Source organism: Palaemon carinicauda, chromosome 6 (assembly GCF_036898095.1).
Source record: "Palaemon carinicauda isolate YSFRI2023 chromosome 6, ASM3689809v2, whole genome shotgun sequence".
Taxonomy (NCBI): Eukaryota; Metazoa; Arthropoda; class Malacostraca; order Decapoda; family Palaemonidae; genus Palaemon; species Palaemon carinicauda.
Window position 1 is genome coordinate 154,422,730 of NC_090730.1, and position 72,089 is coordinate 154,494,818.

At 38.8% G+C, this 72,089-nt stretch overlaps 2 long non-coding RNA genes across 2 annotated transcripts in view; one reads left to right on the forward strand and one right to left on the reverse strand.

Annotated features, from left to right (window-relative positions):
* The first annotated feature begins 32,092 nt into the window (after positions 1 to 32,092).
* Positions 32,093 to 57,527, forward strand: LOC137642748 (uncharacterized). Its single transcript, XR_011044852.1, has 5 exons — positions 32,093 to 32,312; positions 34,970 to 35,256; positions 37,265 to 37,473; positions 54,697 to 54,834; positions 57,236 to 57,527. It is a non-coding gene; the product is annotated as an uncharacterized lncRNA (long non-coding RNA).
* Positions 57,528 to 63,787: 6,260 nt separating this feature from the next.
* The window catches only part of LOC137642749 (uncharacterized), a 136,756-nt gene continuing 128,454 nt past the window's right edge, over positions 63,788 to 72,089 (reverse strand). The window contains exon 3 of the long non-coding RNA XR_011044853.1: positions 63,788 to 63,957. This is a non-coding gene — a long non-coding RNA (uncharacterized lncRNA). The remainder of the gene's footprint in view (positions 63,958 to 72,089) is intronic.

Below are 72,089 nucleotides of genomic sequence, written 5' to 3' on the forward strand. Positions count from 1 at the left end.
AACACTTATTTAAGAATTGAGTTCTCTCACTCTTTATTTGTAATGAAGGTTCCTTGAATTTTCCTGAATCAATGTTAAGTTTTAATCATCTCATGATCCTTCAGTTTTCCTTTTTCCTTTCAATTCATGTTACTAATACTCTTCCAATTTACTTATCTTCTATTAAATTCACCTATATATGAGACATAGGAAAACTATAAGTGTTCTCAATTTAAACTAAAATCTCATAAACTAAGACTGGTAGTACGGGTTAGATATGAGAAATCTGTCTTTGTGGGTAAACGTAGAAGACGGGCGAAAGACAATTTGTTGGAAAGGACAAGCACTCGATTGCTAACAACCCTGTTCCAAAATACTGTAAGCAAAAAGTGTTGTCATTCTTATAAAAGTGTTTTGAAATTTGTTCCCGTCTATTACACGATTCATGTCTTGATACGTATATGCTACGGTCATGTTTATTTTGCATAAACAGATTTAAGATAAAGACATGGAGTTCGGATAAAACCTCTTTATCGTTATTATTCTCCTTTGATTACACTATTTTGATGTGTATAAAACGTGGAAGTGTGCAAATGTGCACATGGCTACGTTTGGAAGCAAATTATTCAGACCTCTCTCTCTCTCTCTCTCTCTCTCTCTCTCTCTCTCTCTCTCTCTCTCTCTCTCTCTCTCTCTCTCTCTCTCTCTCTCTCTCTCTCTCTTAGCAAAGAATTGTTCCAAAGCTTTAACACTATTTTTAGATAACAATTGTCATTATATTTCCTTAAACCGATTTATATTATTTTAATCTTAACTAATCGAGAACTATTACCATGAAAACATTGTTAAAAAAATGTACAGTAATTCAATGCTCAACATCCTGACATCTAACACAAACTTCGCCTTAGATTCCATGTATTGTACGTATACATTATGACACGATGCTTGGAAATGCAACGATATGGCAAGATTTGCCCGACCTTGTAACATTCCGTCTTCTGTATCAGGTTGATTTTACAATGGCATGACGAAGTCTTAATCACAAAACTTAAGGGAACTCATGATAGACCTTCCGAAAGCAATACAGATTGGGTGGACTACAATAGATGTGCTTGAAGGCTAGAGAACACTGACTTATTGTTATTGTAGTTGTTTATGTGGTAGTTTTCGGTTTCTCTCTTAAACCATGTTGTTATTTCCTGCGCTAGTTTTTGCTCTTAAGTAACCGATGAAGTTTTGCTGCCTTACAATATTAATAATGACAATAATAATAAACAAAAAATAGCAACGATGAAAATTCCTTTTTGACTGAGTAGTTTGAGAATAAATTTGCAACTACGTAAATGAAAACAAATGTCTTAAAGTCTACTTCTTGTGGCCATGATAATATTTCAGTTTTGTCTGATATATAATAATCTATTGTTAAGATCCACCACTTTCACTAATGATCTTCACCCAAAGGCAATGTTGCAATATCAGTTAGTCTTTTATTATGTTTTGTAAATATTAATCTAAGTCACTAATGTTAGTATATACAAATGGTGAATTATAAACCACACCGGGAAAACCAATATTAAAGTATATATGTTTATATCATAAATATATATTTGTAAAAATGAACTTATGCCTCAAACTACAATAGAAATTAACACGAGCACTCTATTCTCCTTTTTCGATCATTGGGAATAAAAATTTTACGTTTATGACACAATATAGCAGTAATATTGTTTGATTTCAGGACATGATTCCGCATTCCCCGTCTAGTAGTAGTAGTAGTAGTAGTAGTAGTAGTAGTAATACTGATAATGATAATAATTATGATAATAATAATAGTGATAATGATGATAATAATAATTATAATTTTAATAATAATAATAATAATAATAATAATAATAATAATAATAATAATAATAATAATAAAGCAGATTTGTATGGAAAAGTAGAGAAAGAAAGAACTACATCATTACTCTGTCGGTTTTAAGATCAGATTGCAAAGCCGTAATTGAAAAGTGTTGTGTTCATGGTTTAATGCTTGACTGGGAAACAGCTTTTACAACTTTTAAAGGTTCTTCAATATTTCGATAATCGAAATACAATTATCTTTAACGCTTCAGGTCACTAATTAATATTGCCTAGAATGTTTGAAAATTGAAACTTATCCATACATATTGCGCGAGATGTTTATTTAGTTCATAAGCCAAAAAAAAAAAAAAAAAAAAAAAAAATAGTTGGAAAAGCAGGATGGAATAAGCCCCAAGACTCCAACAAGGAAAATAGCCCAGTGAGGAAAGAAAATAAGGAAATAAACTACAAGAAAGTATATTGCTTAAAATAAAATTTTTCTCTTGAATTTGATAACTGGTGAATGTCGTACCCTTTAACCTGTACACCTTTAAGCGTTATGCTGCAGCAGGTGTACGTCCTTCCTACTTATTTTTCATGGTCAATAATATTATTGTACCCGTCTCGTTTAGTAGCTGGGCCAATTTCATAGATGTGTTGTGGTTATCAGGTATCCTGTATCCATAGTCACGTTTCTACACTGTCAAAAATTACCGTAATTTTAATCGGAAATTCTCCGCAAAAATATACTATTCTCAGTCGTATTTTAGTAAAATATAGGCGCCGTGATTTTGCCATAATTTTTTATTGTCTTTTACGGGTTAGTGACAGTAATATCACCCCTTAACTTTAATACATCCGTTTTTAAAGCGGTAAATGTCTGGCAACATTTGTGCCAAGATTTATACCGTTTTTTACTGGAAAATTTTAAGTGTACCTTTGTTCAGAGATGTGTCTGTTATTATTATTATTATTATTATTATTATTATTATTATTATTATTATTATTATTATTATTATTATTATTATTATTATTATTTGCCCTCAGATATCCTGTATCCATAGTCACGTTTGTACCTTTGTTCAGAGGTGAGTCTATTATTATTATTATTATTATTATTATTATTATTATTATTATTATTATTATTATTATTATTGTTATTATTAGCCAAGCTAGAACCCTAATTGAAAAAGCAGGTTGCTGTAAGGCCAAGGGCCCCAGCAGGAAAAAAATATTCTAGTGAGGAAAGGATTCTAAATAAAGAAATAAATAAACTGCAAGAGGAGTAATGAACAATTAAGATAAAAACCTGAAAACGTAATCAGAAACACTTAAAAAATGACACCTTTTCCATTATGTGGGAAGCCACCTTATTAGATACCTAATATCCTTATCAGTACCTAACAATTGTTTTTATGCTTTGATGTCCTTTTTTAATGTTATAGATTATGTTAGGGAGGAGCTGCTTATCAACAGCAAATAAAGTCTTGAGATTTTAATGTTTTGCTCTTGTCAGTGTACAAGTTCTAAACCACGGAGACAAAGCAAAGGAACAACATATGTTCTTGCTATGTGGCCACTTGCATTGAAAGGAAATTATCCCAATAACTAATAAGATATATTACAGGTATGTCGCACCAGTAATTAATTTGCATACGTTAACTTTCCCAGATGAAAATATTAATGTGGTCATTATGATGACATTTGGGACTGGAAATTTTTGTTGGATTTATAAAGATAAAATGACAGACACATCTGATTGAGCAAATTGGTGAAATGAGTACGTGTATTTTCATCAACGTGATTTCCTTTTTTTTTTTTTTTTTTTTTTTTTTTGTATAAATCTCTTAATGCACAGCTTATTTTAGTTAATAATTTTGAGTTAATGAAATAAAGTTTCTTCTGATGCGGAAACCAACTTTTATTATTTAATGATAAAAACGTATAAGAAAACTATATTTTTACTCCGAGTAATCGTACACATTTGAGACGTTAGTTTTTTTCTGACTTGAATAGTGGCTTTTTAAGTTTCCATTTGCCTGATATTTAATAATATCTTTGTTTACTCACTGTTTACTTTTCTTGTAAAACAGAACAAAAACTATTTTTATATATTTGTAATGCTGTCATGTAAAAAATAATGTTGTTAGTTTATAGGCCATCTTTTATCATTTGATACTTGCTTTGTCATAGGGGAGAGGGGTGGCCATACCCTGATAAAAGGGAAATACCGCAAGAGGTACACTCGGAAACCACAATCTCCCACAATTTGTCGAATCTCCCGTGTTGTAGTTAGGAAGGGTTGAATATCTATAGTGTGCATATCTATGTAAATATTTAGACGTCATTTTTGAGTGCTCGGGTACACTAGTGATCATAATAAATATCAGAAGAAGAGAGAAGACACGTATTTGAGACCATTTTGAATACTTAGCACTATTTACGAAATAGTTTTCGGCTCATTAACCCGAACTAATTTTATAAGAGTGGAAACAGAAACCCCGAATGAATGACAAATTTCATCAATTAAGATTTAGTGGATGTGATTTTTTTAATCAGAGAAGGAAATATTGTCATTTAGATATATTTTTAGAGATGCCATTGTTAATTCAGTATTTTAATTCGACAGCAAAGCGATATATTATCAAATGAAGTTCTTTCTTTAACTTACCCCTAAGCGTCTGCAACATTAGCTGTATGTTGTAAATGTCCAAATATCTTTAAACTAGTGTACCTGCCCTGTCAAAAATGACGGATGAATATTCAGATAGATATGCACACACTCGTACAGATTCAACCCTTCCCAAGTTTTGGAAGAAAGGGTTTCCGAGTGTACCTCTTGGAGTACCCCTTTTCTTCTTTTTTGTCCACATCTTTTCCCTTTTCCTTTTTCACCAGGGTATAACCACGCCCTCTCTCCCTGAGCGTGACAGGAAAGATATATATATATATATATATATATATATATATATATATATATATATATATATATATATATATATATATATATATATATATATATATATATTATATATATATATGTTTATTTATATATATATATATATATATATATATATATATATATATATATATATATATTGGCAGACACTTGTTCTTAATTATATAGGAGAGATTGCTTCAAAGCTACGAAGCAGCCCTTCCTTTTAGGGGTATTTTAATTTCGAATAAATCTAAATCATGGGTATTTATCGGAACAATCTTTTTTTCTCACAAAAAAGTCCCCATAATAATAAACAAATTAGATTTCAATTCTGTAAATGGTTGCATTATTTACAGGATATTTTACGTTAGACATTAATTGTAACATATTTATTATGTTTATTCAAGAAACGACTGAACTCACAATTCGAAATATTTAGAATATATTCTCTTTCTTTAACAAACTTAAACGATCACGCACTCAAAAAATACAGATATCCCCCTTGAGCTCTCTCTCTCTCTCTCTCTCTCTCTCTCTCTCTCTCTCTCTCTCTCTCTCTCTCTCTCTCTCTCTCTCTCTCTCTCTCTCTCTCTCAAGTTAAATTGGTAGCAGGCTTTAAAAGGATTGCCTTTGCATTTGACAACATTCCATTTCATTATTTTCTGTTTATCAATAACGAACGTGGATTGACTTTCCCCACTTAATCCATAACGAAAACTAGACAAACAGTTCAATGAAGCAAACACGGATCATAAATAATGGGTAAACAGCTCAGTGTTTACGACATCAATCTGAGGACTGTTTTATTATTATATGTCACACGCATGACTCATATCGTTTGCGTTCCATCCAACCAGTCTGGTCAACACTTTTATTTTTTTATCAATGTTTTTACAATTCCAATATGGCCGCTTGTTTATTATGATGTTAAAACAAGAATGACTTCGCGTTCATGGACATTTCAGTACCGAGTCTATTTTTGCCTACTCAAAAGCGCGTGCATAAGACCAGCAAACGGTCGACCTCATACGGTGTACTGTTGGCTTCATTAAAAGTTGTTTACGACGCCCTCTGCCTTCAACCTCCTTTTAGACTTATACTCTACCTCTATTCATTCTTACTTTGATCCATCTTTTTGCCCAACTTCTCTTGGCTCATTCTTTCTGTGCCACTTAGCAGCCGAATATTTTCCTCTGCCTCAAAGCCAGCAGCCCATGTAGTCCAAACTCCATATATCAAATCAGATCCATCTATGATGCACTGTTCAATGCGCACTGTATGTAGTACCTAATTTCTAGCACCAGGAATTTTGAAGCTCTCACTGTATTGAAGATATGTGATGGTAAATTCTTTCCTTATTCAGTTGTTAAGGTTTATGTTTAAGGTTTTGCAGAGGCAAGGAACAGTGATAATACTCTAAAGACTGACCATTTTTACTATACATGTGAGCAGAACCCAATCCCCTCTCCATCAAAGGTAGGACCAGGGAGGGCCAGACAATGTTTGCTGAAGACTCAGTAGATATATCTGTAGGCTTTCCCAAAACCCCGATCCTTAGCTCTTACAGATAGTAAGGTTGCAGACACTATAAGAAATTATCGAGCTTGAGCAGGACTCGAACCCAAGTCCAGCGAATGCTAGGCAAGGTCTATTCCAGTATGCCATCACACAACAGTTCATAAACGAAACAGTACAATGAAAAAATAAAAGCTCTTTTGCCCTCTGAAGAACTCCGAATATGTAATTTAGAATGATTCACACAATGTAGTCTACACATTTCAGGAATTTAAGTGTCAGACTTAAAGAAAGTATTATTATTATTATTATTATTATTATTATTATTATTATTATTACTATCCAAGCTACAACCCTAGTTGGAAAAGCAAGATGCTATAAGCCCAGGGGCTCCAACAGGGAAAAATAGCCTAGTGAGGAAAGGAGATAAGGAAATAAAATATGAAGAGAACAAATTCACAATAAATCATTCTAAAAAAAGTAACAACGTCAAAACAGACATGTCATATATAAACTATTAACAACATCAAAAACAAATGTGTCATAAATAAGCTATAAAAAGAATCATGTCTGCCTGGTCAACAAAAAAGCATTTGCTCCAACCTTGAACTTTTGAAGTTCTACTGATTCAACTACCCGATTAGGAAGATCATTCCACAACTTGGTAACAGCTGGAATAAAACTTCTAGAGTACTGCGTAGTATTGAGCCTCATGATGGAGAAGGCCTGGCTATTAGAATTAACTGCCTGCCTAGTATTACGAACAGGGTAGAAGATCTGAATTTTACGTAAAGGATGGTCAGAGTTATGAAAAATCTTATGCAACATGCATAAGTGGAATCTGGCAATTTTATAGCATTGTGCAATGCAAACAGTATACTCCTTTAATGGGTTGATTAGATCATATGTATGCTTGCAGACATAGAAAACTAAACCGCTTCAAATGAAGAAAATTTTTTAATGGAGCAAACAATATATTGTTAACTACTGTATTCCTTTTTTCCATGGTTAATGTCGTGTACAGTAAATATTTTCGTGCGTATTTTCAATAACATTATCATTGGTAAGATTCCATAACTTTTATTCTTGATAAGTTCATTATTAAATATTTCAAATACTACCTTGATTGCAAGGCAATGCTGTACTTCTGAAAACATTTTGATGTCAGGATCTCCTAGCAATATGGCAATGCCATGATAATTGCTCTAGGTTAAGTTTGGTTCTATGTTCTCTTGTGTTTCCATTTAGAATATGAACTTTGGAAGTTGCATTTGCATGAAATCCATTAATGACATAACGAGCAAGTATAAAGTCAAAATTTACGAACGAGTTTCACCACACAAGCACAAATATCACATGTATCAAAGGTAAATTACATTATTGGCAAATAATAGTAGAATACTGTACATCGTCCTGTCAGTTTAGGCATTAGATATAGTTTCTCTTAAAACCACTTTAAGAAATTCATATGTGGTGCAATTTACTTGATACCAATGTAAATAAATTCATCTGGGTCTGTAAATAGTTTGAGCATTTTGCCTGCTTTATCATCGTTATTATTATTAGTTAGCATACATATGAACTAATATAATTAGCCCTTAATTTAACCTGCTCGGCAACTTGAGCAAACTCTAGAAATATTCTGTATTGAATAATAAAATATTTGTTCTAGACCAAATTAATTTAAAATTAATTCCTAATACAGTAAAATTTGTGTCTTGAAGTGTTTAAACAACTTAGACATAGATGGCGCCACCTATTTCCCAAGGATGCATAAAGAGTAAAGTCCGCAAATTGTATAACTACTAGCTTCGACGTCCTTGGCTTTTTTTTTCTCATCAGTAGAGGAAACCAAGAACGCTCACCTCTGCCTTTTGGTTTTCTTCTCTTGGTCAAGTAAGTTGAGAGTTTTGTGGTTTCAAAATTAGCAATTACAAGAGTGATTGTGGTGTTAGTATCGGTCTCCGATTTTTTAATTATTTTTCTAATCATAGGCTTTTTTTTTGTGGACTAGCTTGTGAATGTACAGAAGACACAGTAATTCTATAATTTTTACTAATTTTTTTGCCGAGATGTGATTCTGCAGAAGGCTTGTCATATTTATGAACCAGAGTTACTCTGGTCAGCTTAATAAAAGTTTGTTTTTTATTTTTTGGTAAACTAAGTTTGATCGTGTATGCAATGAACAAATGGGGAAATTGCTGCTTATGCCCTTTTAAACCTCGTTTAATGGCTTTGCCATATCACTGTTGTTGGGTTAAACATTTGTCTTAAGTTGATTTGTGACTAGTTGGTCATATTGCATTACAGGAAATGGCTTAGGCGTGAACTTTGAATTTTCTTTCAGCCAAAATAGAACTTGGTTTATCTCACAACTGCTTATCATTGTGAAACTGTGTTGTACATAAATCTCGTTTACGATATGCCTAGTATAGTTTCAATTTTGTTTGTATCTTTGATATCCGTCCAGCTTCCTAGTCGATTATTTATTTGAATTTAAGTGGCGCTTAAGATTCCCTCGAGCTGTTAAGATATAGGTATAATCTTGCCAGCTGACCAATTAAAACCTTCTGTACACACTTGGTTGCTTATCCTCATAAAGAGCAGCGCAATTAATTGAAATAGCTTAGGCAACTTTTAATACTATAGCTATAGTTTATTTTTATCTATGAGCAAATGTTGCTGTGAAGCTTAGGTTTTTTAGTTCACCAGCCTGGTGTATATATATCAGTTTTATTTTGCAAGAGCACCACGTTCCCCACATGATTTTAAACAGCATATATCAATCATTACTAGTTAGGTTTCTCGATTAAATCTCAGGCGGTTGGTCAAAAAGTTTCTCCTACCTATGAAATTTACTAAGACCGATTTTGATCCGCACCATGACGCGGGTAGCTCCTGCTTAGTTTCCAAACTTTCCCTATAGATAGCCTGTGTCGTCCCATGCTAAGAATCTTTAATTTTTACAATTTGATGCTGTCCCGAGGAGAGACCTAGGAAGCAAGCCCCGGCCAGGGGTTGTGACCTGTGAACTAGTTTAGGTTAGGTGAGTTTGTGCTTTGTATGATAGCGAATGTTTGGGGGTGTCCAAGCCCGTTAGGTCATTAGGAAGGTAAAGACACGGCTTGTAGGTCAGGTTGGGGGGAAGTTTGGGTTAGTTGTCCCTTTTTTCCAGCACGGTTCCGACATTCATACGCTGAGTGTCCTCGTACGTAGTTTGTTGTGATAGGCATTTACATAACTAGTGAATTCATTATTTCATTTAAACTTCCCGTGAATAATTCGTTGACGATTTTTACTATTTTCTGACGATCGCAACTGTCCTAGTATGTAGTGTTGGGATAAGCTTTTACAAATGTGGTGAATTCATTATTTCATTGTTAAACTTCCCGTGAAAAAATTAAGATTGGTGACGATTTTTACTCATTTCTGACTGTCGCGTCAGTCCTATGTGAACTTTGTGTTTTGTAGTGTGGTTGGAGAATCGATACCTATAGCGGCGAACAGCTATACGCAATTTCCTGGCCGGGGGGGAAAGTCGTAAACATGCCCGTTTTCTTGTGTTTTCCATATAGGTGTTTGTGGGAAAGTGGTTTTTTGGGCCGCTGGAGTTAGTCCAATAGTTAAACTGTCATTTGCTGCTTATTTAAACAATCTTAAACGTTCAAAACGCCATTCCCTGGCGGGGAGGGGGGGGGGGCGTAAACGTAAACATGCCTTTTTTCTCGTGTTCTCCAAATGTTTGTGTGAGTGGTTTTTTAGGGGTCTTTGTTAGGAGTCCAATAGCTTCAAAAACTGTAGTTTGCCGTTTGTTTAAACCAGAAACGATCAAAACACCTATAATTAGTTTTTTCTTATGCTAAAAATCAGCTTCTCAGAAAAATTTACCGAATTAGCTATATGTAATAGCACTGCTGGCAGATTTGACGTGATCTGATTAATGGGTGTTGGGCAAGACCTATTGGTGCTAACCAGAATTTTATTTTAACTTGCCCACTCAAAAGCTTGTTTTGAACAGTAATCAGATTTTTTAACAAAGTGGATTGGTGTTTTTTCTTACAGGTTAGTGTAGATAATAAATGAAGGTAGTTATAAAAGGATGACCTACAATGTAGTCTGATAGTTGGTAGTTACAAAGTAACTAGTTTTTTTTTCCTTTTTTTTTTTTTTTTTTTTTTTTTTTTTTTTTTTTTTTTTTTTTTTTTTTTTTTTTTTTTTTTTTTTTTAGAAATATAAAAACGTGGTTGATTGCCTACAATGTACAGTAGGCTTGACTGTTGGTGGCTGTTATAAATTTGTCTACTTATGGGTAAAAATTCCATGCTGCCAGTACTAGATTATTAGCCACTGTAGACTTTTAGTGATTGAGAAACACATGAAAGTTGTGAAGGGCTTTAAAGTTTTTCACCTAAAGGAAACTTGTAAAATTCTTTCAACACGAGAATTTACGTTTTTGCACTTAAAATAGGTAGTTTTTCCGTAAAAGTTTCTTCGGTTTTTTTTATGGCGATTAGTGCTGACAATGCACGACACAAAAAAGCACTCAACATTAATAGTCTTTGCAGTGTCCCTCATTTTTTTTTTTTTTTTGTCCACTTTACAATTCGCTCAGACTACTATTCCTTCTTGGTGTTAGTTTCGGTTAATATACTTTAATTTCTAGCGAAAGTGTAATTGGCTTTAAGAAATGGTAATGCTGGGTAGTGTCACTTTTTCTGATTAATGAAGGCTGGGGAATAAGACTTGCTTATTGATAAATTAGTTTCTGATTAATGAAGGCTGGGGAATAAAACTTGCTATTGATCAATTAAAAAGCAGAAGATTGCTTAAAAATTTACTCTACTTCTGGGAGACTGGTAAGATACTGAGTGTTTGTATTTGATTTTGCCAGTTCTGTCGTTTTTGTGTGATGTAATAATTACCTTGCTTCTAACCAATTGTGGGCTTCCAAATATATATATGCCAAAGTTCCTGAATATTCTTCTAAAACCATTTCCACTCCCGTTCAGTTCGAGCATGACAGTGGCTATAATCTCGTGGGGTCTCAAAGGGAAGTACGATCTATTTTGAAATTGTGCAATTTCACATTTTGGTAATTGAATGTTGAAAATGCTCTCGGTTAGATATAAAGCTATCGTTGCTCACGTGAAAGTAAAAAATATCTTCAAAATAATGACCCAAGGGGCTTGCATGTGCAGCACATCCATGTACCAATATTCCAGAACCCAGCATTGGTTGGGGGGCAATGTTTAGTTGAGCCTTTTACAGGAACCTAAAAGGACTCCCAACTATGGTCCATTTCTTTTAGCGATGCATATTTGCACCGACTCGCAGCGGTGCCCTTTTAGCTCGGAAAAGTTTCCGGATCGCTGATTGGTTGGACAAGATAATTCTAACCAATCAGTGATCAGAAAACTTCCGAGCTAAAAGGGCACCGCCGCGAGTCGGTGCAAATATGCATCGCTAAAAGAAATGGACTATAGTTATTTTGTTTATTATGCATTCTGACCATCGGGTGCTGCTACAAATTACTCGTTTATGGTGTTATCGCTCCCAAAACTAGATTTCCATCTGAGATCCCCCTAATTGTTCTTAGGAGGTAGGAAAACTAATGAATGGTTGGTTTCAGGGTTTCAGGGTTGAAACCCCCCTCTACAGGAGCTCCACTGTTGTTTTACCTTGTTCGTTCAGAGTAAAGTTTCATATCGTGTATTGTTCATTTACTGTTATACTGTTGTATGACTTGAAATAAGTTGTTTCCTCTTGAAAGCCTCAATGTCTTCAATTATTAGAATGTTTCGTGGGAGCTTATGTAGTCGGGGCTGCATATTTAAAGGCTCTGGAGCCTAAAATTTAAAGTGTTGCCACGCGTAGGGGAATTCCCCTACGGTAGGGGATTTCAGGCTCTTGTAGGGAGTAGGGGATACCTACGGGGAAAATGACCTTATCGTAGGGGAATGTAGGGAAAAATTCATGAATTTCAATCATCAATCACTTTTTAGACTTGAAATTTTAATTATTCGTGTTGGAGAGAGAGTGAGTGATTGAGTTTGGAGAGAGTGTTTGCTTCGTTAGCAATGCTATTGCCCAATTTTTATAGTAAGAGTTTCGAGGACTTGATTCGACCCCGTTAGTGACATTCTATTTATTCTTATCAAGGTGTTGGTTTAAAATCATTAGAAGAAAATTGTAAAGAATTACATTTGAGTTTATTGGTACTTTTAACTAAAATAAAATTGAAACTAGTAACATATAAACTACGTAACATTACTTTATAGTAAATGATAACTTCGTTACATGTTCATGTCACGAATCAAGGCATTCATTACCGCCTGACCTGAGGTTAGTGTTTGACCGGAAACATAGGAACTTTCGCAGTTTGGCTTGTACCCTCAGTGAGTGAAACGCTTCGATCATTACGATCACTAACACTTTGCAATCCTAATCATTCCGAAAGCTGAAAAGTTATCGTTCCCAAAGATACAGGAAAGAATGGGGGAAAAAAGTTGGGCTAAGGGTCCAGGGATGGTTATCATCAGGAAGTGGTGGGGAAAAGGCAAATTGTACAGTGTAACAAAGAATTAGTGGCTGGTAAATCTTTACTTGTTGGACATACAAAAACTTCTTCTCATATAAGGCTAGCTAAGCAAGTACAATCTAATCAGCCGATGACTTCATTTGTAGAATTAAAGGATAACAGAATTATGTAGAATTAAAGGATAACAGAATTAAGGCAGAGTTGAATGTTGTAGCTATGATAGTTAGAAAAAATCTTTACTTCAACTGTCTTGATGATATAATCAGTACATTTCATTTTGTAGCTGATGATTCTAAAACAATAGAAAATATGACTTGTAACCGAACCAAGGGGACGTACCTCTTGACTGAATGCTTATCGCCCTATGCACATGAAAAGCTAATGCAAGAAATTAGTGAGGCTGGGGGGATTTCAGTACTGTGTGATAAGGCAACAGACATAACAATGAACAAAACATTTTGTGTTGATCTAAGATTTTTGAATAGTGAGACATTTGAACCAATTACTCGTTTCTATCGTCTCATACCTGTTAAAGATGGTACTGCACAAGGACTTTTCGAGCTGTTGAAAGAAACCTTTGAAGAAGATGGTATTGGATGGGACAAGATAGTGGGTTATGCTTCTGATGGTGAAAATTTAATGCAGGGAGAAAGAATTCGTTGTTAACTAAATTGAAAGAACCTGTGCCAGATTTATTTGTCATGAAATGTTTTTGCCACACATTTCACTTGGTTGCAGGACATGCATGTGATAAAGCTCTGTCAAAAACTGCTGATCAGTTAATTCATGACTTTTATAACTATTTCAAATTATCTCCCACTCGGGAAGAGAGCTTTGAAGAGTTTCAGCACTTTGTGGAATGTGAACCTCATAGATTATTGAAGCCTTGTCAGACAAGATGGTTGTCAATCTGTGTAGATCGTATACTTGAACAGTGGTCTGCACTAGAATTATATTTCACGGGAGATGCTATTGCAGCAAAAGATTTGCAAGCAGACAGAATACTTCAATCTTTAAAATCCCCATATATCAAAGCCACTCTTGAATTTACCAGCTTTGTTCTTGGTGATATGGTTAGCTTAAATACACTTTCAGTCTAACAGCTTTAAACTTCATATGTTGATACCTTGAAGCTAATACTCTCCCTTTTCATATAATTTGAACCAAACATCCTAAGGACACTCTCGCTTTCTGGTAGTAGCATATGAAGTTTAAAGCTGTTAGACTGAAAGAGTGTATTTAAGCTAACCAGATCACCAAGAACAAAGCTGGTAAATTCAAGAGTGGCTTTGATATATGGGGATTTTAAAGATAGAAGTATTGTCTGCTTGCAAATCTTTTGCTGCAATAGCTTCTCCCGTGAAATATAATTCTAGTGCAGACCACTGTTCAAGGATGAATCAAAATGGCTTCCATTGGATAAAGTCTATCCTGGTATACTTGCCAGTAAAACAATGTAAAAAATGAAGCTTCATGAAAGAGCTTTCTTTCACGGTGTAGGAATTGGTATAAGATTGCATGCTGCGAAATTCTGATAAGGATTGATGTGTTGGATCCAGTCCTTGCAGCACTGAAAGATGTAAACCATGAATTAATTTTGAAGGATAAAGCTGAAATGACCTCGGCAGCTGTCTTGTTTCTACCTGATGCTGATGTGCAAATCATTGATCGACAATGGAGATCTATCTTAATTGATGAAGAGGTTAAGAAAGGCGGATGGGAAAATAAAAGTATTGTGGAGTTTTGGAAGAATGAGAGTAGTGCCTTCATACAAAGAACTGTCAACTTTCATGCCCAAGCTAACAGCCTTACCTCAAAGTACGTCAGAAGTTGAAAGAACCTTCTCTAAACTTAATAACAATAAAACAAAACTTTGAAATAAGCTCTCGGTTAAGACATTGGAATCAATAATCAAGACATGAGAGGTTCCCATCAAACTTTGTCACTGTACCATCTTTACGTAGGTTATATTCAAATGCTAGATCACGGTACTTTGCCAAATATACAGATAACGAGAAAAATTGCGTTCTCGGGGAGGCTTAATCAAATGGATGGATTTCTACATGATTATAACAATTTGTAATATGGGTGAGTGTTCATTTTCTGGGTCGAACCTGTGACGGCCGGCGAAAAAGTCCTTCTTTGTACTTTTTCTGATATAAATCTTCCAAATATACCAGAGAAAATTAAAAGCATGGAATGCAGAGGTTACAACCCTCGCGCGAGCACCTTGTTGGTGTCGTATATCTAACAAGGGCGTTTGTAAAACACTATTCACAGGCTGTCTTCCATTTAGATAATCCCTTCATCAAAGGGGGAGGGCCGTGACAGGCCCTAGAGAATACAGTTGGGTTACCCTACCGACACCCACCACTCGCGCTCACTAGGTCATCCTTCTGTTTTGGACTAGCCAGCAAAGTTGATAAGTGTTTTGCCCAGTGTTTTTCGAAGTGATTGTCGTTAATTCAACATGACTGACGTTGATACTTCACCCTTACCAATGTTAAGTACCATAGTTTGTTTTGGCAGCTTTTGACAGTACCGGGCATTTGTTCTGTTTCCAATATGGTGGTTTTTAGTTTTGGAAGCGATTGTCTTGCCGAGGTATCGGCAGCCATTTTGGGTTATGTTCGCTTCGGTAAATATTCTAGTTAATTTTGCCCATCTGGTACTCTGTCATCTTGGTTATATCACTTACGTTTTATGGCCTTTTAGTGTTATCATTAATTTTTACTATGGTATTTATTTGCTTGCAAGTCCAATTTGGACCTACGAAGAATAGCGATTTAAAGAATAGCGAATTAAAGTTTAGCGATTTAGTCTGTTAGTTTGTTCTCGCCTCAGAGGCTTCGATTTAGACTATATCCTTGTTTTTTTGTTACGTTATTCTTCGTTCTTGGTTATTACTAAGAAAAGCAATCAATTTTATTAATGTTCTTGTTTTATTGTGTGATGTTAGTTTTTTATTATGTAACCTTGAGAGCGAAAACAGAGACTGCTCGTTCCCTGTTCTACAGATATGAGTTATTCCTTCTCTCGTTTTCTTTGTTAGCTCGAGTAAGAGAGGTGAATTTCCCGTTCTCCGTTTTTATACGATCACGAGTTATTCAAGCCTCCTCTTAGTATCAGAGTTGATGATAGTACGTTTAATATTATAAACGTTTTTATTGATGTAGTTACTGTTAATATAGCTAACAATATTAATAGGTACGTTAGTGTATGAGTCATTAATTGGGGTCGTTTTATACCGACACCCTTAGCTCCGAAGTTATGCTTAGCTCCGCCTTGAGTTATGCTCCGTTATATGGATACTCATTGGGTGAGAACTAGTTAACGTTCAGGAGCAGATTTTGGAGTGCAACGGTGTAATCCGGCACTCGGACTCCGGCTGAAGCCTTTTACACACGAACCTTTGTCATGTTTGATCATAATTACACCGTTACGGCCGGCTTCACGGGAGATAACACAATCATTCATTGAGGTTAATGTTATCGTACCGGGAACGGTCACGATATCACGGTGACGGGCCTTTGCTACCGGATCTCCGGTACAAACAGAGATCAAGCAGACGGCCAGAACCGGAGTTAACAATGTGATACCGATGAAGACTAAACAGTTTCATTATTACGGTCCCTTTTTCATCGAATCTCCGGCTTCACTGGAGATAACACAAACATTCAGAATGTTATCGTACCGCTGAGGATCACGTTTTCACGATGACGGACCTTTGTCACTAGTTCTCCGTTACAAACAGAGATCAATCAGACGATCAGAATCAGGGTATGAACCCCTTTTTCATAAATAATCACAATATCGTTTCTGGGTCGAACCTGTGACGGCCGGCGAAAAAGTCCTTCTTTGTACTTTTTCTGATATAAATCTTCCAAATATACCAGAGAAAATTAAAAGCATGGAATGCAGAGGTTACAACCCTCGCGCGAGCACCTTGTTGGTGTCGTATATCTAACAAGGGCGTTTGTAAAACACTATTCACAGGCTGTCTTCCATTTAGATAATCCCTTCATCAAAGGGGGAGGGCCGTGACAGGCCCTAGAGAATACAGTTGGGTTACCCTACCGACACCCACCACTCGCGCTCACTAGACCATCCTTCTGTTTTGGACTAGCCAGCAAAGTTGATAAGTGTTTTGCCCAGTGTTTTTCGAAGTGATTGTCGTTAATTCAACATGACTGACGTTGATACTTCACCCTTACCAATGTTAAGTACCATAGTTTGTTTTGGCAGCTTTTGACAGTACCGGGCATTTGTTCTGTTTCCAATATGGTGGTTTTTAGTTTTGGAAGCGATTGTCTTGCCGAGGTATCGGCAGCCATTTTGGGTTATGTTCGCTTCGGTAAATATTCTAGTTAATTTTGCCCATCTGGTACTCTGTCATCTTGGTTATATCACTTACGTTTTATGGCCTTTTAGTGTTATCATTAATTTTTACTATGGTATTTATTTGCTTGCAAGTCCAATTTGGACCTACGAAGAATAGCGATTTAAAGAATAGCGAATTAAAGTTTAGCGATTTAGTCTGTTAGTTTGTTCTCGCCTCAGAGGCTTCGATTTAGACTATATCCTTGTTTTTTTGTTACGTTATTCTTCGTTCTTGGTTATTACTAAGAAAAGCAATCAATTTTATTAATGTTCTTGTTTTATTGTGTGATGTTAGTTTTTTATTATGTAACCTTGAGAGCGAAAACAGAGACTGCTCGTTCCCTGTTCTACAGATATGAGTTATTCCTTCTCTCGTTTTCTTTGTTAGCTCGAGTAAGAGAGGTGAATTTCCCGTTCTCCGTTTTTATACGATCACGAGTTATTCAAGCCTCCTCTTAGTATCAGAGTTGATGATAGTACGTTTAATATTATAAACGTTTTTATTGATGTAGTTACTGTTAATATAGCTAACAATATTAATAGGTACGTTAGTGTATGAGTCATTAATTGGGGTCGTTTTATACCGACACCCTTAGCTCCGAAGTTATGCTTAGCTCCGCCTTGAGTTATGCTCCGTTATATGGATACTCATTGGGTGAGAACTAGTTAACGTTCAGGAGCAGATTTTGGAGTGCAACGGTGTAATCCGGCACTCGGACTCCGGCTGAAGCCTTTTACACACGAACCTTTGTCATGTTTGATCATAATTACACCGTTACGGCCGGCTTCACGGGAGATAACACAATCATTCATTGAGGTTAATGTTATCGTACCGGGAACGGTCACGATATCACGGTGACGGGCCTTTGCTACCGGATCTCCGGTACAAACAGAGATCAAGCAGACGGCCAGAACCGGAGTTAACAATGTGATTCTCTGGTATATTTGGAAGATTTATATCAGAAAAAGTACAAAGAAGGACTTTTTCGCCGGGCGTCACAGGTCTCTCCCCAGAAATAGATTTTTCCTTCGTCAAAATCCCTTTATTACGTTCCTTTTCATCGAATCTCCGGCTTAACCGGATATCGTACAGGCGATCAGCATTGAGGTTAATATTAGTTTTCCTCTGGTGTTCACGTTGTCACTATGACGGACCTTTGTACCGGGGATTGTTACCGGAGCTCCGTTACAGACAGAGCTCACTCAGACCACGGGTGGCCAATCTCTTGTTTTGCTGTAAAGGAAAGGATTTAACATGAATACAAAGTAAACTGTACTTACTTTAATGACACTTTGAATTTGCGTTGGTAATATTCATTAGTTATTCTTGAAAGTCCAAATAAAAATATATGAACATAACTATGCCTATATTTATGCATATATTTAATTCTAACTATGTATAAATATGGATAAATATCCATACAACATCGTGTTCAAATAGAAATAAATTGATTATGCCTATATTTATGCATTTTCAATTCTAACTATGCCTAAATATGAATAAATATCCATACAACATAGTGTTCAAATAGAAATAAATTGATTGTGCCTATATTTGTGCATATTCAATTCTAACTATACCTAAATATGAATAAATATTCATACAACATCGTGTTCAAATAGAAATAAATTGATTATGCCTATATTTATACATATTCAATTCTAACTATGCCTAAATATGAATAAATATCCATACAACATAGTGTTCAAATAGAAATAAGTTTCCACTCAGTACTGGGAACCAAACGTTGGCCCCTTCTAATGAAGGGCCGGGTCGAGACTAACCATGCCATGAGAGGCTATCTACTGTTCCTTGAAACTCTGGTCAGTGAACAGATGAATCAATAGAATACTAATAGCCAGTAAATAATGTTAGACCCGGTTCTGAAAGTCTTGAGTCAGGGGTGGCCAACCTGTGGCGGATGCGCCAACAGTGTCACATTTCATGAATACAAGTGTCGAACTATACCCCAAAAGATAGTACATTAAATGATTTTTCTTTAAAAATGATTTTTATGAGTTGTACAGTTGATCCCAGCCTGTGAATAGGATCACTAACCAAAGTTCAAGGAACATCCAGACTTATGTCCCCTTTCTTTTACAGAAGGTTCGCCTACATGGTTCCCGTCAGGATGATGATGAATCTCTCTGGCCTGCAAGAGAGGCTCTCCGCCCTTGGTTATCAAGGTTGGGAAGAAATGCTCCATCTAGAGGTCCCTATCTCCTCAGAGTGTCCTCTCTAAGGTTGGACGACGACCCCATGGACGGGCAGGTAGGTGGGGATGAATTTTGAGCCTTCAGCTTTGCAATTACCTACGTCACCGACCTAGGACCCTTAATGGATCCTGATGTTCATGTTACCCTGCATAAACCGTGACTGCTAAAAGCAACACATTCTAGGGAAAACCAAGGGGCTATGACGGAGCTCAAAAGTATGGTAGTGAGTCAGATCCATTCAGGAACTCAGAAGTTTCCCCCTACAGCCCCAGGCATATCGAAGTAACCTCCTTCGATAAAAACAACGCATAGAGATTTGCCTTACATGTTCCATATATAGATGGTACCATAAATCTGGATGGCATAGACATCCTCCCTCTGGGGGACCTAGAATTTACTCCCAGGTACTAGAATTCCCGTTCAACGGATTGAAAGAGATTGCCTTGGTTAGGTTAGACAAGGTACCGAAGGTAACAGTATTATTTCCTAAAGGGCAGGCCCGATCTGTCTGGACCAGGATGTTGTCAGTCTGGGGGTTACGATAATTCCAAGATCTGCCCTTCCAATTCGACCTACACGTTTGATGGTCTGATCGGGTTAGTTGTGGGAAATACGTTCTGTCTGAGGCCTCTATCAGACAGGAATCGATAGTCGGTTACCCACTCGTCATCACAGCCTCCCTCCGATTCGACGTCTATGCATCCAAATCCCCCTCATCAGGTGGTCTACCTCACTGATTCCCCAGGTACACAGCCCAACCCCGTTGGGATGTTTTACCTGCATACAGCCCTAGATCCGAACCCTCAGGCTCCTCTCGTGGACACCAGAGAGGAAGCTACAGGAGTAGAAGACAGTCTCGCCATCGAGACGGACCTAGAAAAAAGGGGGCTCGGAGAAGGAAAGTACCTAGATTCACCCCCTCACAACGCGGTGGTCCCGGTAGGGGGTAGACTTTACCACTTTCGAGACCATTGGACCTTCGGTCTGTGGGCTCATAGCATAATCTCTAAAGGTTTGAGGTGAAAATGGTCACAAGGTCCTCCTCCTCCACCAGTGACCTTCTCCCAGAAATCCACTCCCATCCTGGAAGAGTACACCACAGGGTTACTCAAGAAGAAGCAATCAAACGGGATCGATCACTGAAGTTCCAAAGCCACCTGTTCACAATTCCGAAGAAAGGCTTGGCAGCATTGAGAGTGGACCTGGACTTGTCAAGCTAAACTCTTACATTCTCTGCGACAAGTTCCGGATGTTGACTATCTCTCAGGTACGGACCTTACTTCCCCGTAGGACCGTCACCACCTCTGTCGATCTTACCGACGACTATTATCTTGCGCCTTTAGCTCGAAACTTCTCTTCTTATCTGGGTTTCCGCCTAAGCAGGAAAGCCTTTGTGTTCAAGACATGCCCTCTGGCCTCAATATTGATCCCAGGATATTCACAAAACTAGGAGAGAGAGTGTTAGAACAACTCAGGAACCAAGAGATACAGATCATTGCTTATCTGGCCGGTTGGCTCATTTGGGCCCGGCCGGTCATAGAAGGCAACAGAGCTACGAAGGAATTATTCCAATTTCTCGACAACCTGTGATTTCGGGTCAATCTCCAAAAAATCTCGCCTGCAACCATCAGTCCGCTTAGAATGGTTAGCCATTCAGTGGGACCTTTCGAAGCACACGTTGTCTCTCCCTTCCAAAAGGTAAGAGGAATAGTTTCCAAGATCAAAAAATTTTCTCAAACACAAACAGGTGTCCGAAGAGCCTTAGAAAGTATCCTCGGACTTTTCCAATTCACTTCAGTAACAGATCTAATAAAAGCCAAACTCAAAGACATCAATCGAGTTTGGAGAAAGAGAGCTACAGTACCTATAAGAGACATGGTCTCGAAGATCCCCTCTGTCTTGAAAATGAGACTACACCCATGGTCCGAACCGAAGGACCTCTCCAAATCGGTTCCTCTACAATTCCCACCTCCACAAGTGACATTCCATACAGCCGCGTCTCTAAGTGGATGGGGGGGATTACTCCGAACATCAGATGTTTCAGGTTCTTGGTCACTCTCCATGAAACAGTCCCATATCATTGTTCTCAAAGCCATGGCAGTGTTCTTGACCCTGAAGAGAGACTCTCCTCCGAGGTCGACCCACATCAGAGTAGTGTCAGACAGCACAGACGCAGTACACTACGTCAACAGGGGAGGATCCAAGTCACCCAACCTGAATCAGATCCTGATCACTATCTTCGCCTGGGCAACAGAAGAGAACTGGTTCCTGTCAGCACCTCACCTAGCGGGAGGCCAGAATGTGAGAGCGGACTCACTATCCAGGACGGATCCACTGGAGTCAGAATGGTCTCTAGACATAATTTCATTCCGGTGGATACTCAGGCTCGTTCCAGGCCTCCAGGTAGATCTATTCGCAACTCAGATGAATCACTAACTTCCTTGTTATGTGACCCCAACCCTGGACCCTCGGGCTTATGCCATGGACGCATTACCCCGGGATTGGAACCATTAGAAGAAGATTTCCCTATCTCCCCCAGGGAATCTTCTAAAAACTTTTACACAAACTACGCTCCTTCCCGGGCGCAGTGGCTTTAGTACCACCTCACTGGCCAAGAACAGTTGGTTTCCTCTCCTCCTCGAGTTGAAACTCAGTCCCATCCGGATCCCGTTCCTCAAACTGACCCGAGTATCCAAACTCACTGTGTCAGATTACTCAAGGATAGCCAAAACTCTAACTTTGTGGACTACAGGAAGTTGGCAGCTCGTAGAGATGCGAACATTGAACCGGAAACGATCTCTTCATCGAATGGGACAAAAAGGGACTCGACAATTCGCCAATATGATTCGGCCGTTAACAACTAGTAGGTCCCCTAAGAGTGCAGACCATACTCGTATGTCCCCGCATTTAGCCATCTCTTTCTTGAGGTTCCTATTTGACAAAGGCCTAACAGTTAGCACTTTAACCACCATCAAGTCAGCTTTGAAGAAGATCTACCTTGTTGGGTTCAACATTAACCTAGCTGATTCCTATTTCTCATCAACCCCAAAAACATGTGCTAGGCTTCTACCTTCGGTTCGGCCACAAAAGGACTCTTGGTCTCTGAACGGTGTTCTCAAACTTGCGATGGACACGGACAATGAATCCTGCTCTTATATCACTCTTCTTAGGAAGACTTTATTTCTAACGGCTATAGCTTCAGGTGATGGAACATCAGAACTAGCAGCTCTCACGAAACCCGGAAAACATAGATTTCCTCCCTTCAGCCGAAGTACTCCTTTCCAGACAAAGCTTCCCTAGCTAAAAAATGAGGATCCGCAAAATAGGTGCTCCTCTCGGAAGATTATTCTTCATCCCCAGGATTTTTCTCCGTGTACAGTCACACTCTCAAGCCCCTTTTTAGCTAGAACTGCCACCCGCTCGTCTGGCTCCTTGGTTATCAGGGAACAAGGAGGTACTATTTCCATTCACGGTATCAGGCAACAAATCCTCTACTTCATTAAACATACTAATCCGGAATCATTTCCCCAGGCTCATGATATACGGACAGTAGATGCCTCCAACAATGATTTCCAGAACAGGGACTTTGGTGATTTTAAAAAATATACGGGTTGGAAATCCCCTATGGTTGTCAAACGCCAATATCTAAAGATCTTACAGGCCCTTAAATACCCAACGATGGCAGAGGGGAGCCTTATCTCTCCCCATTAATCTCCTCTTCTTCCTTTCTTCCATCTCTTCTCTTCTCCCTCCTACCCGCCACTCACACCACGTCGCCGCTCTCCTTGGTAGTTCGTTAGCCCTATGATATTTGCCATGTTTAATTCCTATGGTTTAACTGTTATTGTAGTTACCGTTCCTTTAATGTTTAGATATACTTAGACATGTAAGGTTTGATGCCTTTTGCGATTCGACACTCAGTTGGTTCCTTGTCGTCATTATTATTTAACCTTACGTTCCCTATGTCATTTGGCTGGTTGGTAATTGGACGATTACTTTATTATATCATAGTATTGTCGTACATGGTGATTGTATTCTCCTCATTATGTTATTAATTTATTGGGCTTGGAAGGCATTCTCTGGTACTTTTTCGCCGGCCGTCACAGGTTCGACCCAGAAAAGGGATTTTGACGAAGGAAAAATCTATTTCTGGGGAGAGACCTGTGACGCCCGGCGAAACCCTTCCCGATGATTTTTGTACGGACCCACCCTTTCCTTGCCAAGCCATATGTTCTTGCAGAAGGATGACCTAGTGAGCGCGAGTGGTGGGTGTCGGTAGGGTAACCCAACTGTATTCTCTAGGGCCTGTCACGGCCCTCCCCCTTTGATGAAGGGATTATCTAAATGGAAGACAGCCTGTGAATAGTGTTTTACAAACGCCCTTGTTAGATATACGACACCAACAAGGTGCTCGCGCGAGGGTTGTAACCTCTGCATTCCATGCTTTTAATTTTCTCTGGTATATTTGGAAGATTTATATCAGAAAAAGTACAAAGAAGGACTTTTTCGCCGGGCGTCACAGGTCTCTCCCCAGAAATAGATTTTTCCTTCGTCAAAATCCCTTTATTCAATCATATTGTTTAAAAGTTTGGTTAATTCTTGATCTCAGTGTATTTGTACTTGCTTTTCTTAATGTTATCAATTTTGGAGCATAGGGGAATGTAAAGGAAGATCACCTCGGCTGTAGGTAGAATTGGCCACAAATGTAGGTTCCAACAGTTTGAAGCCATCTGTAACTAGTCTAGTGTCGACACGGTTTGTTGGCTGAGCAATATGTAGCAATTCTCTTAGGTATTTTGGATGCCCGGTTCTGATAACTTGGTGGGTTATTTTAATATTTTAAATTCAATTCTCGCTTTAATCAGCAGCAATTGTAAATAGATTAGTATAGGGGTGATCCTTTCTCTAGGTGGGACACCTTTTATCAGTCTTGCTGATAGGTTGTACATTATCCTATATTTTTTCAGCCATTCTTGATAATTATTACTTAAGATTATAAATCATATGAAAGTTACTTGAATCTTCTGCAATTTGATGGATATGAAGATAATTTTTTTATGAATATCCCAAAGACAAGTATAGGCTACCATAAAAGTTTCTTCAGATATCAGTATCTTAGGCTAATGCATCGAGTGAAAATATTGCAACTTTTGGCTGTATTTGGCTTTTCATCTTCTGAAACGTGGATACAGTAAAAATGCAGAAAAACTTCCCAGTGTTACAGAATTTGAGTAAAGTACATAGATCAATTTTATATTAATCTTAGTAAACTTGGAGGAAAGGTCACATAATGGCAAAAGTAACTCCCACATGTAGCCTAAATTATGTACTGCTTGCCAGAACATGATGATAAATTGCGAGAGAAAAGTACCAAGATCACTCAATCTAAAGTGGTCCTGTATATCTAGAACTACTTGCTCGCACTAAAAAGAAAAAGGTTCGGGAGCTAACTAAGAAATCTTGGAAAAAATTCTAAAAGCGTTATCTGAACCTTTGCTTTTCTGTTGTACCATTATGATGAACGGACTTATCAAAATTAAATGTTCCCACCACTGCTTATGATTGCCACATTTAGTTGCATTCCATGTTTAAGCATCAGATTTATTAGTATATACGATAGTTGCCATATATTGGGAAATATGTTTGGTAACCAAGTGTTGTCCTTGAACTGAAAAATAGAAGGCTGATACAGTGCAATTATAATTTGATGAATTTGGTTAGGCTCTTGTTGGAAGAACCTAGGACAAGTTTTAAAAACCATTTCATATCCCGAAATACAGTATCGTAATCAGCGAGTTCTATTGCTTTTGCCATTTCCAGTAATCTTGATAGATTGATAGATGGTTGACTAGAATTTTTCAAAAAGCTCTCCTTAGATATGCTTTTTCACGAGAACTTCCATATCGAAAAGACAATGTTGAAAGGAAGGAGTGACAGTACAGTAAAGATGACTGATATACTGTAAAAGATAAGGCTAGTGAAGCTAGTTAGATACTATAGCCATATAATGTGTGGGGGCATCGGCTTGACATGAATGGATGAGGTGAAGAGGGAAATGGATGGGGTGAGAGTTGGGAAAGATGATGCAAGGAATATAAAATTAGAGAAAAATACTAAAGCAGCTGACTATAGTGTAGGACTATTAAGGGAGGGGAGGGGGAAGAAAATTTCTTATTTTTTATACAAGGTTTAGTATATAACTTGGAACATGTTTAAGCTTTTGATACTGGGCTTAATAAATACTTGAGTAGCAGATCGGAGTAACTTCAGTTGCTGGTAACTTTAGTTTTACAGATTTCGTACCCTTAGTGGTCCGTTGTTACAGTGCCTATGTATCAAATTCCTTAAATTCTTTTTAGCTACATGTTGTGGTATTTAGGTTGGAATGTTTGTTTGCACAAACTTACTGTACTAATCTGGAATCCTGTTAAAATTCTGTCTGAGATGTGAATCCTAGACTACTATTGCATATTTTGAACATGTTCCTCATTTGATATTTATCGTAAGCAAATATTTACCTTGAGGAAAGGCCATTAGGTACCCATTCAAGGTAATTAGGCCCCATTCTTAATTTTGGTGTCTCCTCTGGAGTTGAGGACACATTATTTTGGACGAAATGCATTAATATATTTACAAAGATGCAGAGTTAATGAGAACTTGCAGGGGTATAAATCTGTATCATCCCACTCCTTAGATAGGCGAGACTTGAAGGCAAAAAGATGGAGCACACTGTCCTAAGATTGTTCCACAAGGTAGTAACCCTTGCTTAACAGAATGATCCTGATTCCCCATTGGTGCTGAATCTATAGTTTTCCTGTCGTGACCCCTGGTTGTGGTGGACTGGGATGACTACATAGTACATTTGGTTCCCATATACTGTACCCTCATACACTGCAGGGCCAGTCATACTCATCGAAGCCATTAAAGATCTTTAAGACCTGTACTATGTCCTCTCGCTGTCTCCGGAACAGAGTTGGTATCCCAAGACACTACAATCGTTCATTGTGTGGGAAGTGGGATAGCCCGTATACTAGCAGGGGCTCTTCTCTGAACCTGCTGAAGTGTCCTTAGTCTTTCTTCAGCTTGGGCCTCTATACAAGTGAGGCATACTCCAAATGTGGTCCAACTGAACTCTTGAAAAGCCTCTTAAAGGTTTTGCTCTCCAGGGAGGGAAAGGTATGCCTGATTGCACCCAATATCCAGTTGGCTTTATTTGTTTTTGTAGAACGTCCATTTCTGATCGATAGTTACGTGGAGATCCATCATCCCCTGCCTCTTCAGTGTGGAGTCCTGTCAGTGGCCATGGTATATTGGCATCCCGGGTTTTTGTTGCATGCGGTTCTCTGCAGAAGTTATCTGCTGCTTATCTGCCCATAACTGCATCAGAGCTAAGTCTATCAGTATGCAGGTCACATCTCAGGGTCTAGATCCATTAAGTTATTGTCCAGGAGGTCCAGTATCTCAAACATAGAGAACAGCAAACGAGCCCAAGAATGAGACCTGGAGGACCCCGCTGTCCACCCACTCCCACTAAGAGTACTCGCCCTTAACCATGACCTGCTGTTGCCTGACAGTAGGGAAGCTCCTCATCCAGTTAAACACATGGTCCATGATACTGAGGGATTGGAGTTTGTTCAACAGATGTTAATATGCAACAGTGCAGAGTGCATTAGCGTAGTCCAGAAATACCTCCTTTGGGAGGTCAGGACGGAGCTTTGGTCCATACTTCGTTCTTCCGAGGTTGGTAGTTAACTAAACATTGATGAAAAAATGCTATTTGAGTGCAGAGGTGATTGTTATGCTGTAGATGGTCCAGTATATCTTCTGAGAATTTTTTATACTTTTACACAGAATTGATGTCAAGGTCACAAGTCTGTAATTAGCTGGTATATTCATATTACCCTTTTATGTGGGGATTACGGTGGCTAACTTTTTGTGGTGAGGAACCTCGTCAGCTGGGCTTTTTTAAATTTTTTCTATGGTGACAGACTTTATGATGCTAGCCAGTTCCTGCGGGATTCGAGGGTGCAGATGGTCCGGTTCAGGTGATTTATCGGGCTTCAGAGTTAAAGGTTCTGTACTATGTGATACTCTGTGATGTTGATAGTGTGCTTGGTATGTTTTTAGTTGTGGGACTGGGTAAGTAGGTTAGGTAGTCCTGTGTACTGCCTGTTCAATAAATTACCCTTAGATCATCACCAATTCCTCCTGGCATCTAGCAGGTCGGCAACTCCAGCTTTGGTCTTGCGGCTGTTCACATAGTTCCAGAATCTCGTGATTATTCCTTTCCTCCTTGGCTAGCTTTGTCTCATTTGTGTCTTTTCCTTGTCACGTGAGAAGCTTCCTTTCTGGAAGGGATGTACTACTGGTAACCCAGACCATCCTTGGTATTTAGATAACATATATAGGCATACTGGTACTTTTCACTTTTTAGTGTACTGTCTGATTCATCCAGAGGGGTTTTTTCCTTGTCATTTCCGGTTGGTTTTCTCCTGGGTACCAATTCCGCCTTTACTTCCCGAATAGTACCTTCAGGGGTATCAGCCATGTCATTGATTTACCCCATAACTCTCATTCCAATCAACATGGATGTACATCTCAATTGCATCATATTAGCCTGATTGTAGTTGGACAATTTTGTTTAGAAGTGTTAATGGGCACTAAAACACCATAGTGAATTCCATACCAAATGGTTGCTTGCCACATTGGGATCCAGAAGCCATAGCTGTTGTATCATTTCTTGCTCATTAGTGAAGTTGAGGTAGTCTGGTTGGGGTCTGCCCATCAATCTTGTGGGTTGGGTAAAATGCTGCAATAGGGGTGTAATGCATTCTGAGAAGTAATCGTATAGTTTGTCCTGACTTGAGTTATTGGGTAATTCAGAGGCCTGGGTCCAGTATTGTTGAAATTGCCAACTAAGAGTTTATGGATGCTGCTGTTTGAGGCTACAGAGTTTTGTGCAGTGCATAATCTTGTCACTGCCAGTGAAGGGGATCCACTTCTATATACTGTACTGCACCCACCAGCATGTTGCTATTTGGCAGACCTTTGATCTTGATCCAGTAGTAGTCTTGTATATAGGTTCTCCATGTTTGTATATGTATACTTGGCCTTCATTGTAGTGTCAACACACATGTTCCTTGTGTGGTGCTTCAGTCACTGGTGTAGAGGTCATATCCTGGCAGGGTCATCACACTTTTACGGCAACTGATAAAGCTTCGGTTTAACCTCTGCCAGGGTAATATTTTTGTAGCTGTTGGTACTTACAGTAATTTCCTTCTATATTCTCAGTTTGAAATCTTTAAATATCTAAGCAAAATTTTGGCTTTTAATGTGAAATAATTGCTAAAGCTATTTTTCTCATGTTACACCTGTATATAGTTGTTGCAGTAGCAATAAAAATTTATCTAATGGATATACTTTGAAATTACTTCTGGGTGAGTAGATTTTGGTATTTGTATTTACTTGCCATAATTTTTTGTCCAGCTTACAGTTAAGGTTATAAGCTTTTCATAAGCTAGCTCTGGTTGTAGGGACACTATAGTTGATTGTGGTAGATTTTGTGTAGTCTTATTTAATGTTAGCGATTGGCATATGGGCAAAAATAAAATGCTATTCAGACCTTAATACGGTTTTTATACTAGTTAGATTTGAGTTTTTGGAGAAATGTTACTGTACTTCGGTTTTAAATATACTGTAATAGAAACTTTAGTGCAAAGCTTTTGATTGGCCAGTAGTACATATTGGTTTAGCGTAATCAGTATCACCTAGTGTCTTGTCAATCTAACGAAAGTTGAAAGGCTTTAGTAATTATCTGTTGCCTGGCATTTACTTCATATCACCCCAACTTATGAACTTTCTACTATATATAATTTTTATTAGTGAAATATGCTGCAGGCTGGAAAGCATCATTTGGTGGGAAATAAGGGAGGGATAGTAGTAGTCTGTGGCTCTTTTATTCCATGCAAACAAGTTTAGTTTCCTTTTGGAATACTAAAAGATTTTTCCGAACCATGTAGGATATAACTTGACTGTAAAATTAAGTATCTTCTAAAACCAACTATAAAGCTTGTAAAATTTCTAAAACCAGTCATTAAGTTCCAAACCATCAGTTAGAGCAAGGTTAGGTAGGGAGGCGAGACCCTGAGATAAGGTTAGTGTTGCAGGCTGAGGCTGCCTCTTCACTTTGCTGGTAAGCTATTTTGTGAAAACTGATTTTTGGTCCAAAAACAGAAATTTTCAGCAATAGCAGAAAACTGGAGAGTGCAACACCTTCAGTGTAGTAATAGCACTAGGCAAGCCTTAAACACTACTTGTGTGACTTCAGGCCTTTTCTTGCCTGCATACTGGCATGGCCTTTTATTCTGGAAGGCTTCGAGCAAACCCAGCCAGTGGGTGGTTGGCAGAAAGGTCCTGAACTAGTAAATGCTGAGTCATCTATTTAGCTCGATTAGTTTTGTCTTAATGCCTGGTTTCTTGTTCTGCATATAGATGCATAGAGAGATTACAGCAGTTAGATTTAAGCTGTAAGTTTTGTCTACTTTTGACCTTCAATTACAAGAACAAATTGCAGGTGTCTAAATTGAGAAGTTTCTGGTAATATTTAACCGAATAAGGATTGCATGGTATGTAGGTGGTTTTCTCAAAAGATGGAAAACTTTTCTCATGCCTATTATGTAAAGAAAAAAACTACCTGTTTGACCCACCCAAGAACAATTTCAAAATAACAGGTAGATGGTCAACCAGGGTTCGCCAATCTTTCCTATTTTGCTTTAAAAATGAAAGCCTATACAGCACAGATGGTCAAATCAGTGTTCCTTAATAGATGAAATGGTATTCAAACAAAATGGAAAGATTGTATGAAATATGGTTTCATTGGTATGAGCAATGAACTCTTGATAGCCTTCTAGTAGCAAGAGGGGCCTTGTATATGGTAATGTAGTGATTGGTAGTTGAAAATTCTGTTGTAATATTTTGATAGTTGGTCTCTGGTCTCACGAATGTTTGAAAAATGTTGGGCTAGGCTTCATTTAGGTGTCAAAAGTATTATCCTTGACCTATAATGGCTTAACTAATGCATTTGTTACCTTAGGTGTGTGGTTTACTCTGAAAATATACTTTCATCTGAAACACAAGCCAGTATGCGATTTTTGTCCCCCTGCCAAATGATAGAACTATGAATTAATCTGGAAAAAAGAAACAATTGGAGGTGAGAACATAATTAAGTGGGTATTATAAACTTCAGCAAAGTGTGGGTTTGCATCCGGGTAATAATCATCCCAATAACTGGCTTGGATAAAGAAAAAAATATGAATTTTAGCACAACTGCACATTATCTTTTGCAGTCACTGCATTTGTCTTGCTAAAAATTATGAAAGGGTTTTGAAGGATGAGAGGCAAGAAAGTTAATAGCTATTTTCAATTGATTGATATGAATTTTAAGAAATTTGTGCTCCTGTGGTTTAGAAAACTATGGAAAATAAGAATTAAATTTTAAAGATTTTTAGAGAAGCAGAGGCATACATTAATCTAAAGGAGCCTGTACATGTTCAAAAAAATCGTCAAAATTTTGCATCAAAATTTTGATGCAAAATTTGAGTGAAGGACTTTTTGATGTCAAAAAAAGATTTGAAGCAAAAGTTTGACATCAAAAAGTCCTACACACTCAAAATTTGCATAAAAATTGATATCAAAATTTTGATGCAAAATTTCGACGCTTTTTTTGAACGTGTATGGGCCCCTTAACACTACCTTGTGGCATTCCTTTAATTCAAATGGTAGAACTGGTTTTTTTGGTTTCATTGCATGTAGCTTAACTTCATTGTATGATTTAATAGGCTGGTCTAAGCATGGTAATCCTAATGAGTCAGGATCACATTGAACTTTTTTGGGTGGGAGTGTTAGATTAGATTGAAGGGGGCATTGCAATAACTGTCATTCTGCTGCTTGCAGAATGTATGGTACATGCAAGATGTGCTTCGGAGAAAGCCTATTACTAAAATTGGTACATACATTTGCAGTGTCAAGCAGTAATATAGATGTTGCACCCAGTCTCTCAGTTCAGGGTATAAATTGTTCCTACAGTAAGGAAAATTCTTAGATAATTATAGTTGAGATAATTCTTGCTGATGGCAGTGATTATGCATATATCCCTAGCACTCGTCGTTCAAATATTGTTGTGCATAAACTGAAATTTAAATTGTGAAGCTTGCATTGATGCAATTTTCGATACTAAGGGTACTATGCATTCTTTGATAGGGTGTAATGTTTTGTCAATAGAAATATACTGTATACCAAGTTGTGCTTTGGCTAGACAGTTTCCAGAGAAAGTTATGTCCCAAGGTAGAGCCATGGTTGGTCTGTCCCTTTTGCTAACCAGGGAAGGTGTTGCAACTGACTGCTGGCAACCAAGGTGGTTAACCATTGGCCATGCCTAGAGTATACTTTATATATGTTCAAATATTGGAGAAATAGAGAACTGGGAAAACAGGAGCCAATTTCTAGGTCATACTCTGTAGCTTTAAAGCTATTTTGTGACTGATGCACAGTACTAATAGTTTATCCTCGTACTGGTAATCTGGAAAACTTTACCTTGTCATTGAAAACTTTAATTTGTATCCAGGTTTCTTTGTAGTTTCTGGAAACATTTGAGCTAATTCCCTAAAAAATAATTACAGGTCAGAACTTTGTAAACTCCATACTATCCAAGAAAGCAGTCGAGTATACTTGACCAGAATTCAAGTTGAAGCATTCATAGTTTTGATGATGGTTTTTACACAAGATCCTCTACTTGTGACTGTGACAAGCCTCACCACTGGCCCTAAAGTGCAGAACTAAGGCGCTTGGGTTGGTTAGTATGTAGCATCCCTTACTGAGGACTTGCTTGGAGACAATTTTCAGGTATGGTTCAATTTTTAATTCCTAGTAACTAAAAATGTTTGCACCTGAAAGCTTTTATTTTAGGCAACTTTTTAATTTTTGTTTGTATGAATAATACATTAATACCTGGCAATTGCATAGTTAATTATGTCCAACCTGATACATTCCATTTTTAGGATTTCAAAACTTTCTAAAGCATTAAAAAAGGCATTGAAAGAGCTTTTAATGGACTATCTTTAGATTTTTTCAAATCAGTGTTTAACCAACTTATAAATGTTGCCTATCAATTTTCAGTGAAATTTAGCTGAACTTTTATTTTTTCTAGCATAAAATTTGTCAAGTGTATTTTAAGCTCATATAATAAAATTTTACGGCTCTGAAGAAGCTTAGGCTTGAATGCACTGTCCGGATGCTTTGTGGCAAGATTTTGTGTTCTCCTAGGTTTATCCCTTGTACAGTACTTACTTGGCTCTCACAGATGACTTATATCACCAGACCTTGCTTCAATTTCCAGTTACCTCTTCTATAGGTTCTTGCAGAAGAGAAATTGATCGCTTATAGTGGGCCGTCGAGCTCCTCTATGCATGCAATGACTATCTAGATTTAGCAAGTATTGCTGGAGTGTTTTTTTTTTTTTTTTTTTTTTTGCTAGCCCACTCATGTTACAGGTTAAGCACTCACGTCTGTCCCCATTATCAGATGTAGTTTGTTACAGCTCTTGGGTTTCACCTTAGGCAACTTGTTTTTCTCATCCTTGCTTGGATTTGTTCCTGCTCTTTGATCACTGCCTATGTATTTTGTCAGCCAGCTGTCACAGATTGCCATTGTGATTTCATCATGAAATTTAGCTAAATGTTTTTTGTTCTATTAGCTTTCTAATAGCATTCTTGTAAAACTTGAGGATTTTAAGAGGGCAAGGTAGTTTCCTTGCATTCTGTCTATCCCATCAAATTTTCCTGCTCTCTTCATTGAGGGCTTCTGACATTTGTTCTCACAGCTTCCATCGCTATGCTTTTCTCTAGCATATCTTGTTGTGTAGGAGTCCTTGTGGATGTCACATTGGTTAGCTGTTCCTGTATTGCCATAAGTGCTGCTCACAAACTTGGTTACCTTCTTCATTTGTTCCACCTGTTTCTGTGTACCTCTTGTAGTTCTCCTGTTGTTCTTTACCATGTTTGATATTATGTTGAGAGGGGGAAAGGAGACTCCCCCTCCCCCCCACTGTTGGCTGGTTTCCGGTACTAGCCGCGGATTTGTGGCAGGTGGCTTGGATGTAGTTCCCTGGTTCCATGCTGCATTCAAGGTGTCCCTCACCCTTTATAGGGGTATCCTGGATCACCATTAGCTAATGCATGGTTTCATAGTGGTTGACCCACCTGGAAAATAAATGCAGCCCTCAAACCTGCCATTATGCTTTCCTCTCCAGTTGGGCAAGAGGTTCAAATCTCCTACCTTATTTCCTGAGGGCTTTGGGACACTTAACAAATGGATTCCTGAGCAGTACCTGCACTTTGCCTGTTGGCTACATATTTTTCCCATGCCTCTACTTTGAACACTAACCTCCACAGTTTAGGTCTATCCATAAACTTACTGTCACTGGAAATTGTATGGCAGCATCACCAACTCCTCAGAAATGGGGCTTTCGCACCATCCAATTGATGGTTTTCGCTGGCTCTTGTGTCCCACCTTAGGTTCTTCTGGATAGGGTAGGGTTCCTGTATGTATTCTTTGTCAAAGTACACCCCAAAAATGATCATCTTACTGTTACCTTTTACTCTTGCTTTACCATGTAACTCCTCAAACCCTGTTGTTTCTTCCTTCCTCCCTTGGGGTCACAAAGGTGTCTCGTGCTCCCTTTCGAATAGGTATCCGGTATCCATTATCCAAGGCTAAGCTTGTCAATATTGTCGGATCTTTCAGTCCCTTTTAAAGTTTTACAGGAAGTAGAGAAAGATGGGACTTCCAAGTATTCTCTTACTGTTACTTTTTTTTTTTGCTATAATTTTAGTTTATTCTGCCTTTTGGTTGTCTATTAATAGAATTCCATTTTAGCTCCTTTATCTTCTGTCGTCAGTATTTTAATCTTTGCCAGTACCGATGGTTATATCATTGAGTACTGTACCACTTGCTTCAAGAAGAGTATCACTATTTTCTTTATTGGGTTTGCTTGTCACCACGTGAGGAGGCAGCTTGATAGTGCTCGTTAATCCACGTCTGCTTTTCATGGCGGTCTGAAATTAATTATGGGGAAGCAAAATACAATCTTGATAATTTAGTTCTTTCTTTGTGAGGCCACAACGATGCTGCTTGAAGTGGACTTAACCTTAAAGACTACAACTAGAGAAGCTCTTGATCAGCTCTGGCAGGATCAAAAAGATTTCCATAAACCTTTTGGTTACTTATCAGGAACTGGACAGCTATGTTTTAACAGCAAACTTCCTGGTTTGCTGAAATCATACACCTATTAAAGGAGTCTAGTTTGTATAGTTTGGAAAATGCAATCTTTAAATTATAATTTTTCTCCTGGTATTAGAAAAGTCTCTACCAATTCTTGAAGAAAGATTTTAGCATTACAGTATACTTAACACTAGTCCTTGTATGATTTGATTTGCTATAGTGTCATGAAATAGATTAAATGCTTTGGAAATGCAGTAATCCAAACTGTCTCCCCCCCTTAGGTGATGGTGGTAACTTGGGGTTTTGGAGACTGTGACCAGACGTGGCATGCAGACTACTTAGTGACAATGCTGACCACACACTAACTCTGCACTAAACCAGTGGAATGCCTAGAGATCTGGGCAAAAGGAAAAAATCAAGAAATAGGCACCGGGCACCACCCCTTGATTTTATTCTTGGTAAGGGTACCCAGAAACAACCTTAGGACTTAAATATTATTTTGAGTGCCATCTCCATTCCACATGTACTGTGTACAGAGTTCTTCAAAGTGAAACTGCTTGATTCTTGGGTAAGGCTTTCTACTTTTGTTTCTTAACTTTTTATTAAACAGATTTAATAAATAAAGGCTGGGACTGTAAGACACATTATGGAAGGAAAAATACTGCATAAGTATAAGAATGGTTTGTCAGTTTTAAACAAATCTAACTAGAAAAAATTAATGTCCAATGATTTTGGAAAAAAAAGCTGTCCATACTTTCATATAAATACATAGCCACACGTAATTTTGGATATAAGACACCCACACACAAATCAGATATAAAATGTCCTTTTTCAAAGTAGTTGCAGATTTTCCAGCAGTTGGCATAAAGACGAAGCCTTTTAGTTCAAAGTCAACATATTCAAGGCAGTTCAAAGCTTGACAAGAAAACTTGAAGCTTAAAGACCAACTCTGCAATATGTGGGTCATAATCTGCATAAACAGTCAGCAGGGTTTGGAAATTAACATTTTGACTGTTGCTAAAACTTTAAATATTCCACTTTATGGACACTTGTTTCTGGGGACGAGTAAGTGAAACACTATTTGTGAAAAATTGGTATATATATGAAGAGTAATACAGAATCAACAAATTAATTTTTGCTGGTGTGAAGGTAAAAATAACCTTACCCAACAATACACACTTCCCACACTTTGAACACAAACACACAACAGGAACGGTTATATTGAGCTTACTGAATTTCTCGCTACTGAAAACAAAAACAGATCACATGAGACATTTTAAAGAGGTGATTAGGGTTGTGTAAAACATTCGCATTTGTTTTTTCTGTACAATAAATAAATATTTAAATTTTCCAATACAACTATTATAATATCATTGCACCTTGCACTGGTACTGTAAACAGTACATTAGTCTTTCTTTGGAGCTGCACTTCCTTTATATATTTCTACTTAACCTCCATTCCTTCTTGGCAAAACTGCTGGGCTTTAACCCTAGGTGCATTTGGGTGCTGAATAGCCGCACAGGCTCCAGGGTTGGGCTATATAGCCCAAATTCAAATTAGTCTAATCCATATTAGGGCAATCTTAGAATTCTTATATCACTGATAGATCTCGTGCACAATTGTTTTGCCTTGTGGTTATGACTTTCTCAAAAGTATCTGGTTGACCTATGAGTTCATACCTCTGTATTCCAGCAATGGGTAGAAAGTTTTTGTGGCTAGAAGGACACTTGGATGAGCTTTTATCTACTGAAGCTGCTAAGTAAAGAAAAGTTTTGATAGTGATTTAAAGAAAAATGGCAGTCTTGAATTTAGGTCTTTCCTAAACTACAGTAATGTTCCCAAATTCAGAAATTTTAACTAGGCCATGCAGCAAATAGTAATTAGTTGTGTACGCAAGTTTGTTTTGAACATATCGTAGTTTTCATAGTTTATTAATAAAAATGAGAGGGTATCAAATTTATTCTACACTACTTATATCTTGCTGTCCAACCTCTAAGCTTTTGTTGCAACATTTCCTATTGCATATGCTAAATTCAATCTTAGCAAATAATACACAAATAGAAATTAGTTCGTATATATTGCCATGCCTGAATATTTAATTTTTTTTAATTAACTTTTGTATATACCTGTAGAGTACTGTACTTATAATTACGCTGTTATCATAACTAATAATTGAACAGGAGAAATAAGTTTTAAATATTTTTAATAAGTTTAATAGTAACATGTCATATTTAGAATAGTTATTTCAACTAAACCTTTATGCCTTAATTTTATATTAAAATTGATACTAAAATATTAAATTGACAAGTTTTTTGTTAATTCATTTTGTGGAGAAAGTATTAATAGGCATAATTACTGGTTAAAAACTTATAAATTAACCATTAAGTGCATTCAAAGTTATAGATAATCCTATAGTTATGGGTACAGATTGTTACACATGTAATATTAAGTACTGACGACTACCACCTATGCAAGTTGGTACCCAAGATATGCAGCAGATATTTTTATTAAAGATAACAGATTAATTGCAATAAATAAGATTTACTAATTACATTGTTATACTTTTATGTTTCCAGAGTGTAATTTTATGGGATTGATACATGGCAAGAACAAAACTATCGACATATTAACTGGCTCTTTATCAAGTCATTTGACTCGGATTGTCTGGCATTCATGACTATTGTACCCTGAACTACATCCTGGCATTTCAACTTGGAAATATTAAATTGAACATTATCAAATGTTGCATGCCTATTTCAAAGTTTGAAGAGAAGTGGATACTCAAGTAAGAACATTTTGACCTTGTAATTTTGAACACAGTAAACTAAATATATTAACCAAGTTTTTTCTTAAACCTTTTTTTATCAGTTTAGTTTTTACTGTTAAGTCAGAAATATGATATAAATTACTGAAGGCAGTCCAATTTGCCCTTTAGAAAATAACATTTAAGATTAAAAAGAATTTCTGGCCTCTGAAAATAATTTTTATACTATGGTTTTAAGCATGGAACAAATAGTTTCCAAAGCATGGTCAGGTCTTGAAATATACAGATCATAAACTGTTTATTGCTGTGTCTACTAGCTCGTTTTTTAGATTCTAAACTAATGCATATACTGTATTTGCAGGTATGCTGTTAGCAACAAATCTGATAACTGAATAGTAGGAATTATAGTTTGTTCCAACATAAGACAAACTTTCGCTCTTTACTATTACGCGTGGAACCAACTAGCTGTATCTCTTCAAAATAAGGTTGGACCTTGTGGTAAAAGATACATTGCTTACGTTATTTTTTTTTTAAAGGGAACTTAGGGATATGAAATGGCCAGGAACTCTCATGAATAGATAAACACTACCACTTTATCGGCACAGTAATACAGTCCATCCACTGATTTGTATTGAAATGGACAATGTAACTAGTTTATTTTGTTAGGAGGGACCCTGTAGCAGTTGTTAGCAAGCTTGTGAACTTTGAAGCTACTTTACAGGTACAGAATCCTGTTTGAAAAAGTCAATTTTAAAGAAAAACGTGAACTAAGCATACTTTAAATTTGTCAAGTAAGCTATACCATACACCATGAACACCACTTAGATTACAATAAGAGGCTGGTATTCCATAGGTGCAATCACTTAGTTCCCCTACTAAGGCAACAGCACCTATGACAGGAAAGTTTCTCCTGTTGCCCCTTTTGTTTTCCTTAGGGCTTTAAAATCTCCTAAGGAACAGATTTTGGAGGCACTGTAGTAAAGGGCGAACGGCAATTTAAAGGGCCAGCCTGATGTTACTTTTTTGTATTATAAATCTTTTACCACACGGTCTCTATTGGTGTTACTGTTATATACTAATGTTAGTTTATAAAGTAAGCTATTTGTTTTAAGTATGAAAATAAAACTATTAATAAGTTTTCATATTGTCAACCACCATCTACTGCCATCTCTTGGCAAATATGTAAAAAATCCAAGTTTTTGGTGAGTTAAGTGTTGTAATAGAATTATTTTTAAAATTTTCATTACTTGAACATATAACTATATGATTATGCTGAGCATATATGTTGTCAATCCTTCTAAACTACTGAGTTATAAGTAGAAAAATTGATAATTGCAAATACACAAAATTCTAGGATTTGGACAACTAGACCAGCCAGAGTATTATAAATAGATAAGATTACCGGTAAATATTCTTATTAAACTCAATACTATAATTAAAACGAGTATTATGATTTTAAGTTTATCTTTCCGTACTACAATACTAACCTATTAAGGGATTTTCACGAAGGAAAAATCTATTTCTGGGGAGAGACCTGTGACGCCAGGTGAAAAGGGTCCTCCTTTACACTTTTCTGATATAAATCTTCCAAATATACCAGAGAAAGATAAAAGCATGGAATGCAGAGGTTACTACCCTCGCGCGAGCACCTTGTGGGTGTCGGGTATATATCAGGGGTGTGTGAAAACCACTATTCACAGGCTGTCTTCCATTTAGATAATTCCTTCATCAAAGGGAAGGGCCGCAACAGAGGCCCTAGAAACCACACTTGGACCACGCCACCGACGCCTAACATGAGCGCCCTCTAGGACATCCTTCTGCAAGAACACATGGCTTGGCAAGGAAAGTGTGGGTCCGTACAAAATAAGCGGGAAGGGTTTCACTGAGCGTCGCAGGTCTCTCCCCAGAAATAGATTTTTCCTTCGTCAAAATCCCTTTTCTGGGGCGACCTGTGACGGCCGGTGAAAATGTACCAGAGAATGCCTTTTAAGCCCAATAAAGTAATAACATAATGAGGAGAATACAAACACCATGTAAGACAATAATATAATATAATACTGTAAGTAAACATCAAATTACGAACTAGCCAAATGACATAGGGAACGTAATGCTAAATAAAAGGGATTTTGACGAAGGAAAAATCTATTTCTGGGGAGAGACCTGTGACGCCCGGCGAAAAAGTCCTTCTTTGTACTTTTTCTGATATAAATCTTCCAAATATACCAGAGAAAATTAAAAGCATGGAATGCAGAGGTTACAACCCTCGCGCGAGCACCTTGTTGGTGTCGTATATCTAACAAGGGCGTTTGTAAAACACTATTCACAGGCTGTCTTCCATTTAGATAATCCCTTCATCAAAGGGGGAGGGCCGTGACAGGCCCTAGAGAATACAGTTGGGTTACCCTACCGACACCCACCACTCGCGCTCACTAGGTCATCCTTCTGCAAGAACATATGGCTTGGCAAGGAAAGGGTGGGTCCGTACAAAAATCATCGGGAAGGGTTTCGCCGGGCGTCACAGGTCTCTCCCCAGAAATAGATTTTTCCTTCGTCAAAATCCCTTTTCTGGGTCGAACCTGTGACGGCCGGCGAAAAAGTACCAGAGAATGCCTTCCAAGCCCAATAAATTAATAACATAATGAGGAGAATACAATCACCATGTACGACAATACTATGATATAATAAAGTAATCGTCCAATTACCAACCAGCCAAATGACATAGGGAACGTAAGGTTAAATAATAATGACGACAAGGAACCAACTGAGTGTCGAATCGCAAAAGGCATCAAACCTTACATGTCTAAGTATATCTAAACATTAAAGGAACGGTAACTACAATAACAGTTAAACCATAGGAATTAAACATGGCAAATATCATAGGGCTAACGAACTACCAAGGAGAGCGGCGACGTGGTGTGAGTGGCGGGTAGGAGGGAGAAGAGAAGAGATGGAAGAAAGGAAGAAGAGGAGATTAATGGGGAGAGATAAGGCTCCCCTCTGCCATCGTTGGGTATTTAAGGGCCTGTAAGATCTTTAGATATTGGCGTTTGACAACCATAGGGGATTTCCAACCCGTATATTTTTTAAAATCACCAAAGTCCCTGTTCTGGAAATCATTGTTGGAGGCATCTACTGTCCGTATATCATGAGCCTGGGGAAATGATTCCGGATTAGTATGTTTAATGAAGTAGAGGATTTGTTGCCTGATACCGTGAATGGAAATAGTACCTCCTTGTTCCCTGATAACCAAGGAGCCAGACGAGCGGGTGGCAGTTCTAGCTAAAAAGGGGCTTGAGAGTGTGACTGTACACGGAGAAAAATCCTGGGGATGAAGAATAATCTTCCGAGAGGAGCACCTATTTTGCGGATCCTCATTTTTTAGCTAGGGAAGCTTTGTCTGGAAAGGAGTACTTCGGCTGAAGGGAGGAAATCTATGTTTTCCGGGTTTCGTGAGAGCTGCTAGTTCTGATGTTCCATCACCTGAAGCTATAGCCGTTAGAAATAAAGTCTTCCTAAGAAGAGTGATATAAGAGCAGGATTCATTGTCCGTGTCCATCGCAAGTTTGAGAACACCGTTCAGAGACCAAGAGTCCTTTTGTGGCCGAACCGAAGGTAGAAGCCTAGCACATGTTTTTGGGGTTGATGAGAAATAGGAATCAGCTAGGTTAATGTTGAACCCAACAAGGTAGATCTTCTTCAAAGCTGACTTGATGGTGGTTAAAGTGCTAACTGTTAGGCCTTTGTCAAATAGGAACCTCAAGAAAGAGATGGCTAAATGCGGGGACATACGAGTATGGTCTGCACTCTTAGGGGACCTACTAGTTGTTAACGGCCGAATCATATTGGCGAATTGTCGAGTCCCTTTTTGTCCCATTCGATGAAGAGATCGTTTCCGGTTCAATGTTCGCATCTCTACGAGCTGCCAACTTCCTGTAGTCCACAAAGTTAGAGTTTTGGCTATCCTTGAGTAATCTGACACAGTGAGTTTGGATACTCGGGTCAGTTTGAGGAACGGGATCCGGATGGGACTGAGTTTCAACTCGAGGAGGAGAGGAAACCAACTGTTCTTGGCCAGTGAGGTGGTACTAAAGCCACTGCGCCCGGGAAGGAGCGTAGTTTGTGTAAAAGTTTTTAGAAGATTCCCTGGGGGAGATAGGGAAATCTTCTAATGGTTCCAATCCCGGGGTAATGCGTACATGGCATAAGCCCGAGGGTCCAGGGTTGGGGTCACATAACAAGGAAGTTAGTGATTCATCTGAGTTGCGAATAGATCTACCTGGAGGCCTGGAACGAGCCTGAGTATCCACCGGAATGAAATTATGTCTAGAGACCATTCTGACTCCAGTGGATCCGTCCTGGATAGTGAGTCCGCTCTCACATTCTGGCCTCCCGCTAGGTGAGGTGCTGACAGGAACCAGTTCTCTTCTGTTGCCCAGGCGAAGATAGTGACCAGGATCTGATTCAGGTTGGGTGACTTGGATCCTCCCCTGTTGACGTAGTGTACTGCGTCTGTGCTGTCTGACACTACTCTGATGTGGGTCGACCTCGGAGGAGAGTCTCTCTTCAGGGTCAAGAACACTGCCATGGCTTTGAGAACAATGATATGGGACTGTTTCATGGAGAGTGACCAAGAACCTGAAACATCTGATGTTCGGAGTAATCCCCCCCATCCACTTAGAGACGCGGCTGTATGGAATGTCACTTGTGGAGGTGGGAATTGTAGAGGAACCGATTTGGAGAGGTCCTTCGGTTCGGACCATGGGTGTAGTCACATTTTCAAGACAGAGGGGATCTTCGAGACCATGTCTCTTATAGGTACTGTAGCTCTCTTTCTCCAAACTCGATTGATGTCTTTGAGTTTGGCTTTTATTAGATCTGTTACTGAAGTGAATTGGAAAAGTCCGAGGATACTTTCTAAGGCTCTTCGGACACCTGTTTGTGTTTGAGAAAATTTTTTGATCTTGGAAACTATTCCTCTTACCTTTTGGAAGGGAGAGACAACGTGTGCTTCGGAAGGTCCCACTGAATGGCTAACCATTCTAAGTGGACTGATGGTTGCAGGCGAGATTTTTTGGAGATTGACCCGAAATCACAGGTTGTCGAGAAATTGGAATAATTCCTTCGTAGCTCTGTTGCCTTCTATGACCGGCCGGGCCCAAATGAGCCAACCGGCCAGATAAGCAATGATCTGTATCTCTTGGTTCCTGAGTTGTTCTAACACTCTCTCTCCTAGTTTTGTGAATATCCTGGGATCAATGTTGAGGCCAGAGGGCATGTCTTGAACACAAAGGCTTTCCTGCTTAGGCGGAAACCCAGATAAGAAGAGAAGTTTCGAGCTAAAGGCGCAAGATAATAGTCGTCGTTAAGATCGACAGAGGTGGTGACGGTCCTACGGGGAAGTAAGGTCCGTACCTGAGAGATAGTCAACATCCGGAACTTGTCGCAGAGAATGTAAGAGTTTAGCTTGACAAGTCCAGGTCCACTCTCAATGCCGCCAAGCCTTTCTTCGGAATTGTGAACAGGTGGCTTTGGAACTTCAGTGATCGATCCCGTTTGATTGCTTCTTCTTGAGTAACCCTGTGGTGTACTCTTCCAGGATGGGAGTGGATTTCTGGGAGAAGGTCACTGGTGGAGGAGGAGGACCTTGTGACCATTTTCACCTCAAACCTTTAGAGATTATGCTATGAGCCCACAGACCGAAGGTCCAATGGTCTCGAAAGTGGTAAAGTCTACCCCCTACCGGGACCACCGCGTTGTGAGGGGGTGAATCTAGGTACTTTCCTTCTCCGAGCCCCCTTTTTTCTAGGTCCGTCTCGATGGCGAGACTGTCTTCTACTCCTGTAGCTTCCTCTCTGGTGTCCACGAGAGGAGCCTGAGGGTTCGGATCTGGGGCTGTATGCAGGTAAAACATCCCAACGGGGTTGGGCTGTGTACCTGGGGAATCAGTGAGGTAGACCACCTGATGAGGGGGATTTGGATGCATAGACGTCGAATCGGAGGGAGGCTGTGATGACGAGTGGGTAACCGACTATCGATTCCTGTCTGATAGAGGCCTCAGACAGAACGTATTTCCCACAACTAACCCGATCAGACCATCAAACGTGTAGGTCGAATTGGAAGGGCAGATCTTGGAATTATCGTAACCCCCAGACTGACAACATCCTGGTCCAGACAGATCGGGCCTGCCCTTTAGGAAATAATACTGTTACCTTCGGTACCTTGTCTAACCTAACCAAGGCAATCTCTTTCAATCGAATGAATCCGTTGAACGGGAATTCTAGTACCTGGGAGTAAATTCTAGGTCCCCCAGAGGGAGGATGTCTATGCCATCCAGATTTATGGTACCATCTATATATGGAACATGTAAGGCAAATCTCTATGCGTTGTTTTTATCGAAGGAGGTTACTTCGATATGCCTGGGGCTGTAGGGGGAAACTTCTGAGTTCCTGAACGGATCTGACTCACTACCATACTTTTGAGCTCCGTCATAGCCCCTTGGTTTTCCCTAGAATGTGTTGCTTTTAGCAGTCACGGTTTATGCAGGGTAACATGAACATCAGGATCCATTAAGGGTCCTAGGTCGGTGACGTAGGTAATTGCAAAGCTGAAGGCTCAAAATTCATCCCCACCTACCTGCCCGTCCATGGGGTCGTCGTCCAACCTTAGAGAGGACACTCTGAGGAGATAGGGACCTCTAGATGGAGCATTTCTTCCCAACCTTGATAACCAAGGGCGGAGAGCCTCTCTTGCAGGCCAGAGAGATTCATCATCATCCTGACGGGAACCATGTAGGCGAACCTTCTGTAAAAGAAAGGGGACATAAGTCTGGATGTTCCTTGAACTTTGGTTAGTGATCCTATTCACAGGCTGGGATCAACTGTACAACTCATAAAAATCATTTTTAAAGAAAAATCATTTAATGTACTATCTTTTGGGGTATAGTTCGACACTTGTATTCATGAAATGTGACACTGTTGGCGCATCCGCCACAGGTTGGCCACCCCTGACTCAGACGTTCAGAACCGGGTCTAACATTATTTACTGGCTATTAGTATTCTATTGATTCATCTGTTCACTGACCAGAGTTTCAAGGAACAGTAGATAGCCTCTCATGGCATGGTTAGTCTCGACCAGGCCCTTCATTAGAAGGGGCCAACGTTTGGTTCCCAGTACTGAGTGGAAACTTATTTCTATTTGAACACTATGTTGTATGGATATTTATTCATATTTAGGCATAGTTAGAATTGAATATGTATAAATATAGGCATAATCAATTTATTTCTATTTGAACACGATGTTGTATGAATATTTATTCATATTTAGGTATAGTTAGAATTGAATATGCACAAATATAGGCACAATCAATTTATTTCTATTTGAACACTATGTTGTATGGATATTTATTCATATTTAGGCATAGTTAGAATTGAAAATGCATAAATATAGGCATAATCAATTTATTTCTATTTGAACACGATGTTGTATGGATATTTATCCATATTTATACATAGTTAGAATTAAATATATGCATAAATATAGGCATAGTTATGTTCATATATTTTTATTTGGACTTTCAAGAATAACTAATGAATATTACCAACGCAAATTCAAAGTGTCATTAAAGTAAGTACAGTTTACTTTGTATTCATGTTAAATCCTTTCCTTTACAGCAAAACAAGAGATTGGCCACCCGTGGTCTGAGTGAGCTCTGTCTGTAACGGAGCTCCGGTAACAATCCCCGGTACAAAGGTCCGTCATAGTGACAACGTGAACACCAGAGGAAAACTAATATTAACCTCAATGCTGATCGCCTGTACGATATCCGGTTAAGCCGGAGATTCGATGAAAAGGATCGTAATAACGATATTGTGATTATTTATGAAAAAGGGGTTCATACCCTGATTCTGATCGTCTGATTGATCTCTGTTTGTAACGGAGAACTAGTGACAAAGGTCCGTCATCGTGAAAACGTGATCCTCAGCGGTACGATAACATTCTCTAATACTGAATGTTTGTGTTATCTCCAGTGAAGCCGGAGATTCGATGAAAAAGGGATCGTAATAATGAAACTGTTTAGTCTTCATCGGTATCACATTGTTAACTCCGGTTCTGGCCGTCTGCTTGATCTCTGTTTGTACCGGAGATCCGGTAGCAAAGGCCCGTCACCGTGATATCGTGACCGTTCCCGGTACGATAACATTAACCTCAATGAATGATTGTGTTATCTCCCGTGAAGCCGGCCGTAACGGTGTAATTATGATCAAACATGACAAAGGTTCGTGTGTAAAAGGCTTCAGCCGGAGTCCGAGTGCCGGATTACACCGTTGCACTCCAAAATCTGCTCCTGAACGTTAACTAGTTCTCACCCAATGAGTATCCATATAACGGAGCATAACTCAAGGCGGAGCTAAGCATAACTTCGGAGCTAAGGGTGTCGGTATAAAACGACCCCAATTAATGACTCATACACTAACGTACCTATTAATAGTGTTAGCTATATTAACAGTAACCACATCAATAAAAACGTTTATAATATTAAACGTACTATCATCAACTCTGATACTAAGAGGAGGCTTGAATAACTCGTGATCGTATAAAAACGGAGAACGGGAAATTCACCTCTCTTACTCGAGCTAACAAAGAAAACGAGAGAAGGAATAACTCATATCTGTAGAACAGGGAACGAGCAGTCTCTGTTTTCGCTCTCAAGGTTACATAATAAAAAACTAACATCACACAATAAAACAAGAACATTAATAAAATTGATTGCTTTTCTTAGTAATAACCAAGAACGAAGAATAACGTAACAAAAAAACAAGGATATAGTCTAAATCGAAGCCTCTGAGGCGAGAACAAACTAACAGACTAAATCGCTAAACTTTAATTCGCTATTCTTTAAATCGCTATTCTTCGTAGGTCCAAATTGGACTTGCAAGCAAATAAATACCATAGTAAAAATTAATGATAACACTAAAAGGCCATAAAACGTAAGTGATATAACCAAGATGACAGAGTACCAGATGGGCAAAATTAACTAGAATATTTACCGAAGCGAACATAACCCAAAATGGCTGCCGATACCTCGGCAAGACAATCGCTTCCAAAACTAAAAACCACCATATTGGAAACAGAACAAATGCCCGGTACTGTCAAAAGCTGCCAAAACAAACTATGGTACTTAACATTGGTAAGGGTGAAGTATCAACGTCAGTCATGTTGAATTAACGACAATCACTTCGAAAAACACTGGGCAAAACACTTATCAACTTTGCTGGCTAGTCCAACACAGAAGGATGTACCTAGTGAGCGCGAGTGGTGGGTGTCGGTAGGGTAACCCAACTGTATTCTCTAGGGCCTGTCACGGCCCTCCCCCTTTGATGAAGGGATTATCTAAATGGAAGACAGCCTGTGAATAGTGTTTTACAAACGCCCTTGTTAGATATACGACACCAACAAGGTGCTCGCGCGAGGGTTGTAACCTCTGCATTCCATGCTTTTAATTTTCTCTGGTATATTTGGAAGATTTATATCAGAAAAAGTACAAAGAAGGACTTTTTCGCCGGCCGTCACAGGTTCGACCCAGAAATATGAAGACAAGGAATCAACCGAGTGTCCAAACGCAAAAGGCATCAAACCTTACATGTCTAAGCATATCTAAACATTAAAGGAATGGTAAATACAATAACAGTTAAACCATAGGAATTAAACATGGTAAATATCATAGGGCTAACGAACTACCCAGGAGAGTGGCGACGTGGTGTGAGTGGCAGGTAGGAGGGAGAAGAGAAGATATGGAAGAAAGGAAGAGGAGTAGATTAATGGGGAGAGATAAGACTCCCCGCTGCAACCGTCGGGTATTTAAGGGCCTGTAAGTTCTTTAGATAGTGGCGTTTGAAAACCATAGATTTCCAACCCGTATATTTTTTAAGGTCATCAAAGTCCCTGTTCTGGAAGTAATTGATGGAGGTAGCTACTGTCCGTATATCATGAGCATGGGGAAATTATTCTGGATTAGTATGTTTAATGAAGTAGAGGGTTTGTTGTCTGATACCTTGAATGGAAATAATACCTCCTTGTTCCCTGATAAACAAGGGGCCAGACGAGCGGGTGGCAGTTCTAGCTAAAAAGGCCCCTAGAGTAGTGACTGGACACAGAGAAAAGATCCTGGGGAAGAGGGATAATCTAACAAGGGGAGCACCTATTTTGTGGATCCTCATTTTTAGCTAGCAAAGCTCTCTCTGGAGAAAGGAGTACTTCGTTTGAAGGGAGGAAATCTATGTTTTCCGGGTTTCGTGAGAGAGCTGCTAGTTCTGATATTCTAGCACCTGAGGCCAAAGCCGTTAGAAATAAAGTCTTCCTAAGAAGAGTGATATAAGAGCAGGATTCATTGTCCGTGTCCGACACAAGTTTGAGGACATCGTTCAGAGACCAAGAGACCTTTTTTGGCCGAACCGAAGGTCGAAGCCTAGCACACGCTTTTGGAATAGATGAGAAATAGGAATCGGCTAGGTTAATGTTAATCCCAACAAGGAAGATCTTCTTCAAAGCTGACTTGATGGTGGTTAAAGTGCTAGCTGCTAGGTCTTTGTCAAATAGGAACCTAAAGAAAGAGATGGCTAAATTCGGAGACATACGAGTATGGTATGAATTCTTAGGAAATCTGCTAGTTTCTTAACGGCCGAATCATATTGACGAATTGTCTAGTCCCTTTTGTCTGATTCGATGAAGAGAACGTTTTCCGGGTCAATGTTTGCGTCTCTACGAGCTGCAAACTTCATGTAGTCCACAAAGTTAGGGTTTTGGCTATCCTTGAGGAATCTGACACAGTCTGAGTTTGGATTACTTGGGTCAGTTTGGGGAATGGGATCCGGAAGGGACGGAGTTTCAACTCGAGGAGGAGAGGAAACCAACTGCTCTTTGGCCAGTGAGGTGCTACTAAAGCCACTGCCCCCCGGAAGGAGCGTAGTTTGTGTAAAACTTTCATTAGAAGATTCACTGGGGGAAATAGGTAAATCTTCTTCCAATGGTTCCAATCCAGGGTTAATGCATCCATGGCATAAGCCTGAGGGTCCAGGTTTGGGGTCACATAACAAGGAAGTTTGTGATTCATCTGAGTTGCGAATAGATCTACCTGGAGGCCCGGAACCAGCCTGAGTAGCCACCGGAATGAAATTGCCTAGAGACCATTCTGATTCCAGTGGTTTCGTTCTGGATAGCGAGTCCGCTATCACATTCTGGACTCCAGCTAGGTGAGTTGCTGACAGGAACCAGTTCTTTTCTGTTGCCAAGGCGAAGATAGTGACCAGGATCTGATTCAGGTTGGGTGACTTGGATCCGCGTCTGTTGACGCAGTGTACTACGGCTGTGCTGTCTGACACTACTCTGATGTGGGTCGACCTTGGAGGAGAGTGTCTCTTCAGGGTCAAGAACACTGCCATGGCTTCGAGAACATTGATATGGAACCGTTTCATGGCGGGTGACCAAGAGCCCTGAAACATCTGATGTTCGGAGTAACGCCCCCATCCACTCAGACGCGTCTGTATGAATTGTCACCTGTGGAGGTGGGAATTGTAGAGGAACCGATTTGGAGAGGTTCTTCGTTTTGGACCATGGGCGTACTCTCATTTTCAAGACGGGATCTTCGAGACCTTGTCTCTTAAAGGTACTGTAGCTCTCTTTCTCCAAACTCGATTGATGTCTTTGAGTTTGGCTTTTAATAGGAGATCTGTTACTGAAGCGAATTGGAGAAGGCCGAGGATTCTTTCTAAGGCTCTTCTGGACATCTGCTTGTGTTTGAGAAAATTCTTGATCTTGGAAGCACAGCTTGTGCTTCGAAAGGTCCCACTGAATGCCTAACCATTCGAAGTGGCCTGATGGTTGCAGGCAGGACTTTTGGAGATTGACCCGAAATCCCAGGTTGGCGAGAAATCGAAGTACTTTCTTTGTAGCTCTGTTGCCTTCCAAGGCCGACCGGGCCCAAATGAGCCAATCGTCCAGATAAGCAATGATCTGTATCCCTTGGTTCCTGAGTTGTTCTAACACTGTCTCTCCCAGTTTCGTGAATATCCTGGGAGCAATGTTGAGGCCGAAGGGCATGACTTTGAACGCAAAGGCTTTCCTGCCTAGGCGTAAACCTAGATAAGGAGAGAATTTTTGAGCTATTGATACATGATAATAGGCGTCGGTAAGGTCGATAGAGGTGGTGACGGCCCCACGGGGAAGTAAGGTCCATACCTGAGAGATAGTCAACATCCAGAACTTGTCGCAGAGAATGTAAGAGTTTAGCTTTGACAAGTCCAGGTCCACTCTCAATGCCGACTAGCCTTTCTTCGGAACTGTGAACAGGCGGCCTTGGTTACTTCAGTGATCGAACCCGTTTGATTGCTTTCTTCTTGAGTAACTCTGTGGTGTACTCTTTAAGGATGGGAGTGGGTTTCTGGAAGGAGGTCACTGGTGGAGGAGGAGAACCTTGTGGCCATTTCCACCCCAAACCTTTAGAGATTATGCTATGAGCCCACGGACTGAAGGCCCAATGGTCTCGAAAGTGGTAAAGTCTTCCCCCTACCGGGACCACCTAATTGTGAGGGAGTGAATCTAGGTCCTTTCCCTCCCCGAGCACCCCTTGTCCTAGGTCCGTCTCGTTGCCGGAACTGTCCTCTACCCCTGTAGCTTCCTCTCTGGTGTCCACGAAAGGAACCTGAGGGTTCGTAGCTAGGGTTGTATGCAGGCGAGGGCATCCAAACGGGGTTGGGTTGTGTACCTGGGGGAGCAGTGAGGTAGACCACCTGTTGAGGGGGATTCGGATGCAGAGACGTCGAAGCCGAGGGAGACTGTGATGACGAGTGGGTAACTGACGATTGATGGTAGTGACCCCGGTTCGTCTTGTAAGGGGTAAATCTCTGCTTCTTCCTGAAGAAAGCTTGCTTTTGGGCTTCGACCTTCTTTTGGGCAGTGAGGCCCCACCTCGCCTGCAAATTTTGGTTTGCTCTCGCATCGTCTTGTAGAACCTTGTTCACCTCCTGCTGAGGGAAGAGGGTTTTACAACAGCAGGAGGAAGCTATCGGCCTGTTCGGTTCATGTCTGATAAAGGCCTCAGACAGAACGTATTTCCTGCAACTAATCCGAGCAGACCAGAAATCGTGTAGGTCGATTTGGTAGGACAGAGACAGGTTCTTCATGAATATCCGAAACAAGGTCTCGGTGGTATAAAGCGAGGCTAGAGACTCCGCGAGGTGGGGTCCGTCTCTTTAAGAGCCGGCATGGCAGAACCTTCTTTGACAGCTTGAATAGTAAGACCTGTCAATTTATCCGTAATAGGTAAGGTAATAATGGAGCAGTTGCAAATATGGTGTAGGCCCCTTTGTGTGGGGTGAGCTTGGAATTAGTGCACCCCCAGTCCGACAACGTCCTGGGCCAGACAGCTTGGGCCTGCTCTTTAGGAAATATTACCGTTACCTTCGGTACCTTGTCTAACCTAACCAAGGCATGCTCTTTCAAATGGACGAATCCGTTGAATGGGAATTCTAGTCCCGGAGGGTAAATTCTAGGTCCTCTAGAGGGCGGGCGCCTATGCTATCTAGAGTTATGGTACCATCTATATATGGAGCATGTAAGGCAAACCTCCATGGGTTGCTTTTATCGAAGGGGGTTAACTTCGATGCGTCTGGGGCTGAAGGGGGAGGCATCTGAGTTCCTGAACGGATCAGATTCGCCACCATATCTTTGAGCTCCGTCATAGCTCCTTGGCTTGCCCTAGAATGTGTTGTATCTGCTGTTGTATCTGCTCTTTAACTATATCCCTGATCAGGTCGGCGGGGAAGGAGGGATCCTGAGTACGACCCGCTGACGAAGCCCTGGACTTAGCGGACTTCGTCTTTTTAGCAGTCACGGTTTTATGCAAAGTAATATGAACATCAGGATCCTTTGAGGGTCCAGGGACCGGTGACGCTGATAATGGCAAAGCTGAAGGCTTAAAACTCATCACCACCTACCTGCTCGTTCATGGGTTCGACGTCCAACTCTAGAGGACCCGTCCCCAGCCAATAAAGCTTCCTCTTCCATTGGGATGGTTGCTCTAACCGCCTCAATTAACGGGGCCGCTGACTCCGGTGGAACTGCCGCAGTAGTAGAGCCCGGGAACAGGCGAGAGGCTATGTCCCCATCGAGGAGATAGGGTGCGCCAGACGGAGCATTCCTTCCAAAGCTTGACACCCAAGTGCGGAGAGCAGCTCTTGCAGCCCGGAGAGATTAATCATCAGCCTGAAAGAGGTGAGGGGATTAGTGATGAAGGAGAAGGAGAAGAACGTTCTCCGCAATAAGCGATGTATACATATATAAAGAACAAATTAAATAATCGCCAAAGGATACCAAAAGGAACAAATTAGAACCAACTTACATCATCGTTCAGGAGTAGGGAGGACAGCTCGTAGCAAAGCATGCATGACTCCGGGAACCATACCATGTAGGGGGCTTGTCCCGGTTCCCGAGAGAAGGGTATGGCGCAATGCATGTAAGAACGGCATAGGTCTTTGCCCAGGGGATCATTAAAGGCAGCGGGGCAGCTCTTGGCAGCGCAGCGGACCTTCTGTAAAAGAAAGGACACAAGTCTGGATGTTCCTTGAGACTCTGGTCAGTGATCCTCTTCACAGGCTGGGATCAACCAAAAGTATCTAGAAAACAATAATATATATGTATATGTATATATTTGTACATGTATACAGTATAATATATATGTATATATTTATGCATATATTCAATTATATACATGTATATATATGGATAAATATCAACACAACATCGTGTTCAAATAGAAATAAATTTCTACTTCATACTTGGGATCGAACGCTAGCCCTTTCTAATTAAAGGCCAGGTCGAAACCAACCATGCCACGAGAGGCCATTTAATTATGTGTGCATAACATGGTTCTATAATTGATAGCTAGAGCTACAAGTTAATATATTACAGCAAAATCAGAATAAACTAATGTACACTGCGGATTCGCGGACGAGCCGAGGATGCAGTGACAGGTCTGTAACCACGTAACATGTAACTATAAACATCAGCGGTAAGATAATGTTAACCTCAATGTTGATCGTCTGTGTGATCTCCGGTGAAGCCGGAGATCCGGTGAAAAAAGGTCCTTAATAAAGAAATTGTGATTAATCATGGAAATGAAATTGTGATTAATCATGAAAAAAGGTTCGTGTGCATAAGGCCGGAGTCCGAGTGCAGGGGCTCACCGTTGCACTCCAAATATCTGACTAGTTTCCAACTCAATGAGTATCTCTTATAGCGGAGTAGAACTCAAGGCGGAGAGGATGAACGTTCCGAACCTACTCCCAAGGCGGAGCGGGGAGAGGACGGAACTATAGGTGGCTGTATAAAGCGGGCCCAAAATAACGACTCATACACGAACGGGACCTATTAAAAATGCTAGCTATATTAACAGTAACCACATAAATAAAACGTAAATATCATCAAACGTAAATATCATAAACCCGTAGAAAGAGAGGGGGGAGGGATAACTCATGATCGTATAAAACGGAAAACGGGAAATCCACCCCTCTTACTCGAGCTTAAGAAAGAAAACGAGAGAAAGGGCAACTCGTAACTGTAGTAACAGAAAATGAGAACTCCATGCTCACGCTCTCATGGTTACACTATAAAAAGCCAAAAGCACACAATAATATTATATAAGAATAATAATAAAAATTGTAATAACCATGAACGAAGAATAACGACAGCGTAACAAATAAATAAAAAGATAGTTTAAAAACGATCGCCTTCCCGAGGCGGGTACTTAAACTATAATAAAGCCAAGAACGTTATTCTTCGTTCGTCCAAATTGGACTTGCTAGCAAAAAATACCATAGTAAAACAATAATAAAATGATAAAAATAATGGTCACAAATCGTAAGTGATACAACCTAGATGACAGAGTACCAGATGCGCAATATTAACTTGAAATACCAGCGAAGCGAACAACGCCATAATGGCTGCCGCCGCTGGGAAAGGCCAAGCCGATCCAAAATTAAAATCCACATTACTGGAAAGAGAACAAATACCCGGTACTGAAAAAAGCTGTCAAAACAAACTATAGTACTTACTTAACATTGGTAAAGGTGAAGTAGCAGCGTCAGTCATGATGAATTAAGCCAAAAACTGGACAAAACACCAAGAGCACAAAGAAAAATGACTAAGCGAGCAAGTCCAAAACAGAAGGATGTCCTAGAGGGCGCTCGTGTTAGGTGTCGGTGGCGTGGTCCAAGTGTGGTTTCTAGGGCCTCTGTTACGGCCCTTTCCTTTGATGAAGGAATTATCTAAATGGAAGACAGCCTGTGAATAGTGGTTTTCACAGGCCCCTGATGTATACCCGACACCCACAAGGTGCTCGCGCGAGGGTAGTAACCTCTGCATTCCATGCTTTCATCTTTCTCTGGTATATTTGGAAGATTTATATCAGAAAAGTGAAAAGAAGGACCCTTTTCACTGGCCGTCACAGGTCGACCCAGAAAATGAATATGGAATTTAAAATAAAATTAATGAATAATATGGAATTACAGTAAATTAAACACAACAGGGGTTGAGAAAAATATTTTCCTAATTCCAAAGGTATCTATAGTGGGCGAATCATGATTTTGGACATCCAAAACTATCCTAAAATTGTCATTTACGTGGAAATATATGGTATACCCACAAGAGCCCAAGGTTTGTATAATCGGGAAAAATACAATCAAAATCTGTCTTCAGTTTTTTCAGTAAGTGTTTTACAAATAACATGTGGCTGTAATCAGGACATGGATTTAATCATCGTACTATAAATAATTTACAGTATATGGAATCATGATAAAAAATAATTAAATTTAAACTAAAATATGACTGCCTAAATTTGTAAGCTTCCAGAGTAATAAGTATTTGGAGTGCATAATTACTGGATAAATGCTCTTAAAATCACTAACAGATAATTTAGTTTGTAATTTAATGTTTACTATATAGCTTTGGATACATAATTGTTATACATCTGTAATATTAAGACTAGTGCCTATGCAGTTAGTACCTGAAGGTGGTGCGACAGGTGGTTTGATTAAAGTGACGAATACCTAAGGGAACAGAATATATGCAATAAAAGGTTTAACTTGTTAGGTTATACTTGAATTTGTTTCCATTGTACATTTTGAGTGTTACATGGAAAGAGCCAAAATATTGACTGACTGGCTCTATTATTAACAGTTACTTGATTTTCAGATTGGCATGTCTGGCATTTGTGGCCATTGTACCCAAGCTACATCCTGGCGTCATTTTCAACTTTGACGAAAATATTACATAAGACTTTTCAAATGTTACAGGCTTATTTCAAAAGTTTGAACGCAAGTGAATACTCAAGTAAGAACATTTTAACCTTATTTTGATCTCAAACTAAATACCGGGTATATTAAAGCTTTTTCTTGAATATCTAAGTTCTACTATTGTTGGTTGGAATAGCTGTTTAGTGTCTTGTAAATATGCTATCTTTTAATTATAAAAGTAGTTGTTTGTTAGAAATGGGCAAATTAAAAAATTTCTTAACTTTTAAACTTAGATATTTTGACGTGAAATTTCTTAACTTTTAAACTTAGATATTTTGACGTCCCTGTGAAACCTGTTAACTAAAGCAGTTTAAAGTACCATCATAGCTTACATGAGCTTAAGTTTTGAATGTTGCTAATAAATGTAATTTTTTGCAAATTTTCTGAATTTACAAAAACTAGTGAGATTGTTTTTACTGCCAAGTAAAGCAGTGATATCAATTACTGATAAGGTCTTGAAATATGCAGGTCGTCAACTGCAATAATTTTGATAGAAATCTAAACTGTGATGACATTTTGAAGCGCACAGTTCTATATGTTATAAGTTTAATATAATCCCCCAAAAATAACTTTTGATAGAAAGTAAAGTAAATGATAGCATTAATTTTGTTATCCATTCAATTATGCATTGGTGGTATTCACCAATAAACTAGAACCCATTTGTCGTTAGCTTGTCCCATAAAACTAGAGTAATTTTTTTTAGTACAACCAACTAGGTTATACACAATTTTTAATTCTATTTAAGGCTTTGTTATGCTAGGTTAAAGTACCTATTTCAGGAGGGGGTGTATTGTAGTTTAAGAGTTTGTGTTTAGCATTGAAAAATTTTATTGGGTATTTACTGAACTTTATAGTTTAGCTAATTCATTTGACTCCCACAAAAAAATTTTGCTATTCATAATCAGACCAGAACACGATATTTTAAAATCTCATTATTTTGAAGCATTGTTCCCTATTAAAACTACAAATGTCATAGATTTAATTTTAGTTAATAAAAAATGCAATAGTGAGAATATGAAATGAAGAATCCCTGCTGCCACTAAAAGCAAGTACTCTTAATATAGAAAGATTTATAAACGAGGACGGGAATATCCTCCTTAATGATGTATGCTGCATATTAATATATAGAGAACATAACATAGAACCACCAACCAGAGAACTTACTAAATTTGAAGCATTGGACTGAATTAGGTTTACTACGGCGTAAGAAGTGATATTTTTATTAAAACCAGAAAACTACATATGTAGGGTCTTTACGGAAATGTTAAAATTTAATAATCATAACCTATGTATATTAACCCAAAGGGCCTCTGTTAGATTCAGCCAGTCTTCTCTCTAGAGCTTTTAAATCACTCCCTTCATCTCCTCCCACTTCATATTTTACTCAGCTATGTGGGCTTGGGTCTGCCAACTCCTCTTAGTGCTTTGTGGAGCCCAGTTGAAAGTTTGGTGAACTAATCTCTTGTAGTGCTAAGAGCATGCGTAAACGATCTCCATCTACTTTTCACCATTATTCTTATCCACATATATGGCACTAGAGTAATATCTTTCTAATCCTGTCCTGCCATTTAACTCCCAATATTCTTCTGAGGGCTTTGTTCTCCAATCTACCAAACTTGATGGATATTTTTATTGTCATAGCATGACTTTTGTCCATACAGTAACATCGATCTCGCTAAACAGACATGTAGCCTGATTTTTATGAATTTCTGGAGATTTGATTTCCAAATTGCCCTAGCCATTGTACTTCACTGATCTTGCCTTTATTAGTAATCATAGTTCCTAAGTATTTAAATGATTCCACCTCCTTAATCGTTTTTCTTATATTTCATCTTATATTCTCATGTCTTAATTCTATTTTTCTTGAGCCCAACCTCGTGTGATATTTAATGCTTTCTGGCAAGCAAATTTTGCAAGTCCTTTAGCCAGTGTAAAAAAAATTAAACTAAATTTTTTTTTAAATGTCTTATCTTAATAGAAATTCAAGGGCTGGCAACATTGCATTTTAAACATTGGCTATATATTCAGGAATTAGATAGAATGGAAATCTACCAAAAGTTAATTTTAAATTCCTTAAATTTTGTAGTCTATGAAACTGCTTATAAGTATTTATTTTTTTAAGATAATGTTTTTAAAATAAAATTTATTTCAGAAAATCTGTAGCTTGGTAGGTACCCCAATGAAATCATCAGAATTAACTAAAAGGAAAATGCAATTACTTTTATTTAACTCATGTTTAAACTTTGTTACTTAGGATATTTAATTTAGAACACATTTCGTACAGATAAAGATAATGATCCCTACGAAAGTTGTCTTGAGAATGAATTAACTGAACATTCTTTGCTCTTTTGTTATTTTTGCCAACTACTTTAAGATTTACAACCCCATAAAGACAAGCAGTTAACATTTTATTTATACTAATGGTAGTTATTTTCCAGGATATGTTGCTCTACTGATAAGAACAGGAAAATGAAAATCCAGCAATGAAGAAAGTAACTAACACACTAGAGGATTGTTGATTGTTCAGGAAAGTTAATTTAAGCAAAGACTGTCCAAACCAGAGGTAATCCAGGAAAAATAGAAATCCATCAAGGAAGAAAGGTTCAATATGGATTGGCTCAGGATAAACCAAAAACATTTTTTATCAAGCAAAAGAACAACCATACAAAGTAGGAGTTTAGAAACTAAAACATCTTCCTGTTAATCAATCTTTGAAAAACCTCACTTAAAATCTATAAAAGGAAAGAAACATTTTAAGATTGTTAAAATAAATCTTTTATTCAATAAAATTTTATTCAAAAATGCTGTGATATTTGTTACACACCAACAAGGTAACTTTAGAAAAAGTTACAAATGTTATGGAACTTCTTCCTCTGGAACTTAATCAATATGGAGGGATCAGGTGTACAGGCCCCTAAACTGGCTGGAGAGTTGGGCTGTAAAACCCCCCTTTAGTCTGAAGAAGCTTTTGCTGGAGGCTGCAGAGTTAGAACCCTCCTAGCTCGAGATTTGAATGAGTCATACGACCAAAACAGAGGCATTTAGGTTTAGAGTCCCCAAGGCTGCTGACTTTGAAGTGCTCCTTTGACAGAGGGTTGAGGTGTAGACACCGTCCTTGCTAGAGACTTGATGGGTAGAACCCACTTGGCTGCAAGCTTGAAATGTTGAGGTTCAATTCCTGCAACTGGAGGGCTCAGGTGTATGTTAGAATTCTATGGACAGAGGGGTTGTGAGGTATATAAAGCCCACCTTGCAGGAGGGCTGAGGCTCACTTGGCTGGCTGGAGGGTTGAGGTTTAGACCCTCTTGGCTGGACAGAAGGGCTCAGGTGTAGAGCTCCTTGGACAAAAAAGGTTAGGGTGACCCCCCTTGACTGGCTGGAGGGTTGAGGTGTAAAAGCCCCCTTTGCTTCAGGTTGCAGATCTAGATCCCTCCTGGCTTGATGGTTGAATGCTAAAGCCATATATGGCCAGAAGGCTGAGGCATTAAGGTTTAGAGCCCCCATGGCTGCTGGCTTCGAAGTGTTGAGATAGTCCTGTGACTGGAGGGCTCAGATGTAAGCTCCAATAACAGAGGGTTGATGTGCAGCACCATCCTTGCTAGAGGGTTGAAGTGTAGCCCCCACTTGGCTACAGGCTTGAGATGTCGAGGTTCATATTCCTGCGACTGGAGGGCTCGGATGTATGTAGAGCTCCATGGACAGAGGGTTGAGGTGTAAAGCCCACCTTGCAGGAGGGCTGAGGCTTAAAAGCTCACTTGGCTGACTGCAGAGTTGAGGTTTACACCCCCTTGGCTGGACAGTCAAGGTTTAGCGCCCCATGGCTGCAGGCTTGAAATGTTGAGGTTCAAAGTCCTGTAACAGGAGGGCTCAGGTGTAGAGTTCCATGGACTAAAGACTGGCTGGAGGGTTGAGGTGTAGAGCCCCCTTGACTGGCTGGAGGGTTGAGGTGTAAAGCCCCCTTGACTGGCTGGAGGGTTGAGGTGTAAAGCCCCCTTGACTGGCTGGAGGGTTGAGGTGTAGAGCCCCCTTGACTGGCTGGAGGGTTGAGGTGTAGAGCCCCCCCTTGACTGGCTGGAGGGTTGAGGTGTAGAGCCCCCTTGACTGGCTGGAGGGTTGAGGTTTAGAGCCCTGTTTGCTGTAAGCTTTAAGCTTGGAGGGCCCTCTATGCTGGAAGCTTGATGTTTACAGCCCTTGGATGGAAGCTGAGGTGTAACCTCTTGTATAGAGCCCTCAAGGCTGGAATCATAAGGCTTAAAACCCCCTTAGCAAGCAGCTGTTTATGTAGAACCTTCTTAGCTGAAAGCTCTAGGATTAGAACCCATTTGTCTGGAAGCTTGGGGTTAAATACCCTTTGTCAGGAAGCTTGAGGTTTACAGCCCCCCTTGTTGAAAGTTTGAGGTGTAGACCACTTTTCTGGAAGCTTTAGGTGCACAGACCCCTTGGCTAGAAACTGTAGAGTCCTTTTATCTGGAAGCATAAGGTGTAAAGGACCCTTTGCTTTAAGTATATGATGTAGAACAACATTTGCTGGAGGTATCGAGCTCCCGTGGATGAACTTAAGGTGAAGACCATCAATGGCTGGCCAGAGCTGAAGACCCTCTTGGCAAGAAGGATTAAAACCCCATTGGTTGGTGTACTACACGACCCACCCTCTTTGCATGGACTTTAAGCCCATCTTGGCATAAGGTATAAATCCCCCTTAGCCGAAGTGTAGGGAGTTAATTGGCATGGTAGTATTAAACTGATAAATCTAAAAGTATGGTGATGGTACTGTTACCACTTGAATTTGTTTTGATACAAACTGCATAAACTTCATCTATAGCACCACATGGCCACTATTTTTAGTATTGCAATGGTAGTTCTTACATTATTGTAATACTTTCGTTGTACATTTAAATGTTAAAGGGTGTCTATGACGACATGTGTAGATATCCTCCACCCTCCTAGGAACACTTTCCTCTCCTCATGGGATACAGTTAAGTTCCCTCAAAATATCCTCGAACTGCAGTTTTATAGTCAGATACAGTATGCGGTTTCCATTGTTTATAACTTGCATAAATTGGAAGCTTTCTTGTTTACTTATATTCAAGAATTTCAGCCGTAAAATCTGCATTAGTGTCTGATAGGCCATTCAGCACATGTTCTGCAGTTACAATATGTAGAATACCATCTCTTAATCACTATAATACAAGCTTGATGTCTGAGTTGCCTTCCTTTATTTAAGTTGAAAATGTCAGTAGGTTGTTACCAGGTACCTGCAATATGATTAGAGTAGAGTTTAGTAGAAAAAAATTAAGAATGGTCAGCCTAATAATGTTTAAAAGTTTAATTAAACTAATTTACATAACATTGTCTTTCATGATTGATAGCCTATTTGACATTCCATTAGCATTTATCTTAGTTTACCATAAACAATTTTTTTTTTCAATTAGGTTTAAGTTCACCATAAACGTGAGATTAAACTTTTTTTTCCAAGTCAGCACAGAGTATAAGAAATGCACAAATAAGTTTATATTTCTGCAGTAATGCTTCAGCAAACATAACGTGGCAAACACCTAAGTACAGTATCTATTATATATTCCAGGTGTGAATTACTTTTTGTCGTCAATGCAAAACACTTAAAATGCTTAAAATTGCTTCAAACTTGTGCATTTCAAATAAATGTCAAAGCGTATATTGCTCCTTAAGTTGGGGGTTTATATGTGATATAGGTAACAAGAAAACTGATCAAAGTTATGGATTAGGGCTATATAAACAATGCTAGCACCCACGTGCACTTAGGCTAAATCCCTAATTACTCAACACTAAAAGATTGGAAACCATGGTTTGAGATTAAAGGAAGGATGTTGGTTAAGTAAAAGCATATAAAGTAAAAGTAACTACTGTAGGTTCCCAAGAAACTATGCAAAGAAAGTAATGCCTACATTACATAACATGAAGTGTACTGAAACTTCTAGTGTGTTACTACAGTAATGTACATAGAACAAGCAAGAGTTAAACATGGCACAATATTTGTACTAACTTTGCACATTTACTGTCCACGAGTTGCAAGTCTGAAATATTTTCGTAAGCAGAACCGCTTTATAACATTCTCAGCAAAAGAACCTGATAAAATCTTGATACTAATTGCAACCAAATCTTCATTCCTTACAATATGAAATTTATTTCCAACTTCTAGGACTGTTGGGCAGAAAGTATGCAAATCTTGTGACCACAAGTTACTAGAAAAATTAGAGCCTTTAAAATAACTGGAATTAAATATGGTTTTACTTTAATAGTGACAATGTCAAATTGAATGCTTATGGGAAGCCCTGCAGCTGCACCATGACGTAATTTTAGGTGTTAAACAGCACAGGAGATTAGAATGGTATGTTAGTCCAGTAAGGGTCGTCGCCTACAAATATTCAGTATTTAAGTGTGATCAATGAACACTACCCTAGCTAGAACCTTCAATAGTTTACTAAAACCTGTTTACTAATTAGGTATCACTGCTCAAGTGTCTTCAAAACCTCTGATTCTGCGAGCAAATTCAAGCATTCTAAATTGGCTTAAATTTTAATGCATACCAGTAACTCAGGCCATGAATAAATTTATTTGCCAATAAGGTCTAGTTGATCTACCATGAGCACTACGTACTTAAGAATGGTGAACAAAGTTTTTCATAAGGACTGGCACAAACTTTTCCGCAGTGTTCCTACGAATGTTAACATTCCAATAAATAGGTTCCAATAAATAGGTTTTATTTATGACGTATGCATAAATTTTGTTAACGCAAATCAAACACTACATTAAAGGATCCCTTGTTCAAGTGAAACGTTGAAAACATTTACTGTAATACTATTGGTGACTGATGTCCAAGACCACTAATTTCGACAAATTTGATCAGGCATTGCACATTAGGAAATTAGACCACATCAAATCAAGAATGTATGTACTAAAAGTTAAAAGTTTATTCAAATTAAAGAAAAAGTTAATAACTTGAGCTTGTCGACAACCAGTCAGCGTGTTGGGCAAACGTTACAGTCAGACAATAATGGGTGGAAGAAATTATAATGTCAGAACCTTAAAAACCAAAGGCATGGATCTTACAACAAACTCTGCTACCAGATCTATAAAAGCCTTTCAAGAAGGTGGGTTTAGTTTGACAAAAAAAAATTTATTTCCAGTTTATTAGCTGTTTATATACTGTACAAAACAATAGCTGTTTATGATCTAGTTAGACCTTGAGTACGGTAATCTTTTGCCGGGCAGACACTGGAGGGCAAATTCTAATACCCGAAGCCATCATGTCCACACGAGGCAAATGCAAGGCATGCTCACAACTTTGTGAGAGGATGACACTAGTAAACTATGGGCAATCCATCCCAGTGCCCCGCCCATTGTTGGGGTACTGGATGTGTGCCTGACTAGGGACCATGCTGCCTGAGAATTCAGACTGCATTCTACCTCTCATGTGGAGCAAGTCAAAGCTTCACCTGCCTTGGACCGTTATCTCTCTTAACTGTAAGAGAATCGTGGGCAAATGTGTGCGCCTGCTGTGCATTTGCCCTTTGAGTGGATGGGGCTTTATAGTCTACACAGGTTGGATACAAGCACTAATGTTTTTGATTGGGATTTAGTGTTTCCAGTCCAGTATTGTATCATATCCATTACAGTATGAACAGCAACATTAATATTGGAAAAACTGGTCTACAGCATTAATAATTACTTAATCCATTAACTGTGTAAAAGGTTACGGTGAAAGTAGTGATCAGACATGCAAAAGGAAGCCATTCAACTTATGATCATGATCTACAGGACGGCAACATTTTATAGGTGGTGGTGCATGAGAATGGACCACACCGTTTTACTCTTGGAGAAGGTTTTACTCTTGGAGAAGGTTTTACTCTTGGAGAAGGTTTTACTCTTGGAGAAGGTTTTACTCTTGGAGAAGGTTTTACTCTTGGAGAAGGTTTTACTCTTTGAGAAGGTACAACCATAATACATTTACAATGAACTAGATGAAAAAACTAAATATTAATGTGTACTAGTATCAAACTACACTTCAGTAAGGTTTTCCCCTTGTGTTCTCGCTTTGTATGTAATCTGGGATTTGTTGTTCAAAGTGTTCTGACAACTGCTTGCCCATCAGGAACTTCCCAGTTGTGGATGCACCCTTTTACCACAATTCTTTAAAAACTCAATATATGTATTCTATAACATACCACTTGCTATGCCATCCAGCACCTAAATCTCATGCATGCAGGTCTGATAACCAAGACTAAATTAGCCCCAAATAAAGTACTGTACAACTTTCAAAACAACAACTTACAAGTAGTATAACCATAATGAAATCAGATACTAAACGTTTACCTGTCATAATTTCAAAGATTACTCAGGGACAAATGTATTTCTTTACCTATAGACTGGCCAGATATATATTCAATTTAAATTTCTAGAAAATCTAAACTTCTTACACTTAGTTCTTACAAAGAAAAGGTCGGAAGTATAACTAGTCTTATTGCAATAACTTCCTGTATATATTTATGAGCCATTTTCAGGTTATATCAAAACCAAGATGGTACTTCAAACCAATTATTTAATTTTTTCACCACTTAATTAAAAATGGTCTCCTTGTTTCCTTGAATTAAGTAACCATGCAAATTATTGTTTCAGAGGATCACTAATCCACTATATATCCAAGTAATTCAATATCCAGCATGGTACAATTGATAATCAATTTACTTTTCCAGTAAGTTGGTTGAGCAATGAGTAAATATCAGTTATAACTTTGAAACCAAATTTATTTTATGACAATAGCACAATTATATTAACAGGCATATCTGTTAGCACTAGATGGTTTCATGAAATGTAGGCATTTACGTAGGCATTTACCAATGTTGGGTCTAAGTGATTTCAGTTCCTTTTTTGTCAAGGGCATGATCAGTACTGGTCAAGTTAGTAACTACTAGAGATCCCACTAACATTCTGTACATTTAGTAAAATAATGGTTTAAGGAAAAGTTTATTTTCATTAATACAATATAATTTACCAAGATACAAATTTACTATACTATACAAAGTCTTTACACAGTTCTTACTTCATTCCCTAAAATCCACGAAGTTTGGGTCTTCTCAATCCAAATGCTTGAAGACTCACTGTATAAAGATTGGCTGGAAATCTGAAAAAATTAAACTATTACTCAACACTACCAATAATATATATATATTAGTTCCATATTTCTTATCTATTACTGAATTATACAAATGATTGTTGAGTAATGAAAAACACTACCAATAATATATTCTTTAAAAATTCTTCCATATTTATTATCTATCACTGAATTATACTAAAGATTAAAATTTATAGCTAGGTGTCTGTAGTTACCAGCAGGTAGCCACTGACACTCCTGGGGCTTGAAGGAGATCTTACAAGGACAGCTCTGTATAGTCAGTAACAAATTTTTAAATATTTGTGATTTGTGCCTACACTGATACAAACCTTCGTTCTTAGGAAGCTTTTTAGGAGAGAAGTTCCTGTAACCAAAGTGGCTGGTTTAAAATACTGCAATAAACAATTTTAAGGAGCAGGATTGCTTATTCCAATACAACTCCTATAACCTGAAATTCAGGAGATGGGGCTAGGTTTGTCTTAGACTGAGGACATATACTGTACCTTAATATTCATATCCCCACACCAGAAGGATGGAAGAGAAGCCCCTCTAAGTGTTAAGTAGAATAGCGATTTGGTATGGTAGATTAACTGCATCATAGCCCGATTTTGTAGTTGTCGTGGTCTGAAAGGTTGAGACTACTTCAGGTAGCATCTTGGTGCCCTCGCAGAGCAAATAAGTAAATCATCAAGACTATCATTTGCTTCCCTATGTGAGGAAATTGAGAAACTTTCAAAATCATTTACAGCCAGATTTAGAGTTGCTCGCCACAAACTCGAACATAGGACAGCAAAAAATCTCCACCCTTTGAACACTAAGATACAAAAAGCCGAGCAGCTCTCGCACTGTAGGCTGTACAGCCTTCACCTTTGAAATGATAAATGCTTCCAAGTTGTGGTACCTTTGAAGGTGCGACATGCAGAGCAAGTTGGGTCAAATGGTTAACACTAAACCTTTGTCAAAAGCATTAGGTCTAGGTACTATTCTGCTCTAGGTCAATCAGCAGTCACCAATGTCATACTGAGATTGCTGTAGACAATAACCTGTTAAGCACCCATTGAATCAGGTCAAAATTGCTGAAAATTAGACATCCAGGGTGTCCCACAGATATCGAAATGCATCTTCTAATGCTAATGCCAGATCTGTTTACCACCCATTAAATCAGGTCAAAATGGCTAAAAAAAAAACATTTAGGCCATTCCATGGATATTTTAATGCATCTTCTAATGCTACTATCTGCCCTGGAACTGGCAAGCAGTAAATTGGAAGTTCCTCAGAGCCTAGTCGCAAAGAGGTCTATTGTTGGGGATCCCCAGAAATCAAGAGGTTCCTGCCACTTGAAGGATGAAGGTCTACTTTGGATGTGCAATAACATTCCTCTTGCAGGGAATGAATCTTGCCAACAACCCTACTACATTGTTCAGTGCTCACTCATGATCCTGCATTGCCAACAAGTAGGGGGGGCTGGAAAACTGAACCTTACGCTCATTAAGGTATGCTGCTACGGTAGTGTTGTCACTCATCAATGCTATAGGGACTCCTATCATGTCCTGCTGAAATTAAAGTAGCACCATAGAGCTTTTTGACAAATTTTGTATGTATATTGGACACTGCTACATTTATTTCAAGTATCAGCTCTGAGGGAAGACACTCCAAAGGAGTTCCTATCAACAGATTCTTGCCCCTCAGCCACCAACCTAGATTGGACCTCCCTACTTGTTCCTAAGGAACACGATGGGGTGGGTCGCTTATTGATGATTAATGTATTCAGACAATTTTAGTGACCACTGGTGAAGACTGCCATGAAGGAAAAGTTTAGTTTCTCTAATGATGACAGTGGACCCATAACTGCTGCCAATGCCATACTGGTAGATATTGATGGCGTAATTAAAGGCACACTACTCTTCAGTCTTGTGACTAACCCTTTCTACCCCCTTACTTCTGGACTGGCCAAACAGCTGTTAGTGTAGATTCTATTTTTCCTAGTCTGTCACTAAGGGCTGACTTTCAAAGGAGTCATAACAACTTTATTCCTTTGAGTTGGTCCTGTTCGAGGTTTTGAATTTCACATCACTGAGGTAGAGTACTTCTTAGACTTACTACCCTTTTCAACCTTTTCTTCACTGGAAATAGCTAGAATGGCTAATAAGGATGTTCCCCAAAGCCAAAGCCACCCATTGACCAATCTGTCTGGTGAATTTGTTAGCCAAAGAATCTTTCCATGCAAGGACATTTTGTCCGTTGGTTAGCCGATTAGCGAGTGAAGGCGACTGCCTTTACACCCGAGAGCTATATCTGAACTACTTCTCAGGGTCACCCAGATCGTGAGGTGGCAGCAAAGGCCACTGTTCCTGACCAGATATTCATCCACGTCGTTGCCTGGATACTAGCCATTGCAGTAGCCTCCATATCCACCAATTGATGCTATAAATATTGAATATTGCAACCCCTGATCTCAATTGATTGACCACGTGTTAGGATTGTGAATGCTGTGTACATTGACAGGAAAGGACAGAATTCCTCATGGAAAAAATTGTTATGCAACTGACACGCAAAGGACTGAATTCCTGACATAAAATAGTTTCCCTAGAGTATGAGAGGGGCAAAATCCTCGTCAAAACACCTCTCAGGAAGCTAGTTCCTTCAGCCAGTCTCTCGTGCATCAGTAACAACTATTGCCTACCCTCCCAGGTCAATTTTGTCAAGGGAAGCTCCAAAGTAGATTATGAACCCATGTAAAATGCCAAGGGCTAAAATAGTAAGTTTTCCTTATCCTTAGAGCTATTGTTAGTTCATGCAGGCCATTAACCTGCTTAAGGAGGGTCAAAACCATTAAAAAAGCTAATTAGTTTTCTATTCTCAAGGAACACAGACCAAGGACAAAACTCAACCCTTAGAAAATCCTCCAAAAATAAAGGAAATTTGGGAGAATTTAGATAATGCAGATAGAAGTAAAACTAAAACTAGTAAATCTTGGAAACTAGCAAACCAGAGAAAAAATAGAAAATTCCCTCAGTGGCACAATTCAATACTCACTCTGTAAGAAACAATAGAAAACTTCAGGACAATGATAGCTACTGAGGAACTAGAAGGCATAGGAACTACTACCAAGACCTGGATTAAAGAAAAAAAGTATTTTCAGAATACAAAATAAGTTTCAAGCTTTTCAAGAAGGAAAACCTTTTCGGGAAGGTTGAGGGGGGAGAATGCTGTTAAAAGTCACCTAAACCCAATAGAAATTTAATCAAACTGAATATGAAATGACACGAGCAAAAAACACCATAGGAAAAAACGTCCATACTAGTAATATACAACCCACCACGACTTTCAAGAACAATTAGCGCTGTGTAGTCAAACACAATAAGCTAGCTGTCCTAGTGGGAGACTTCAATGCAGCAATAAACTAGGACACTGAATTTTACATCATACAAAGAGGGACAGGATACTAGAATTTATCTACAAAGAATTCATCTATCAGTTGGTCAACCCAACTAGTTGTGTTAGGGAAAATTCAGTATCCAACTTCTCAGTAGGCGAAATATTGGCGTGTGACCACAATAGCTAAGTTTCAGGTAAACAAGTCTTAAAAGAAAAAAAAAAGCTAGACTACAGACAAGGTAACTAGATACAACTGGGAATAAACCAAGAATTTAGAATACTGTACAACAGAACTGGGAACATATACAATGGGACTAGAAATATACAAAGGGGCTAAATGTACACCACATACAAAAATTCTATCAAATGAACTCCACAGCCAAATGGTTTAACACAAATAGCCAATGCAATAAGCAAAGACAGGAAAAATCAATAGGTCCACAGTCCATAATTCGTGAAATTACCGAATACAAAACGTTAAGCAGAAACTTGGATTAACTAGTTAGAACTGCTAAGATCAATGGAGAGAAAGTGGCTTTAGCTAGTAAAGAAAGCCCTAGATGAATTTTTCCTCATGTAAACAGAAAACCAATCAAAAACATCAGCCCATTAAGAGTAATATAAATGACTTGGAAAAAACACTGATAAATGCTTATTTCACAACTTATTCACTAGAGAAGAATCAATGAACCCCCCTGAACCAGCTATCAAATATGAAGGGCCACAAGCAATGGAAGATATCAAAAAGAACTCGTCAAGGCACCAGGTCCAGATTTTCATCTAAGATTATATTACTAGAATAAGAGAACCCTACACTTACAAAATGGTCCTTAACAGACAACATAAGAACAGCACCAGATGTTATTTAAGCAATGTTCCTTCAATCAACAAGGGACCAAGAAAAGAACCTGGAAATTACAGACAGTGTAACTTGTCTCTTGCAAATTTTTTTTTAATTCATTGTAGACCCAATAGTAGAACAGAAAAAATCTTTTGATAGACAGCCAACATTTGGACCAAAATTCCTGAGCAACACATCTTTAAATTTTTCCACATGTTTAGCATAAATGACCAAATCAGGGCAATAGACATGTATCTAGACTTTCAAAAGGCTTTTTAAAGTCCCTCAAAAATAATGGTTCAAATTAGAGAGCTAGGCATCATTGATGAGCTAGGTGAATAGATTGAAGATTGGCTGACAAACAGAAAACAGGTTGTAATCAATTGAGAAGCCTCAGAGTAGGCAGCTGTTACAAACATTGTACCTCCAGGATCTATCCTTGGCCCATTACTATTTATGATTTGTATTAACAGATTTTATTATTATTATTATTACTAGCCAAGCTACAACCCTAGTTTGAAAAGCAAGATGCTATAAGCCCAAGGGCTCCAATAGTGAAAAATAGCCCAGTGAGGAAAGGAAACTAGGAAAAATGGTGAGAATAAATTAACAATAAATAATTCTAAAAACAGTAACAACGCCAAAACAGATATGTACTATATAAACTATTATCAACGTCAAAAACAGATACCTCTCATATAAATTATAAAAACCTCTCATATAAACTATAAAAAGACTCATGTCAGCCTGGTCAACAAAAACATTTGCTCCAACTTGGAACTTTGAAGTTCTACTGATTCACTAACTATTAGGAAGATCATTCCACAACTTTGTAACAGCTGAAATAAAACTTCTAGAATACTGTGTAGTATTGAGCCTCATGATGGAGAAGGCCTGGCTATTAGAATTAACTGCAGGGTACTCGGTCCTAATATACACTGCCATTCCCCAGGCCCTAGGGATGGCATCACATTTCAACATTATTGGCTTCTTAAAACCAGTTATAAGGAGCTCAGATGAGTGCATCATATTAGAAACCAAAGTTTCTGAGCACAAAAAGAAAATACTGTGTGGACGCAACTGTAAGGTCTTGGCTATTTGCATGAAGACCACGAATATTGCAATACAGAAGACGACATTGACAAAATCTAGGACGTACTGGTCCTGGATTTCGTTCAATGTCTCCAGACAGCATAAGAATAGAAATAAAGACATCACTTAAAAACTAGATTAATAAGAATTACGTGTATAACAAAAACAATATGTACAGAATTACAAATAAAGTTATTGATGAATTAGGATCAACTTTATAGCAAAATTTGCCAAATCTACTAAACTAGGCATAAATGTGGTGAATCAGTAGACAAAGCAGCCTTGAGAAGACCTATTCAAATTGGGAGATTGGTTCAAAAAAGGGCAAGTGCCTTTCAACTGTGGGAAATTTTTGCACAGACTTGAGTAACCCACAAATATATTACTCACTGCTGGGTACTGAAATAGAAATTGTGGACCAGAAAGTCAGCTTTATTAGCAATGATTTGAAGTTCACCAAAGAGCATACAAGTTGAAAAAGCAGCACAAACTAATAGGTTATGAAAAAAAATATAAAAAGACATTGTACTATAGCTGTACTCATCACATCTAGAATAAGAGCCCTATTCTGGGCTCCAAGTATTCACAAGGATTTAGATGGACTGGAAGCCATACAAGCTAGCAAGCGTGATGCAACAATAAGAATTTGGATATACACCGAGCATAGAACGTTTGAACTCATTTGACCTAAAAGCTCGACAACTAAGTGGACAGCCAAGACATACAAAATTCTTAAAGGAATAAATGTAGACTACAACCTCTTCACACTTGGCACAAACCAGTCCAGAAGTAAGCAATTCAAATGGAATTAAAAAGATACAACCTACTCAGTGGTAATTTCTATACATACAAAATGGCAAATTTATGGAACAGACTTCCAGTGGATGTAGTGAACAGTTAACACCGATAAAATCAAGAAGTTAATTATAAAAATTACATTTAAACTAATTCACTATATGAGAGCATATCTTAATTCCTAGATGAGAGCACTGCTTCACAATTTGCTTTGTCAGTCATGACTAATGACTTCCCCCCTCAAAAAAGTTCAAATTCTTTGAGGAAGTTTGCATAACCTAGAGGTCATGCACTTTGGGAAATACTCATAAGATTCTTCCTGTATGTAGGAATATCTTGCCAAATAAGGGCCCATTTGGTCCTGTGCTAGCCTTGGGGGACATTTATCTGAAGGGCTTACAGACACAAGAGACCTTGGGCTACTTCACACCTGATGGTTACAGTCTGGGTGAGCAAGTACTAGAAGAGCTGAACCTTGGTGTTTTAGGGAACACTCCCTACTGGACTGACCCTAAAAACCATGTGAACAAAGTGCCCTCAGGAGGAAAAGGAGAACTAATAGGAGACTTGTCGGAATAAGAGCACCCTTTAATAAAGGTTTCCTGGATAGCTGGCTGGTCACATGCTGCAGTATGTGATGTTCCTGCCAAAATGATGACTACGCAAGCGTATTCTACTGGGGAGTGCCTGTCCACAGATGTACGTGGTACAATGTGTGGTGTCTACACTTAAAAGTGCAAAAGTTGTAGATTACTATCATTAACCGACTGTCCACAGGTAAGTGAACAGTTGCACCCATTTGCACAGGATAACTTTCCCCAAGAGGGTGGTGCAAGCAATGATTAAAGCATGCATGATTCAGGGAACGCAAGCAAGAGTACACATTTGTGCGACCAGATAAGCGCTTTCTGCTAGAGTGCCAAGGGTTTCTGGATGTGTAGGGCACATGCATACGAAGGGAGTGCTGTATTCAAGGGAGAATTTTCCAACAAGAATGTGCTAAATGGGGAATGAGCACACACAGTTTAGTCCCTATTTGGAGATTATGCACAATAGAGGAGTGGACTTGCGAGCAAACGTTTACCCGATTTCTGTACCCGTAGAAGAACGTGCGTGAGCATGAATCACAAGCATATGAAAGCTCAATGTTTGATGACTGCAGAAAGTTTGGTGCACATCTTTAGGGGCACAAGAGCAAGTGAATGCTCAACATCAGCATTAGCACCAATTTAAGGGTGTTAAGCTCAAGATCATGCGAGCAAGAGTGTGGTTTGAAGAGTATGTTTAATGTACAGCACATTCTTGCAGAATTGCAGGCACAAACAAGGGGTTGCTTATAAATACGAGTGCATGCGTGGGTGCCCAGGAGCACATAAGGTCTCTGTTCTCATCTGATTTCCATCTGAGAAGATCTGAAGACTTTATACTATAACAGCCACAGAGTGGATCCCTGGTATAGCAAATTACTCATGCTTCTGAAAAGTAGGCAAACTGAGTGTGAACAGGTGAGGTGGAATTCTTTCAAGTATGCACAGTGCGCTAATGTGCATGTATGGCAATTCATCATATTAGCGCACCAATGATCAGGCACATCTCTCTGGTAGTCTTAGATGAAAGCATCACTGGGACTGGGGTAACAATCTCCTAAGAGAAATTATAGGAGTCAAGTATATGCAACTCTTGAATTTAGAATTTATCTTTTAGAGCTATTTCGTCCACAAAATGGGAAAATGGCAGACTTCTTTCCTCTCAACCAGCAATGCTAAGAGATTAAGGGGCAACAAAGGTGAAGGAGTAACTAAGTTATCCTATCAAATGTGTGATTTGTCCCACTCCTGTTACAATGACTCGAGTCTACATTGCTATTATAAAGGAAGTTTATTTCCCTGGCATAATTATCAAGAAAAAAAATGAAGTTGGCAGAACTGGGAGCATGTCTTATTCAGCAGCTGAAAATTTAGTAAACCTGAGCTTGGCAGGGGGCTGTAGGGCTTCCCCACTACCTGCCATAACTACCAACAAATTTTGACAGCAT